The sequence below is a fragment of the Lathyrus oleraceus genome, chromosome 6 (genome assembly GCF_024323335.1).
Source record: "Lathyrus oleraceus cultivar Zhongwan6 chromosome 6, CAAS_Psat_ZW6_1.0, whole genome shotgun sequence".
Classification (NCBI taxonomy): domain Eukaryota; kingdom Viridiplantae; phylum Streptophyta; class Magnoliopsida; order Fabales; family Fabaceae; genus Lathyrus; species Lathyrus oleraceus.
Window position 1 is genome coordinate 503893480 of NC_066584.1, and position 72089 is coordinate 503965568.

Here is a 72089-nt window from a genome sequence, read left to right on the forward strand (position 1 = left end):
AACCGGTTAACGCCCTAGGTTAACCGGTTAACGCAACACAGAACACGCTTTCTGGCAAAACTCAACAGTGTTAACCGGTTAACGCCCTGGGTTAACCGGTTAACGCAGACAGAACAACAATATTTTCACAACTCACAACAGTGTTAACCGGTTAACGCCCTGGGTTAACCGGTTAACGCAAGCAAAACAGCAATACCTCACAATTCCTAACAGTGTTAACCGGTTAACACCCTGGGTTAACCGGTTAACGCAAGACAGAAAGCTGTTCCTGCGCTAACACGAAGCAGAATGCAGAATTCTCCGCATTTTCCGCCGTTGGAGGACTTCCGGACCTCCGATTCCGATTCCGTAAAAAGCTATACGTTTGGGAAATCACAACTCACACAAATACAGATTCAATTACAGCTTTAACACAACTTATCCAACATAATTTTTCAGCATTCAACATCCCAATTAGGGTAAATTCAACGGTTTATCACTACCCATTACATGTTAACCCATAATACCCATTAAACAACGATAAACCCCCTTACCTGAGTAAATCCGGCGAATCTTTAAGCTTCAAGCTTTTCTCTTCTCCAACCTTCTTCCTCTTGCTCTGTCTCTTTGCCCTTTTCCTCTGTTCAGCCGCTTCTCTGCTTTCACGTAAAACCCTCTTTACCAAAAAAATGAAACTCTTTTCTTATTTCCAACTTATATACTTCAATAATAAAATCCAATAATATTATTCCAATAATAATAATAATCCAATAATATTCCAAATTATTTAATTAAATTAATAAATATAATATTAACTTAAATTAAATAATTATCTTATTTTTATCGGGGTGTTACACACTCCCTTCTGAGTCTTCATCCGCCGCAGGGGCCTCTTCGGACACCTGAATATGGAGACATATAAAGAGGTGTTTAAAAAGTCTTAGCAGAAAACTGATTCACAAGAAGAATGGGTCATACCTGTGGAAGAGTGGTCGAAGGCACCCGTTGCTTTTTCATGGGTTTCGCTAGAGGCGGTTTAGCAACCCTCTTTCGACCCTAACATCAAAGGAAAAATGCCAAAATGATAGAACACCATGTAAATAAAATTAAGTCGGTGTACAGGTACCATTTTAGGGGCTTCATCGACTACAGGCTTTTGGTTTTTAGGTCGGGAGCAATAACATACAAAGGCGGATGCGGTATGTCGCCGACGAGGGTGGATAGCACATCGATCATATTCTGGAGGCACTGGTCGCTGGAAAATGAGCGATTATAGTAGGAGTTCTACCAGTCATCAAACTTAGTGGTCGTCAAGAAAGATTGTTGGAAGCGAAAAACTGGGAGTTTATAGCGGTTGTTGGATCGACAGAAACGAAGACAAGCCATGTGGTCGTCAACCCTTAACGTTCGAACAGACTAAGTGATATCGGTATCATGGGACACCAGAGACCTTGAGACCATCTGGATCAGGCCATGTTGACGGGCGACAAGGTTCGGTTGGTGGCTCATGAAGCTGAATCCCTTCGACCCTGGTTCAATCCTATAGGACAACAAATTTGGAGTCAGAAAAGCCTTCCATATAGCGTTCGAATGCGCTGCAGTTTGGGGAGATCTACCAAGGAAGGGATCCCTGAAACATTTAGGGCCAAAATTCTTGTCAGCAAATGACGTCATACCAGGAGCGAACTTGTCAGCTTCAATGAACATGTTTAGATATTTCATGAATATGCTGACATTGGGAGTTTCCTGACAGGTTGTCAAAGATAATCTGGCCTCTTCGATTGGCCGGCCTTTGTTCACTCGCATAAGACGCTTCGACATGGTGTATCCTAGTTGATACTCGAAGGTAGCGTTTAGCCAGTGTTGCAGGAGCCACAAAGGTCCTGATAAGTTCAATGATTTGGGGGTGTTGGCGAGGAGTTTCAACTTCAAGGTTGCCAACCCCAGGGCTTGGTACAAAGAAGCCAGCAAAAGTTTGCCCAATGATATTTGTTGACCCTCATGTATCTGGATCGCCAGGGCTATATAACTCTTAGCTATCTGCAGGGACCCGAGATAAAAGACAAAATAAGAAAGCCACAGGGTAAGGAAGGCAGTGTTTCTTCATCAGACACTTCCACAAAATCTTTGTTGTGATGGTCTTCGATGTAATTCAGGAGGATGGCCCGACCATATGTGAAGGTATTCTCTGTCGACAGAGTTGGGTCGAAGGTCTCCCCCAAGGGTGAAAGGCCGGTAATTTCCGCCATGTTGAAGAGAGTGGGCGTCAGCATCCCACACAGTAGCTGAAAGGTATTGGTCGGACCTTCCCAAAAGTAGAGGGACGCCAGCAACATGCAAGGGTCAACACGATGGGTGTACTTCGAGATCTGAATGAGGTCTAAGATCCCAACGCTCCTCCACTGGTCATGACGTTTGCGCTGGACTTTGCTAAGCCACACCAAGTACTCCTTGTTGCCAGAAGTGGGCATGGAATGGAAAACCCTAGTTTTTGCCTCCATGAACATGACATCAAGTGCGGCGGATCTGTCGAAAGAAGGAGGCATAACAAGTTTATACCCAAGAAAGAAGGGTGCCATCTTTGTGGGGGAAGATTTGGCATCAGCAAGGGGACCGTGGAAAGCCAGTAGCTTTTTGTCCACCACGAATGGGATCACCAACTGGTTATTCCAGTTCTTGAGAACAGCTTCATCGGACGATAAAGGTTGAGGAGTACTTTTCATCCCTTCTTTAGCAGTAAGCTTGAAGGCAATGGGGTTGTGGCCAGTACGTACGAGACGCTTTCTTTCGTGGGAGAGGAAGAAGCCATTGAAGAAGTAAAGCAAAGGTTTGAAGTGTTTCCGAAAATGCTGTGTAAGAAAGAGCAATGCAAGGAAGATGTGTAAAGAAGGGGAAAACTCTATTTATAAGCCAAGTAAGGTGAACAGTCGAGCATGTAAGCGACTAACAAGTGGCTGGATAGGAAGTAATCAGAAGAGTTAGTGGGGTTCGGTTGAGATCCCACGACCTAGGGATGACTTCTAATGATGGTTGAATGTCTTGGATATCGTGCGACCAAAAAAAGTCATCATTATGTATTAAGTCATGAGTGCTGACATGACAGCTAGCAGAAATCTGGAACGTCAAAAGGCCAGCTTCTCAATCGACTCGCTCATGTCAAAGCTAGCCTTTTCAGGGGGCAATTTGTTAGCTTAAAAATTTCGGCTAAGGGAAAGCCAAGTTCGACTAGAGGTTCTGTCGGAAACGCCTCGACAAAAAGGTGGATGAGGCTGTCGATCGACACATACAAAGGTTGGGTCGAAGTCGAAAGGTTCTGAGTGGAAAATGGGAACGTGGGCACGTAAAGATGTCGTGGGTAGTTATGCGCCAAAATGAGGAAAATGGGTCGACACGTGGCACCTCAAGAGGGTTCTGTAACCTCCCGACGGTTATTTTGAACTAGTATTTAAGCCAATGTTAGGTGAGAATTTAAAGGTGGCAATTTGAACATTTTCAGTAGGGGTAAAGCTTGAAGTATCAAAGCGTTTACGAGAAAAAAAGTTATTCTCCTCACAAACAATGTATTTTGCCTCCACTTTATAATTACAAGTCATTTAATCTTCGCAAAGTTTATCTTTTGTCTTGTCTTGCTTTATCTTTTATCATCTTTCTTTCAGTACTTTATCATTTTTACTTGTCATTTTATCTTTATTATCTCCTTGACTCGCCAAGAGTCTCGTTTACACCCTTTTCAATCAGTCAGAAACATTGTTTACCAACTATCCATACACCCAAACACAAAGTCCGAGACTCCTAAGTCGGTCCTGCAAGTAAACCTCATATAGGAAGGCTAGAGATTGTTGCACAAAACAACAACATGATGATTTATGAGCCATTAAGATATATAATATGAATTGTAATGAATACTTTAATCATCTTGATTATTTTCGTTGATTTCCAAAGCTTATGATCACTTGAGCTTGATTGTGCTAGCATTTAATTTTTTTTAGATAAGCTTTTGTCTTCTTTTTATTGATGTGCTTGTCTTCATCAAAAGTTTAACAAAGGTTAAGAAGAACTTTTCTTCATATAAACTACCAGGTGCAGTGGAGAGGGAATGCTTCTCATGTGATTCAATACTTACATTTCAAATTTTTTTAAGGGGGGCCTAAATCTCAATATAGAAAATAAGCATTCACGGAAGAGCACTAAACATCCATTAAAAGAGTTGCACAACCTCTTGTCGGGCTCAATATAAGAAACAGACCAATCAGAAAATAATTCTACATCCAGATAGGCGCTCTCCAAACTTTGAGCACTACCAAAGGTAAAAGCCATCGCCACCAATTCTACCTCCGCCCAAAAGTATCGAGTGTCATTGTTAGGATATTCAAGACCTTGTTGTTCCTTTTGAACAATTCTCATCCCACTGTCAACAAAAAGATAATGTCGATAATAAGTTTTAGAACGATGCTAGAAATTGAGATGCTCATTTACTTCATTGTCATAGGGTTCCCAACCATTCAAAGATCTAAAGGCTTTAATGTAAGAGTGGGCCCTAAAATTTTGGAGGACTCGTGATCTACCGCGGGCCATGCAAAAAAAAAGGATCATGTATGAATTCTCTAATAATTGGATGATCCAAACATACCCCTCCAACTCTTTCTAAGAGATTATTTGTGTTTCCACCAAATTGGGGACTAAAGGTTTCAATATCATCTTCGATGGAACCCCCTAGATTTAGAGTTATCGTTAAGATTTTTACAGGTTCAACTCCTAGATTGGTGATTAGTGGTATTTAACTGTTTTTCAGGAATATTTCATCTTAAAACTCTAGTCTGTTTGATCCTTATTTTGTGTATTTTACGTTTGTATCTTTTTTTTCTTTTTTTTTCCAGGTATTTCAGGCAAACAAGACAAAACAAGGCCAGTTGGAGCTAAACCAGGCAAAAATGCATGAAAACTGCACAAGGAGGAGACCTCTGGTGCAAAACCCATACCCCACTATGACTTGGCCATAATAGCTGCTACGATACATAATGAGTGCCTTCCCCTTTCCATCTTTGGCCCTATAGTGAAAACCAAAGGCCACTACGACCCAACCGTAGTATACCCAAAAGTCTGTCTCAAATTCCATTTTATCTGTTGTAATTTTTATTGGCTTTTTCATCTCTAAATATACACAATTATTACTTTTTAGCTTTAAGGCATAATAATATGAATTAATCTTCACCTTTATGGATTTATGTCTATATAAAGGCTTGCAACATTGGGAATTGAACACCAAGATTTTTACATGCTAGTACTCTTTAGACTAAGTTTATTTTCAGCATTTTATTTCATTTAAGTTATTGTTGTTACTGTTAAAGTCTCCACAGAGCAATATAGTGTCATTTTTTCCCACTGAAATTCCATGTTTTTTTTTCTGTTTATATATTGTTATCATGTTTTTACTTATGTCTTTTATATTGTGTGATTTAATATTAAGCATGTCTGAGTATATTTATTTAGTAGTCAGGCATGAAAATGGTCAAATGACACAAACCTCATGTAAGTCCCATGATGAATGTTGAATATTAAGAAATATTCTGTTGTTTAAATTTATCTATTTTAAATTATTAAGTTCGCTTCGAAAGTAGGAATGATTTGGGCATCAATTATACGCTGAAAGGGTATAATTGATCTCTGACTTAAATTTTTTGGACATTTGAACCTGAGGTGACGAAAGTGTCTTAGGTTCAATTGAGAAATGCTTCATCATTTTAATATCTGCATGCTAAAGGATTCTAAATGGATGAGATACATTGCAAAAGCAAGTATCTTGTTAGTTTAGGACACGATAATGCATTGGCGAAAGTAGGAATTACCGATAATTTCTATTATTTTTCTTCAAATGAATATTCGTTATTAAATGGAATTGGGATTTACATGAGTAAGTCTAGGATACGATTCATTCTCCTGAATCCTTTTTTTATAAACTGTTAAAAACAAATTTTAATTATTTGCAAAAAAAATTCAAAATGACATTCTTAGATAAACATAATATCTATGTATGCTTAACATCATTAGATAATTATGTTTGATATAGTCGTATGCTTGGGGCATGTCAATTGACCATTTATAGAAATAAAGAGTAGGAAGCAACAATAGTAAACAAGAAGGAGATAAATGGTACCTGGAGAAAAGTAGAAGTATGAAGGGAAAACTATGATGAAGGATCACTCTAAAACACAAAAAACTAGGTGAGTGGTGAAATCTAAAAGGAGAAACAAACAAATAGAGCAAGATATCACTAGAGCTTAAGGATGAATGATCGAAGTTGGTGAGAGAGGGAGAGAGGAAATATATAATTTGCCCAAAGAATGGAAACATAATATGAAAGGAGGAATAACCTTTAAATAGTGGGGCAACTTAGATAAATTGACGGTCTAGAACTAAAGGAGACAAGCAGACCAAACTCAACAATTGAATTTACCTCAAGATTGCAACGACACTCGAGTGGACTTGAGCACCCTAAAGGGGAACACCACACTCTACCATAAGGATCTTGGGCCACGTGTAAGAGTGATTACGCAAGACACTTCAGTGACAAGACTGACATTTAATGCGCTAATTCCCAAGGTCATTCGCTCTTGTTATCCAAATATTTTCCACTTTCACGAGCAGACAATCTATCACAATCTAGGGGAACGACAACCAATATCCTGAAAGTCTTCCCATTACTAACCTATGGCAAGTCTTAGGGGCAAGTGTTACGGATCGGCCATAGGCCCAATGACGAATATGCCCAATCATCATTCAAAAGTGTGTCCACCAGAGAATCTATAACAGACCCCTGCGTTCCATGTCGGGAAGCATGAGATGGTTATAACCATCCCCCATATATAAGGTACTCTGCGCCATATCTACATGTACGTTCTAACCATAATTTACTCTACCACTTTTTACCGGTCCACTGATTTATGCATTGAAGTGGTAATCTTGCACATCCACCTCGTTCTACTGTATCGGAAGAGTACTCACCATCACATGAACCACATTCACACTCTCATATCTATCACTTTTGATTCCTTGTATGGAACAATGACGTTCGACTCAGTTTCCAAATGCACCACATATTTTCCAACCTCAAGATCGCTCACATGAAAGAAAAATATACTTTACATTTCCTTAAAATATATTTTGTAAAAAAAACTATTTTTTTTGGATAAGCAAATTTGTATTAAATTAAGAGTACAAACGATACTCAAACATACAAAAGAGAGAAAATACAAGAAATGCCAACTGAATCAAAGCCTAAAACAAATAAGTCAATGATTCACAAGACAATCCACTAGGTTTGAACACCACTCATCCCCAAAAAAAGCCCATGCACCTTTTATTCTAGCAATAAACCAATGCTAAGGCAAAACTTTTGCTCCATCAACAATGTCGACAACGCGTACGTCCGCTCCATGAAAAACAATATCATTTATACTAAGCCACACAACCCAGCAGACCGCGAGCCATACCACCAACCGAATATTCTTTTGTGATATACCTTTGAGCAAAAGAGTGAAGTTGCTGCAGTTAGTGTAAGACCCCAATTTTGACCCTAAGATCCCTCATGCTATCTCATCATATGCATTATCATTGGGATCATACCTTGGCATCCTCATTCCCCCCCTTATCCATTGGGTTTGTATTGGGAGAGATCACCAAGCACCATGTGATTGTATCATACTTTGTATTTTATCATTTCCTAACCAAAATACCAAAAATATATCTTTGCATTTGCCTAACTCTTTTGTAGGTAGGGCACTTGATCACCTTTGATCTATCAAGTTCATGTATAGGTTTTAAGACCTCCATTGCTAAAATCTCAACATAGAATGATCCACAAAGGCTCTAGGAATCATATATGAGTCCACATGATATCTACATGTTATTTTGATCAAGAATTCTTCAAGAGTTTGGGATTGGTTTGCCTTGGAACCCCTAGTTCATTTGGGTATCTTATGTAACTTCTTCACCAAGATTCTTTAACAATTGATCAAATATTTCAAGGGACACTTCAAATTTCATAATCTTATGAATATATGATCTCCCATGAGTCCCAAAAGTCAAGAGAATTGCAAGTTAGCAAGTTGGTTGACCAGAGGAATTCATCTGATCAAAACTGGGGATCCCTAGACCCTATCTCCTACGATTTTCATCATATGAAAATGATTCCAAGAGTAAAGTTACTCTAAATGACATTCCAAACAACTTTCATGTTGAGGTCTAGATCTTTTTTTTTTTGGAAAGTCATTTTTTATGGTGAAATATTATAGGTCATTTTGTCTAAACCCTAATTTGGAGGTCAAATTCCCAAAGCCATAACTTGCTCAATTTTTATGAGATGAAAGATTTACAAGTTTCAAAATCAAAGTACAGGTGTCTACTTCAACTTTTATATTTATAGGAAGAACTAATTCAAATTTTATGAACATGTGATATGAGGATACATTATAGGTCATTTTGGACCAATACCATTGAACAAGTGATTTACCTCAACTTCAAAAATGCATAACTCATTCATCCCAAATCCAAATGAGGTCAAATTTATTACCATTTTGAAGGTTTTTGAAAGAGATACAACTTTGATAAATACACTTTTCTCATTTGAAGCTCACATAAAGAGTTAGCCAAGGTGGAATAATTGAAAATATGGCTTGACACTAAGAAATTTTTTTGACATGTTAAAATTTCCAAACTTCCACCTCCAAATTCATCATGATACAAGCTTCAAATGGAAAAGTGTTCAACATGATAGTTGATCCTCGTGATCTAACCTTTCCAAAGAGTCCAATTTCATCCTTTTTGGACAAGGTTTGAGGGGTCTGCGTATGGTCTGGACATGGCTGCATCATTTGGCAAGGATCAAACTTCAAACAGCTGCACACTTTTGCCTTGCATCCCAATCCACTTTCAGACTCAATTGCACTTGCTTATGGACTTAATTGAGTAGCTTTATGGGCATGTACACGCCCATGCGAGCATACATCACTCAATTTCCAAATTCGGAAACATTTTGGAAGGTGCAAATAACATTTGAATTAGCTATAAATAAGAGCCCTTGGTATCAGAAATGAGGACCCTTGCGCGCCAGCTTTGCCTCCCACACTTGAAACCCTCACATTTGAAAGAAAAACCTGAGAATTTTCATTTGAAAATTGAGTTTGAATCTCACTGTTTGGAGATTAAAAAACTCCAGGATCCAAAGCTTTGTACCAATCCTAAGCCACTTCTACTAGCTTCCTAAGCAAGATCAAACACGAATTAAAGCAAGAGAGATCAAGTTCTGCACATCATTGAAGGTATTTTCCAGATTTTTTCTTCTCTTTGATTCTCTCTCATTTCTCATCAATTCTCTTGGATCCTTGGTTGTCTGAAGTCCTACTAATGTAGGCAAGAAGATTGAGTTGCTTTGAGGCCAAATCGAAGCAACTCAGTTCATGTACCTCAAATTTCAACTCCATGTATCTCTCAATATACTTGGAGTTAGGTTGAATTGAGGTCAAACTCGTGATCAGTGTCATTTTCTCTTTATGATCATGTCCTTCTTTTTCATTTTTGTGATGGTGATGAGTGGACAAGCCCAGCCAAGGTCGCCTGAGAAGACGACTTGCGCTTTGCTGCGACAATGAGGTGGCGTGGTCCAGAGCCACGTGATCAGTTCAATTTGTTTTAATCTTGAGTGTTCCTTTTGAATACCAACTGTGTGGTGCGCTAACTTGAGTGTACCATGGAACGCGTGTTTTCATCCATTTGATCTGCCATCTCAATTAAGGAGGGAGATCAAGTGGTCCATATTTTTTTTGATTAATTGATTTTCATTTTATTTGTTTTATTTTAATTAATTCATATTAAATTTAATATTGATCCAAAAAATATGAGTTTCACCAAAAAAAATTAAATAAATTCCTCTTTCATTTTCTGAATTAAAATTATTTTTTGGATCATTATTAATATTTTTTATGATTTAATTCATTTTGTGAATATTTTTAATTGTTTAAAAATACTTTTAAGTTTCCAAAAATTCTGAAATTTTTTCTCCAAGGTCCTTTGTCCTTGTTTGACCTATGATAAATCTCATGGCCATTTCTTTAGTATTTTGATGAGGTTTTAGGAAATTAATCAACCATAATTTAATTTAATGCATATTTTTATTATTTTTAATTGATTAAATGCCAAATAAATTGTGTAGAGCCATTTTAATTGACTTCGTGAGTTTGAATTGTGTTGTTGGGCCTTGATCAAGGTTGATTTGACTTTGCTAGGTTAAGATCATTGGATTTAGGGGATTGATGGAATGTACATTCCATCTCCCAAAATGAATGAATGATCTTAATTTGGTAAAAGTCTTCCTTTGACCAATTTGTGTTTGATCCATTTCCCCTTCCTCTTCATCTTATTCCCCTTCTTTATTCATTCATGTCATAGACCTATAATATCTCTATATCATAAGGCTAGTTGATTGCAAAATCAACATAAGTATGAATGAGATTAGGTCCCCCACTTTGCATATTCTTTTTGTGTGTGGTATGTTTCATGAGCATAGTCCATTATACTATGTCTCTAACATGCATTAACACCAAAATTCTATTGCCTGACCTCAAATAGTTGTGAGTTCTACATAAGTCCAATTACGATTGCTTAACATAACGCTAAATTTTGACACAAAAGGCATAGCATTCTAGTTAGTGAGATTGTAAGTCTCCCATCTTTCATGGTATTATGTGGAAACTTGGCATTTTTTCCATCCTTTGGAAGATGTCTTGGTTCAAGGATCCATGCTTGTGATACGTGGGTTGAGTGTTCTCCAAAGAATGACTTAAACAAAAACAAAAGCAAAAGAAAAAGTAATACTAACATCTAACATTTAATTTCAAGTCATTTACTTTTAGTGCACTTTAATTTTAAGCCTTATTCATTTGCCATTATTCATACCATTCAAGTTGTTTACTTTAATGTCATTTTCCCTTTGACCATATTTTGTGATATATTGTGTTTGTATATATTTGTTTGCTTGTGTGGTCTATTGACCTTAATGTACATAATAAGAACAAAAACCCTAAAAAAACATTTTGTGTGAACTGTTGGTTTGATATGAGACTATTGGACTTAGAATTTATGCAACACTCCCTATGCAAAGGACTTGGCCAATTCCAACTTTCATGAAACCAAGTGCTTGTGAAGTGAACCTTCATCTGATACAATATTGAAGATCCATTTAAGTTCATCTGCAACATGATTATAGTGAAGCTGTTATTTTGAACATGTGCCTAATGTCATCTTTGAAGTCATTTGATACATGGAAAATTTTGAAGAAGATCATGGAGTTACTAAGTTTGGATGTGGCTATCTTTATTTGATGCCTTTCTCTTCAACTTGCTATTTGTATATTGATTGTTGCTTGACTCTAAAGTCCAAGGGAATTTTGGGTTTCTATATGACATTCTTGTCTACTGGATTGCAGCCCATTGGTCAGATATTTTCAACTCTTAACTTTTAAATTTTTGCTTAGGATTAGTCTCTTCATCTCCTCTCCGTTTATTTAATTTCAAATCTCTCCCTCCTTTTAAAATCTTCTTTGCTTGTGTTTGTTTTTTCTAAAATTTGACCATATTGCAAATTAGAAACTTTGGCCTTATGCCATTGCATTTTCAAAACTCTTTTCTTAATCAAATTTATAAATAAACTTAATTATACTTTACTTAAAATTTCAAAAGACAAAAAGAATTAACACTCATTCAAACCATTTCTAGGCCTCTTGTGCCTTTGGTAAACTTAAAATTTTGTTAAAAGCAATGCACTCACTTTGAAATTGATACCCCGAACTACGAGTTTTTGATCCCTCATTTTTTTGTTGGTACGTAGGCACAAGTTCGAAGGTCTTGTCAAACACAAAAATATAATTAATGAATTCTTTTCTCATCCTTCCACTCTATTTATTGCAAACATATTTTGTACAAAAATACATATGCACACAAAAAAGGGCTCCCTAGGAGTACCTAGGACACTTTGGGTGCTAACACATTCCCTTGTGTAACCAACCCCCTTACCTGTAATCTCTAGCATTTTATTAGTTTTGATTTGAAAACTTCTTATCTTTTGGGTTTTGTTCGTACTTTTCCCTTTTCCCTTGGAAACAATAAAAGCGCGGTGGCGACTCTAGTTTAATTGACGTCTAGCTTATCCAAAACTTGATGATCATGAATTTACCGCTATAGAAATTAAGTGGCGAATCCGCTGGGGAGTAGTCTCCAGTGGGTTTAGCCTACTTTTTTATGTGAATATAATTGTATATTTGATGTATTTATATTTGTTTGTATGATATAACTTGCTTGTTATGCTTGGTGATTTCTGAGTGGTGAGATAAGTTCTAACCCGAACTTGAGTGCAATTAAGATAGGAGGAGGGTATAATCATGTTCGACTTGTGTGGAGTAGTCCTTAACAAGTTGGCTTTAGATACATCTACTCAGTGGAGACCCTTTTGGAGTTAGGAATGTCACACAAGTTATTTATGGTTAGGCATTATTATCTCTGATTTGGGGTCCGAGAAGTTGAGGACCGTAGAACATTTAACCCCTTTTGGCCTATTTAGGACGTAGTGCAAAGACTGTTCAAGTGTAGACTTAATCACAGTTGTTACGCGATGCTACACTCAAACAAGTTTCTCTTGAGAATATTATGGGTTGATGAGTCAGTCATCCTAACCTGTAATATCCGATAGATGGAATTAAGATTCTGAGAACTTTTTAGAACACGATCTACAAGTTTTTATCCTTAGTTCACTCCTTTGGGATGGTTCTTACCCAGACTCTATGCTCGTGACTCACAACAAACCCTTGATTCTTGGTTGATCCAATCAAGTCTTATCAATATCAATGGAACTTGGGTATTGATAAGGTGTAAACCATAATCCACCAAAATGGATGATTGATATTGACAATGACTTAATTCATCCTTTGACCTTTGTTTGTTTGCCTTGTATGTGATCTCATATTTGTGATTGTTGTATTCATGCATTCATGCGCATCATAACATTCATCACACGAAAATTTCAAGGAACTGAGGTATTATTTACAAATATTTTCAGACCATGGATTATGGACAAAGGAACACTAAGAAGTACAGTCTCAGATGTCCATACTTGAAAGAGTTAAAGAAGTTAGCATCTTTTGTATTAGATCCCTTGGACTTCAAGCAACGTCATGGGAAGCTTTTGTCTCTCTTATCTGCTGATGTGGTTGAAGGACTTCAGAGTGTTTTGGTTCAGTTTTATGATCATCTCTACCGTTGCTTCACTTTTCCTGATTATCAGCTTGTGCCTACGTTGGAGGAGTATGCCCATCTCTTGGGGATACCTATTTCTGACAAAGTGCCTTTTAGTGGATTGGAAGAGATCCCTAGATCTCATCTTATAGCTGAAGCTCTTCACTTGAAGAAGTCTGAGATTCATGCTTATTGGGTGAAGAAAGGAGGAGTGTTTGGATTGACTTTTGAGTTCCTCATCAAGGAAGATACTGCTTTTGCTCAAGCCGGTAGTGTGGATGCTTTCGAGGCTACCTTTGTGTTGCTCATCTATGGTTTAGCTTTGTTCCCTAACATTGACAGTTTTGTTGATGTTAACGCCTTTAGAATCTTCTTGATTGGGAATCATGTGCCTACTCTGTTAGGAGATATGTGCTTCTCTTTGCATCTAAGGAATTCTAAAGTTGGTGGAACTATTGTCTGTTGTGTTCCTCTTATATACAAGTGGTTTATTTCGCACTTGCCTCAGACACCTGCTTTTGTGGAGAACAAACAATGTCTAAGGTGGTCTCAGAGACTTATGTCTTTCACTAATGATGATATAGTTTTGTATGATCCTTCCTTAAGCAGTTTGGAGATTATTGATTGTTGTGGTGAATTCTATGATGTGCCTCTTATTGGTACACAAGGAGGAATCAACTACAACCCTGCTTTGGCTCATCGTCAACTTGGGTTCCCCTTGAGAGATAAACCTAATAACACTTTGTTAGAAGGTCTTTTCTATCAAAAGGGTTAAGATCCCCAACATTTGAAGAAGAAGATTGTGCATGCCTGGCATAATGTGCATAGGAAGGGAAGATCTGAGCTTGGTCCGTGCAATTGTGTAGCTTTGGAAGCTTACACTCTTTGGGTGAAGAAGAGAGCTTTGTAATTGAATATTCCTTATGCTTGTGAGAGACCTATATCTATGGTTGTAGATGAGCCATTAACTCTCCCTAACCAAGATGTAGAGGAGTTGGAAGACGCGCTCGCCAAGATGAAGCAAGAAAAGGATATGTGGGAATAGCGATTCCATGCTTTGAGCAGAAAGCATGAGGAGTTGCAGCTTGAGTTGAAAGACAAAGATGCACTTATCGAGCTTCTTAAAGACCGACTAACGAAGAGACAAAGAGAACCAGCGGTTTCATCTTCCACTAGTATGCCTCAGCCTTCCGTCGCTTGGAAGAAGATTGTTGACCAGCTTCTCCTCGAGAAGACTCGAATGAAGGCTTCTTTTGAGACCGAGATCTGACGCATTCGAAGGAAGTACGCACCTGCAGCCAGATCTTCTGATGTTGTTGTTAGGGATCCTTAGGATGATTAGTCTCCTTTTCTCTTGTATTTTTCATTTGGTTTCTGAAATTGTACTCAGTGTAATCCTTCCAATTATATAAATAAAGGAGATTTTATGGTCATATCAAATTGTTGCAATTATTGTTGAATATATATATCAGGGCCCTCAAATAATATAGTAAGTTCCTTGAAAATAAAAACAATCAAGCATTGCATTTCATGCATCATTTGCATAAACAGGTTTCTCTTTCGCCATATATCTTATTGGTATTTCTTTTGTGCTTCAGCCAAGCTGACTCATCGATACAATACCCGTGCCAATCACTCAAAGATTATGGAGCATATAGAGCAAGAGAACAGAGACCTGAAGGATGAGATCACCCGTCTGATTGCCATGATGGAGTAAGTGCTAGCCACTCAGAGTCAGTCTTCTCCAACACATGTAACTCCTCCTCCTTAGAGGATTGTCATTTTCGAGGTTGCTACCTCTACCATTCCTACAACTGCCACTCGCTTTGCACCCAACATGCCTTCCGGATTCCCGTGGGGAATGCCGCCTAATTTTGTGCCTGAAGGCTTTGCGCCTACATTTGCTTCTATGCCGACATCTAACCCGGTTATGTCTGTGCCACCGCCTGTTGTGCATACTCTACCCCGTGTATAAGACATCATCTATCATTCTGAGTCATTTGAGGGCCCTGATGTGTATGAGAAGATGGACGAGATGAAAGATCAATTCCTTGAGTTGCGTAAGAAGTTGAAAACTTTGAGGGGTAAGGATCTGTTTGGAAAGAGTGCTGCGGAACTTTGTTTGGTTCCGAATGTGAAAATCCCGGTGAAGTTCAAAGTGCATGACTTTGAAAAGTACAAAGGGAATACCTGTCCACTCAGTCATCTTGTGATGTATGCTAGAAATATGTCTACTCAAACCGATAATGATCAGTTGTTGATCCATTATTTTCGAGACAGTTTGATCGGTGCTGCTTTGAGGTGGTACATGGGATTGGAAGTGCGAGCATCCGCACATTCAATGATTTGGGCGAAGCATTCGTGAAGCAGTACAAATATAATGTTGATATGGCTCCAGATAGGGACCAGTTAAGGTCGTTGTCTCAGAAAGACAAGGAGACATTTAAAGAGTATGCTCAAAGATGGAGAGAACTTGCTGCTCAGATTACCCCTTCTTTGGAAGAAAAGGAGATGACTACATTTTTTCTCAAGACCCTGAGCTCATTTTATTATGAGCGGATGATTGCCAGTGCCCCCTGTGATTTTACCGAGATGCTAAACATGGGGATGAGGCTAGAAGAAGGTGTCCGAGAGGGACGATTATCTAAGGAGCAGGTGTCATCCAGCAAGAGATATGACAATAGTTTTGGTAAGAAGAAGGAATCAGAGACTAATGCAGTGTCTGTTGGGAGACAAAGGAGGCATCATGTAAGAATAAGTCAACCACCCTGTCAACACCATCATCAAGTATCATCAGTAATCCCAGTATTTTCAGCTAATCAGTCAACACCAATTCAACAACAACAACGTCAACAACAGCAACCACCGCAACGAACGAACACCTACAACAACAACAATACCAATAATCATCTTCAACAACAATCAAATTTTGAGAGAAAGAAGATCTCTTTTGACCCAATTCCTATGATGTACGCAAAATTGTACCCATCTTTGGTTCTCAAGAACTTGTTGCAACCGGGAAATCCTCCACAAATCCCCGAACCACTTCCTTGGTGGTACAAACCAGAACTCTGTTGTGCTTTTCATCAAGGAGCTCCCGGTCATGATATCGAGAATTGCTACCCCTTAAAATATGAAGTACAGAAGCTGGTCAAGAGTGGAATGGTGTCCTTTGAGGACCGTGCTCCGAACGTCAAAGCAAACCCACTGCCTACCCATGGAAATTCATCTGTTAATATGGTGAACGGTTGTCCTAGCGAGTTCAAGGTATTTGATGTACGCTTCATTAGAAGGTCCTTGGTGAGGATGCACAAGGATATTTGCTTGGTTAGCGATTGTGAGCATGATCATGATGGTTGTGCTATTTGTAGTGTTGATCCTAGAGGTTGTATGATTGTGAAGAGAGATATCCAGAGGCTAATGGATGAAGGTTTGATTCAGATTGTTTAGTCCCGTCATGTAGATGACGATGACAATGTTATAGTCCCGATTTTCAAAACTCCTGAGAGATTGGTGATTCAGTACGACAGTAACAGTAGTAACAACGTCAGCAATAGATCGGTATCGCCGTTGGTTATACGGTTAACGGGCCCTGTCCCGTATGCATCTGATAAGGTTGTCCCATATCAGTATAATGCTACCATATTGGGGAATGGTCAAGGGGTTTCCTTACCTACAGCCAGTTCAGTCGTGAGCATAGTTGATGTTACCAAGGTGACCCGCAGTGGTCGTGTGTTTGGGTCAGTGTTCCCAAAAAACATGGAGGATATATCTGTTAATGAGAAGGTTGATGTACTAGTGGTAGAGTCTGTTAGCGCTCCAAGGTGTCAGTCTGGTGAATTCAGCGGCTTGAAGCCTAATGATGACGATGAGGTGCTCAGATTGATTAAGAAGAGCGAGTTCAATGTGGTGGAGCAGCTGCTTCAAAATCCCTCCAAGATTTCTGTACTATCTCTGTTAATAAATTCAGAAGCGCACAGAGAAGCACTATAGAAAGTCCTAGAGCAAGCTTACGTGGAGCGTGATGTTACGGTGGATCAGTTCGATCATATTGTAGCTAACATCACTTCTTGCAACAATCTCAGTTTCTGTGATGAAGAACTCCCCGAGGAGGGTAGAAATCACAACTTGGCTCTGCATATCTCAATGAATTGCAAAGATGACGCTCTGTCAAATGTATTAGTAGACACTAGATCTTCATTGAATATGCTTCCAAATTCAACCCTGTCAAAACTGTCATACCAAGGAGCTCCGATGAGATATAGTGGCGTGATCGTCAAAGCATTTGACGGTTCTCGCAAAACTGTAATTGGCAAAGTAGACCTTCCAGTAAAGATAGGTCCGAGTGACTTCCAAATTACTTTTCAAGTAATGGATATCCACCCGACCTATAGCTGCTTATTGGGAAGGCCATGGATTCATGAGGCAGGAGCTGTTACTTCAACGTTGCATCAGAAACTGAAATTTGTCAAGAATGGTAAGCTGGTTATTGTTGGTGGGGAGAAGGAGTTGTTGGTCAGCCACCTTTCATCTTTCTCTTATGTAGAAGTTAAGGATGAGGTTGGAACTCCGTTATAAGCCTTATCCATTGCTGAAGAAAAGAGAGTTGGAACTCTGTTCTGAAGAAGGATGGAAAAGTCGGTATGTGTGTTGATTATAGAGATTTGAATAAAGCTAGTCCAAAAGATGATTTCCCTCTGCTACACATTGATATGTTGGTAGACAATACAATTAAATTCAAATTCTTTTCGTTTATGGACGGATTTTCAAGTTATAATCAGATCAAGATGGCACCCGAAGATATGGAGAAGACCACATTCATTACACCCTGGGGAACATTCTGTTATAGAGTGATGCCTTTAGGTTTAAAGAATGCTCGTGCAACTTACCAAAGAGCAATGACTACTCTTTTTCATGATATGATGCATAAAGAGATTGAAGTCTATGTTGATGACATGATTGCTAAATCTATTGATGAAGAGGAACATGTTGAGCATTTGTTGAAGTTATTCTAGCATTTGAGGAAGTACAAACTCCACTTGAATCCCAATAAGTGTACATTTGGTGTTTGTTCTGGTAAGTTGTTGGGCTCTATTGTCAGCGAGAAGGGTATTGAAGTTGATCTCACCAAGGTCAAAGCAATACAAGAGATGCCTGCGCCCAAAACTGAGAAGCAAGTCAAAGGTTTTCTCGACCGCTTGAATTATATCTCGAGATTCATTTCACACATGACTGCCACATGTGCACCTATGTTCAAGCTTCTTTAGAAAGATCAGTCTTGTGATTGGACTGAAGACTGTCAAAAAGCTTTTAATAGTGTCAAGGAATATCTGCTCTAACCTCCGATTCTGTCTCCACCTATTGAAGGAAGATCGTTGATCATGTATTTGACTGTGCTTGAAGAAAGTATGGGTTGTGTTCTTGGTCAGCAAGATGAAACTGGAAAGAAAGAATATGTTATTTACTACCTGAGTAAGAAGTTCACCAATTGTGAGACTCGGTATTCTATGCTTGAGAAAACTTGTTACGCATTGGCTTGGGATGTTAAGTGTCTGCGTCAATACATGTTAAATCATACCACTTGGTTGATATCCAAAATGGATCCAATCAAGTATATATTTGAGAAGCCTGCTTTAACTGGGAGGATTTCCCGTTGACAGATGTTGTTATTAAAGTATGATATTGAATATCGATCTCAGAAAGCAATTAAAGGTAGTGTCTTGGTTGATCATTTGGCTCACCAACCAATTGAAGATTACCAGTCAGTGCAATATGATTTTCCTGATGAAGAGATCTTGTATATGAAAATGAAATATTGTGATGAACCATTGCTTGAAGAAGGGCCAGAGCCTGGTTCCCGTTGGGGCATGGTATTTGATGGAGCTGTTAATCAGTATGATAATGGCATTGGGGCAGTGATCATTACTCCTCATGGCACGCATTTTCCATTTACAGCTAGATTGACTTTCCGGTGTACAAATAATATGGCAGAATATGAAGCTTGGATTATGGGGCTTGAAGAGGCCATTGATCTCAGAATCAAATATTTAGACGTTTATGGAGATTTGGTCGTGAATCAGATCAAAGGTGAATGGGAGACGAATCAACCCAGTTTGATACCATATAGAGATTATGCGAGGAGGATTTCAACTTTCTTTGCAAAGGTTGAGTTTCATCATATCCCTCGAGATGAAAACCGAATGGCAGATGCTCTTGCAACGTTGGCTTCAATGATTATAGTGAAATATTGGAATGAAGTTCCCAACTTGACTGTGATGCATCTTGATAGGCCGGATCATGTGTTTGTTGTTGAAGAGATCAAAGACGAAAAACCGTGGTATTACGACATCAAGTGTTTCCTCCAAAGTCAAATTTACCCGTCTGGGGTATCTTTGAAAGATAAGATGACTTTGAGAAGATTAGACGGTAATTTCTACCTGAATGGTGATGTGTTATACAAGAGAAACTTCGATCTGGTTATGCTCAGATGCGTGGATAGACATGAAGCAGACATGTTGATGACTGAAGTCCATGAAGGTTCCTTTGGTACTCATTCCAATGGACATGCAATGGCAAAAAAGATGTTGAGAGCAGGTTACTTTGGCTGACAATAGAATTTGACTATTGTAAGTTTGTGAAGAAATGCCACAAGTGTCAAATTTATGCAGATAAGATTCATGTTCCTCCGACATTGTTGAATGTCATTTCCTCCCCGTGGGCCTTCTCCATGTGGAGAATTGATATGATTGGCATGATTGAGCCCAAAGCGTCGAATGTACATCGTTTCATTTTGGTGGCTTTTGACTACTTATCAAAATGGGTTGAAGCGGCATCGTATGCGAATGTAACCAAGCAAGTTGTTGTGAGGTTTATAAAGAATCAGATTATATGTCGTTATGGTGTGCCAAGTAAGATCATTACTGATAATGGATCGAACTTGAATAACAATATGGTGGAAGCTCTATGCAAAGACTTCAAGATTGCACATCATAATTCTTCTCCCTACAAACCTAAGATGAATGAGGTTGTTGAAGCTGCAAATAAGAACATCAAGAAAATCATTCAGAAGATGGTTGTAACATACAAGGATTGGCATGAGATGCTCCCATTTGCTTTGCATCGGTATCGTACATTCGTCCGCACTTCAACAGGGGCAACCATATTCTCTCTTGTATATGGTATGGAAGTTATGCTCCCCGTAGAGGTTTAGATCCCATCATTACGTGTCTTAATGGAAGCCAAGTTGACTGAGGCTGAATGGTGTCAAACCAGGTATGATCAGCTGAATTTGATTGAAGAAAAGAGGTTGATTGCCATGTGTCATGGTCAGTTGTATTAGCAGAGAATGAAGAAAGCATTTGATAAGAAGGTCAGACCTCGTGTATTCAGAGAAGGTGACCTTGGGCTCAAGAAGATTTTATCTTTCAAACCAGATTCTAGGGGCAAATGGACTCTTAACTATGAAGGCCCATATGTTGTTAAGAGAGCCTTTTCAGGCGGTACTTTGATTCTTACAACTATGGATGGTGAAGAGTTCACTCGTCCTGTGAATGCTGATGCAGTCAAGAAATACTTCCCTAAAAAGAAAAGAACAACTCACTAAGTTGAAAACCCGAAAGGGCGACTTAGGCAAAAATGAGCGTCTCGGTGGATTGAAAACCCGAAAGGGCGATCCAGGCAAAAGTTAGAGAAATAAAACAGAAAGAATTATCCCGATAAATTGAGCACCCCACCTTGGGGCAATTTATGCAAAAAATAGGGATTATGGAAAGTAACTGCATCCTGCTAGTCTTCATTTTTGAAGATTTTCTTGAGCATATTGTCAGATTCTGATCCCCGATAGCAGCCAAGAGCACAGTGGATATCAGGAGATGGTAGAAGGATTAATTATCATTGTATTCGATGTAACCCCTTTCCATGTAAATTACCATTTTCAATTTTTGTAAAGATCTATGGAGTCTTGTCATTTACAGACTACCATTCTATTAAATAAAGTTGAGTTTTTATCCAATTGTTTCTACTCTTATTTAATTCAGCCAAATAGTTTTAAATTTTATTATGATTATTTTGAAAATTAAAATTTTAAGCATGTATTCTTAAACATATAAAAGCATTAATTTTAAGCAATCGATTTCATTTAAAAGGAATATTAACAGTGGTTCGAAAGTAGTAAGCCCTAAATGCGGAGCAGTATTGGTTCTCCCCAAAGCAGTAGATGCGATTCCTCTTTCACCCTCGGCAGCATGTTTAACACCCGATGTTTGTTGTTTTCCCCAAACGATTAATTCGCCGTTATCCCCAGCAGAGTTTATGATTGTTCCCCAGCTGAGTGCGGACATTCGTTGCAGCAGTTCACATGATTTCGGCAGAGCTTTGGTATCCCCACCAATCGCCATCAGATTCTCTCCCAGTCAGATTTCTCTCCTGGTTTCTGAGCAGCTATTTGTATTTGATCCCCCTGCAGGGTTGTCTCCCATTTGATATGGTGTTGACCTAAAATTCCCCGCCGAGTTAGTAGCAGTTTCCTCAGCAGATCTCATATCTTCTCCCCTAACTAGGGTCGAGCTTTTGAGATGTTTGGTCTTTTCTCCAACAGTTGTTTCCCTCTTTTGTGGATTGGTCGAGAATTGTATCGATGATTCAAATTTGTGACATTTTTGTATCCTTTGCGATTGTTTTGTCAGCATAATCATCATATATACATATACATATACATATACATATACATATACATATACATATACATATACATATACATATACATATATATATACATATACATATACATATACATATACATATACATATACATATACATATACATATACATATACATATACATATACATATACATATACATATACATATATATATATATACACTCATATAATTTCATTATCGCATCATTACACTTTGAGATTCTTGTAATTCTATTCTCTGTCATGGTAGTACTTTATCCCTATGCAAGTTTGGGGTGTCTGTCCTCTTTCAATTGTAGAGTGTCAGCCCCTTAAGCAGAAAGACTTTAACCTTTCTCCTTTCCCCACCGAGTTTGTTTCCTCGTGGATGGTTATTATTTCAGTTTCCTTCCCAGTTGATTATCTGGATGGAATCACTCCCCTTGAGTTATATCATCATTGGTTTGAGTCTTGATTGATAGTTTCTTTCTAGATCTTACATAGATAGATATTTTTGGTCCCCTAAGAGTCTATTACCCAGTAACTGGTAGTATTCTTCTTAGTTGGCAATTTGTTACTTCTTGCCCAGTACCCGACAAAAGTAATCTTATTCTCCCCAGTGGATTCGTTTTCACGTTTCCCCAGGAAGTATATCCTTGATATGTTCATCCTAACCGATGACGAATATTTTCTTCCCCTGCTTCGAGTTTATCCTTGATATTTTCATCCTAACAGATGACGGATATTCTCATCTTTGGTGTTCTACCCAGTAAAAAGGTAGTTGTAATCCCTATTTGTTTCCTAGAGAGTTAATCCTTGATATGTTCATCTTAGCCGATGACGGGTTTCCTTCTCCTTACAGTCTTCTGTCCAGTAACCGGTAGTTGTAAATCCTTCTTTTCTCCCCTTTGTAGAGTTTATCCTTGATATGTTCATCCTAACCGGTGACGGATATCCTCTTTGTGGTCTTCTATCCAGTAACTGATAGATGTAATCCCTATTCTTCCCCTCAGAGTCTATCCTTGATATGTTCATCCTAACCAATGACGAATATTCTCTTTGATGGTATTTTATCCAGCATTCGATAGATGTAATTCCTATTCTTTTTGTTTAGGTGGTTTATCCTTGATATGTTCATCCTAACCGATGACGAGTATCCTCCTTAACATCCCCAGACAAGTCTATCCTTGATATGTTCATCTTAACTAGTGACAAATTTTCTTTCCTTTGAGTCTATCCTTGATATGTTCACTTTAAATAGTGACGGGTATTCTCTCCCTTTGGTCTCCTGCCCAGTAACTGGTAGTTGTAAATCCTATTTTCAGATTTTCCCCAATAAGTCTATTCTTACCAGTAACCGATAATAAATTCAACTTATGGCGGCCCTCAGTGAGTCATCCTTGATATGTTTACCCTAACCGGTAACATATGTTCTCCATGTCAAATTTTTATTATCTCCTTATCCAGTGATAGGTAGGGGTAATATGTTTTCTTCTCCTCCTGTGTTTGAAAATTGTTTCTTCCCCAGTTGAGTTGAGTGCGTACTTCCTTAGTGGAATCGCTTTTCCTGCATGGTTCGAATATTTCAGTTTTATTCTGATATTTGTTTCCCTTGCAGATGTACTTTTCTCCCCGGCTGAGTCTTTCCATTTTTCATGGAACTCCTCATGTCCCCCAGTAGTTTTTAAGTCGTATCCTGGCCTACGCACAACCCTTTATCCCCCAGAGTCTCTGTCTCCCTAGTGATTTTTCCTTACGGAATGCATAACGCTCATGCGGACTTTCAGTTTCTCTTAATTCTTTTCCTTTGTGGCAATATTCCCCCACAAGGAGTTTATTTTTAGCATTCATATCATATGCATCATGAGGTCTCTTAGGGACCAAAATTTGTTTCTATATATTGTTATTTAAGCCCATTCTACTGAGTCAATATGAAGATTTTAACCTTCACCTCCTCAGTTAGAATGTCCTTAAATAGGGGCAACTGTAAGACCCCAATTTTGACCATAAGATCCCTCATGCTATCTCATCATATGCATTAGCATTGAGATTATACCTTGGCATCCTCCTTCCCCCCTTCATCCATTGGGTTTGTATTGGGAGAGATCACCAAAAACCATGTGACTGTATCATACTTTGTATTTTATCATTTCCTAACCAAAATACCAAAAACATGTCTTTGCATTTTCCTAACTCTTTTGTAGGTAGGACACTTGATCACCTTTGATCTATCAAGTTCATGTATAGGGTTTAAGACTCTCACTACTAAGACATCACCCAAGAATGATCCACAAAGGCTCTAGGCGTCATATATGAGTCCACATGATCTCTACATGTTATTTTGATCAAGAATTCTTCAAGAGTTTTAAATTGGTTTGCCTTGGAAACCCTAGTTTCTTCAACAAGCTTCTTCAACAATTGATCAAATATTTCAAGGGGCACTTCAAATTTCATTATATTATGCATATATGATCTCCCATGAGTCCCAAAAGTCAAGAGAATTGCAAGTTAGCAAGTTGGTTGATGGTGGTTGACCAGAGGAATTCATCTGATCAAAACTGGGGATCCCTAGACCCTATCTCCTATAATTTTTATCATATGAAAATGATTCAAAGATAAAAGTTACTCTAAATGACATTCCAAACAACTTTCATGTTGAGGTCTAGAGCTATTTTTTCTTGTAAAGTCATTTTTTATGGTGAAAGATTATTTGTCATTTTGTCTAAACCCTAATTTGGAGGTCAACTTCCCAAAGCCATAACTTACTCAATTTTTATGAGATGAAATATTTCCAAGTTGAAAAATCAAATTCGAGGTGTCTACTTCAACTTTTATGTTTGGAGGAAGAGTTAATTCAACTTTTATGAGCATGTGATATGAGGATACATTATAGGTCATTTTGGACCAATACCATTGAACAAGTGATTTTCCTCAACTTCAAAAATGCATAAATCATTCATCCCAAATCCAAATGAGGTCAAATTTGTGGCCCTTGTGAATGTTTTTGAAAGATCTACAACTTTGGTGAAGACACATTTCTCATTTGAAGCTCATATAAAAAGTCAGACAAGGTGGAATAATTGAACATATGGCTTGACACTTAGAAAAAAATTTGACATGTTAAAATTTCCAAACTTCCACCTCTAAATTCATCATGATACAAGATTTAAATGGAAAAGTGTTCAACATGAGAGTTGTTCCTCTTGATCTAACCTTTCCAAAGAGTTCAATTTCATCCATTTTGGACAAGGTTTGAGGGGTCTGCGCATGGTTTGAACATGGTTGCATCATTTGGCAAGGATCAACCTTCAAACAGCTACACACTTTTGCCTTGCATCCCAATCCACTTTCAGACTCAATTGCACTTGCTTATGGACTTAATTGAGTAGCTGCATGGGCCTGTACACGCCCATGCAAGCATGCATCACTCAATTGTCAAATTTGGAAACATTTTGGAAGGTGCAAATAACATTTGAATTGGCTATAAATAAGAGCCCTTGGCATCAGAAATGAGGACCCTTGCGCGCCAACTTTGCCTCCCACACTTGAAGCCCTCACATTTGAAAGGAAAACCTGAGAATTTTCATTTGAAAATTGAGTTTGAATCTCACTGTTTGGAGATTCAAAAACTCCAGGATCCAAAGCTTTGTACCAATCCTAAGCCACTTCTGCAAGCTTCCTAAGCAAGATCAAGCACGAATTAACGCAAGAGAGATCAAGTTCTGCACAATATTGAAGGTATTTTCCAGATTTTTTCTTCTCTTTGATTCTCTCTCATTTCTCATCAATTCTCTTGGATCCTTGGTTGTCTGAAGTCCTACCAATATAGGCAAGAATATTGAGTTGCTTTGAGGCCAAATCGAAGCAACTCAGTTCATGTATCTCAAATTTCAACTCCATGTATCTCTCAATATACTTGGAGTTAGGTTGAATTGAGGTCAAATTCGTGATCAGTGCCATTTTCTCTTTAAGATCATGTCCTTCTTTTTCATTTTTGTGATGGTGATGAGTGGACCAGTCCGGCCAAGGTCGCTTGAGAAGACGACCGACGCTTTGCTCCGGCAATGAAGTGGCGTGGTCTAGAGCCACATGATCAGTTCAATTTGTTTTAATCTTGAGCGTTCCTTTTGAATACCAACGGTGTGGCGCGCTGACTTGAGTGTACCATGGAATACATGTTTTCATCCACTTGATCTGCCACCTCAATTAATGAGGGAGATCAAGTGGTCCACGTCTTTTCTGATTAATTGATTTTCATTTTATTTGTTTTATTTTTATTAATTCATATTAAATTTAATATTGATCCAAAAATTATGAGAGTTTCACCAAAAAAATTTAAATAAATTCCTCTTTCATTTTCTGAATTAAAATTATTTTTTGGATCATTATTAATATTTTTCATGATTTAATTGATTTTGTGAATATTTTTAATTGTTTAAAAATACTTTTAAGTTTCCAAAAGTTCTGAAATTTTTTCTCCAAGGTCTTTTGACCTTGTTTGACCTATGATAAATCTCATGGCCCTTTCTTTGGTGTTTTGATAAGGTTTTAGGAAATTGATCAACCATAATTTAATTTAATGCATATTTTTATTATTTTTAATTGATTAAATGTCAAATAAATTGTGTAGATCCATTTTAATTGACTTTGTGAGTTTGACTTGTGTTGTTGGGCCTTGGTCAAGGTTGATTTGACTTTGCTAGGTTAAGATCATTGGATTTAGGGGATTGATGGAATGTACATTCCATCTTCCAAAATGAATGAATGATCTTAGTTTGGTAAAAGTCTTCCTTTGACCAATTTGTGTTTGATCCATTTTCCCTCACACTTCCTCTCATTCCCCTTCTTTATTCATTCATGTCATGGACCTATAATATCTTTATATCCTAAGACTAGTTGATTGCAAAACCAACATACGTATGGATGAGATTAGGTGCCCCACTTTGCATGCTCTTTTTGTGTGTGGTATGTTTCATGAGCATAGTCCATTATACTACGTCTCTAACATGCATTAACACCAAAATTCTATTGCCCGACCTCAAATAGTTGTGACTTCTACATAAGTCCAATTACGATTGTTTAACATAGCGCTAAATTTTGACACAAAAGGCATAACATTCTAGTTAGTGAGATTGTAAGTCTCCCCTCTTTCATGGTATTGTATGGAAACTTGACCTTTTTTCTTTCCTTTGGAAGATGTCTTGGTTCAAGGATCCATGCTTGTGTTAAGTGGGTTGAGTGTTCTCCAAAGAATGGCTTAAACAAAAACAAAAGCAAAAGCAATACTAACTTCTAATCAACTAACAACTAACATTTAATTTCAAGTCATTTACTTTTAATGCACTTTAATTTTAAGCCTTATTCATTTGTCATTATTCATACCATTCAAGTTGTTTACTTTAATGTCATTTTCCCTTTGACCATATTTTATGATATATTGTGTTTGTATATATTTATTTGCTTGTGTGGTCTATTGACTTTAATGTACATATTAAGAACAAAAAACCTAAAAAAATATTTTGTGTGGACTGTTGGTTTGATTTGAGACTATTGGGCTTAGAATTTAGGCAACACTCCCTATGCAAAGGACTTGCCCAATGCCAACTTTCATGAAACTAAGTGCTTGTGAAGTGAACCTTCATCTGATACAATATTGAAGATCCATTTGAGTTCATCTGCAACATGATTATAGTGAAACTGTTATTTTTAACCCGTGCCTAATGCCATCTTTGAAGTCATCTGATACATGGAAAATTTTGAAGAAGATCATGGAGTTACTAAGTTTGGATGTGACTATCTTTATTTGATGCCCTGCTCTTCAACTTGCTATTTGTATATTGATTATTGTTTGACTCTAAAGTCCAAGGGAATTTTGGGTTTCTATATGACATTCTTGTCTATTGGATTGCAACCCATTGGTTAGATCTTTTTAACTCTTAACTTTTAAATTTTTGCTTAGGATTAGTCTCTTCATCTCCTCCCCATTTCTTTAATTTCAAATCTCTCTCTCTTTTTAAAATCTTCTTTGCTTGTGTTTGTTTTTTCTAAACTTTGACCATATTGCAAATTAGAAACTTTGGCCTTATGTCATTGCATTTTCAAAACTCTTTTCTTAATCAAATTTGTAAATAAACTTAACTATACTTGACTTAAAATTTTAAAAGACAAAAAGAACTAACACTCATTCAAACCATTTCAGGGCTCTTGTGCCTTTGGTAAACTCAAAATTTTGTTAAAAGCAATGCACTTACTTTGAAATTGATACCACGAATCACGAGGTTTTGATCCCTCATTTTTATGTTGGTACGTAGGCACAAATCGGAAGGTCTTGTCAAACACAAAAATATAATTAATGAATTCTTTTCTCATCCCTCCACTTTATTTATTGCAAACATCTTTTGTATAAAAACACATATGCACACCAAAAAGGGCTTCCTAGGAGTACCTAGGACACTTTGGGTGCTAACACCTTCCCTATGTGTAACCACCCCCCTTACCTGTAATCTCTGACATTTTACTAGTTTTGATTTGAAAACTTCTTATCTTTTGGGTTTTGTTCGTACTTTTCCCCTAGAAACAATAAAAGCGCGGTGACGACTCTGATTTAATTGACGTCTAACTTATCCATAGCTTGATGATCATGAATTTACCGCTACAGTTAGTACCGGAGGCGTTCAAGTCGAATTGGAATAAACAATTCAACCACTTAAAGATATGCTCCCAAACCTGCAAAACTATTGAACAATCGAGAAATAGATGAACCAATATTCTTTCAATAGCACAACAGAAAGAACACGATAAATTTTAAGAAATCTTAATACATACTAAATTTTACAAATAATTTTATATATAAAAAAGACGATCTTTTAGTTATAATGAAAGATCGATAGATAATATACTATAAATATATATTTAGTTTTACTTTTTCTGTAGAAGTTAAAATTGATTACGAAAATGTATAATTGCTTCAAATATATTTAATTGTGTTTCAAGTAGAATTAATTATTTTTATGTTTAGTGAATCAAATAAAAAATAATTTATATTTATATATCTATAAAAAACTTGAATTAAATAATATTTTTTTAAGAAATACATTTAAACTAAAAAAAAATAAAAATCTTACAAGTCAAATTAATTTGTGCACATTGAAAATTTATTATGAGTATTCCACTTCCAAACATGTATCAAGTATATCTTGTTTGTAGCATAGCATTGGAATGTGGAGTGGAGCCCATTGGTGAACCTCTGCTTAGCTGGCTCCAACCTCTTTTTATGGACCTTGTCTCCCTCTATACAAGTAAAAGCCTTTTCACTCTCTAAACTCTTCAATTCTTCCTTTTCAACTCTCTCTCAGATCTATTCAATCTCAGATCATCATCGTTTTCTTCATCTTGTTCATCCAATTAATTCTTTGGTAAGATCCCTTTCCTCAATTTTCTTCATCATCATACACAATTTTGATTTCTGTTGCTGTCTTTTTGGTTTTTGATTTTCAATGTAAAAATGTCAACTTTAGATTCTTCATTCCCATTGAGCTGACCAGAAAAAATTTCCATGAAAAAAAAAGTGGGGTTTTGACCTTTCATGAAAAAAAGAAGAAAAATCATAGCTTTTTGGTTTTTTGCGGCTGTAGAAAAAGAAGAGAATTTATGTTGGGGAAACCAATTTCTGTTTTTGGATGTCATTTGTTTTTGTTTCCTAGGAAACTGTTTTGATCAGCTTGTTGTTTTTGACCTTTTTAGTTTATATTTATATGTATTTGAAGTTGAACTATGATTGATTTTTATATGTACTTGTTTGTTGATGTTATTGTAGTTGTTGTAGTTTGCTGTGGATCACCGTCGTCATTGTTGTTGTCATCATCGTCGTTGTCGTGGTGATCGGTGACTTTTTTTTTGTGAGGATTGTAGGATTGTGTGTATATAGTCTATTGTGTGTGAAAATTGTGAGGGGTGAAGTGTGTTTGTTTTGTGGGATTTGATAGATGTGGAAATCCTTGATGGTTGTTTGGTGAAATGAGGGATGTTATCGGAGTTAGTGAACTTTTTGAAGGCCTGCTTTCGGCCGGGTTTGGATGGAAATGGACGCACATCATCAGATTCTGGAGGTAAACAAGATGGACTATTATGGTACAAAGACGCGGGGCAGCACTTATGCGGTGAATTTTCGATGGCTGTAGTTCAAGCCAATAACTTGCTGGAGGATCAGAGCCAGATTGAATCGGGTAGTTTGAGCTTGAATGAATCTGGTCCTTATGGAACTTTTGTTGGTGTCTATGATGGGCATGGAGGACCTGAGACGTCTCGGTTTATCAATAACCACCTATTTCAACATCTCAAGAGTAAGTTGCTAACAAGATTTGCGAATTCCTCAAGCTTGTTTCTATTAGCATAGAGTTTACTTGTTTGTTGTGCTTTATTGTATTTCTCTCTCTGTAGCACCGATGCCTCTGAAAAAAAGGCGTGTCTACATCGAACACCAACTGACACGACACCGACACTTGTGATAATGATCAATTTATTTATTTTTTTTCAAATTATTGCCGGCGTTGACGTGTCAGTGTCATGCCCGGTGTTGACTTGCCCCTTTTGAACTACAATGATTAGAAAATAGCGGATTATGGCAGAAAAACCCACAATATCAGCGGATATTTACCATTGCGGCGGTCCCAAAAACTGCCATATATATCCGCCATAGCACTGCCATGGCCGCTATTTGACAACACTGGGTATTAGCCATTTGCAATTGCAAGGTAAGGCACTTGTGAAGCTGTTTGAAAGAGCTTATGAAAATATCTTAATTCCATGTCTATAAACAGTTTTCAGCTTAATTCCATAAGCTCTCCTCATGATAGCTTATGAAAAGAATTTAGTTTATATGAATGCTGTTTGATCTTATTATATATTTTTCTATAGAAATAGTTTAAACGTAAGCATTTCTATGACAAGCGCTTATGCTATAGTCACTTAAATATGTTTTTTATCCAAAAAAGGTCCAGATTCGTGCGGGATCTGGATTTTCCTATTTGATTTATTGTGCTACGTATGATTACAAAAATGTGAACATGAATGTATTCTTTCACTATTTTAAACCTCAGGGTTTACTACCGAGCAACAATCAATGTCGGTGGATGTAATTCGCAAGGCATTCCAAGCAACAGAAGAGGGGTTTATGTCACTAGTTTCGCAACTGTGGCCTATTTCACCGCAAATTGCAGCCGTTGGATCGTGTTGTCTTGTTGGTGTTATTTGCAACGGAACCCTTTATATAGCAAATCTCGGCGATTCCAGGGCTGTTTTGGGAAGAACGGTTAAAGCGACTGGTGAAGTTTTAGCCATGCAATTATCAACAGAACACAATGCATCCATAGAGTCTATAAGACAGGAGCTTCATTCTTTGCACCCCGACGATTCAAATATTGTTGTCTTAAAGCATAACGTATGGCGTGTGAAGGGAATTATTCAAGTAAGTCACGGTCAAATATTGTTATGGCACGTACGAGATAGTCTCGGTACCATAACAGAATTCTTACTCAGCTTTGTTGCTATAATTGCTATATACTTGATTCTTGTTAGTTTTTATATGAGCGAAAACACAGATTCATTTGGATGTGTGTTCTTGTTTTTCTATTGCAGATATCTAGATGTATTGGCGATGTATATTTGAAGAAAGCCGAGTTCAATAGAGAACCATTATATCCCAAGTTTCGACTTCACGAGCCGTTCAAGAGGCCAATACTGAGCTCAGAACCATCAATATTAACGCATCAGTTGCAGCCTCAAGATCAATTTATAATATTCGCGTCCGATGGGCTCTGGGAACATTTCAGCAATCAAGAAGCAGTCGATATAGTTCAAAACAACCCCCATGCCGTAAGAAACTCATTTATTTTCATCTCAAGTACACATCTATAGTATTCGTAAGAGAATAGTTTCGAGCAAACATATTGTTTTAGAGAAGCTCTTACGCGTAAGTATTATTGTTTCAGGGAATTGCAAGGAGGATGGTGAAAACTGCGCTTAAAGCGGCAGCAAAGAAGAGAGAAATGAGATATTCGGATTTAAACAAAATAGACCGTGGAGTTCGTCGACATTTCCACGATGATATCACAGTGATAGTTGTATTTCTTGAGTCGAGTGTAATGAGTAGGGCAAGCACAGTGAAGTTCCCTAGTATTTCTGTTAAAGGTGGTGGTGTTAGCCTCCCTCACAACTCATTAGCACCTTGTACTACTACAACAGATAATGGTAGTACTTGATCATGTTTAATTTAATTTAATTGGGATTTATATACTAGTAGGATTTAGAGTATGAAGAAATATAATTTAAATCGCATATCTTTTCGACTACCATTAACAATGTCTGTCTGAAACAAGTGTGATGCATGCATTGCTATGAACTTCAGAAACTTTTTCATCATTAGGAAGTTTGGTGAAGGCAAGTCTCCAAAACATGAGATTTGGAGGGGGATTTATTAGGATGCCAAATGGTTTTTGGCCCAAGGCACACATAGATACATTTGAAAGTATAACTTAAAAAACAATCAAGTATAAATTCTTCTACAAAAATTTACAACTTTAAAAATAGTTTCTGATTTAAAGAATGGTGATGATATGTTTTTAAATAAAAATTTTTTTAGAAGATATATTTGATTTTTTAAAAAAGAAATTTAGAATTAGAAAATATATGTTTCTAAATTATTTTCTTAAAAAGCATAATATACGTTGATTTTTTTATAATTATTCTTAGAAATATTTTGCTCATTTGAAAATATAAATTATCAATTAAAATAGTTAGATTAAAAGAAAATATTGGATTAAGATTTAGAGTAAACATTTAAATTAACGAGTCAAATTATGTATAATTCAAGTTTAATTCATTTAGTTAACCAATTTAATTTTTTGTTCATATTTATCTAATTTGGTTCATGAATCTATTTCAACGATTTAATTATTGAATCAAATTTTAAACTATTTTTGAGTTGATTCGATTAATTGTCAGCCCTAATCCCATAATCATTTCTCAATCTAAAAATTGATAGATTTACCAACGCGTTGTCACCTTCTATTTTCATTAATCCAAAACAATTTATATTTGACACTTAACCAAACTGAGGAGTCATTGTGGTATGTCATATAATTTTATTTTTCATAGTTCTGACCCTTCTATTTTCATCAATCAAGAACAATTTATATTTGGCAATTAACCAAACAGAGGAGTCATTGTGGTATGTCATATAATCTTATTTTTCATAGTTCTGACCCTCAACAAATTGACTTAGTTCTCCTTGGAGGTCTTGTAATTCCATGCTAACTTGAGAATACCAACTTCATTGATGTCTCTTATATGTTAAAGGTATAAATAAACATGTTGTCAATAACACTTATAGTTAATTGAACTCTTCATTCAATGGAAATAGAAAAGTCTTCTAAGCAGCTAATTTGCATATGATTTTATTATCAAACCATGTAGATAACTAACTTTGGGGCTACCTCTGAAAATGGAGATCCTTATATAAATGTAAGGAGCAGTGTCAATAATGAAGTATAAAAGTTTAACAATTAATTGATGTCTTCTAACGTTGATGAACTAATATAAGTGGGAGATTTTCTAGGATTGATAATCTCCTAAAAACATGACATTACCTTTCAAAGATTTGCTTAAGGTTTTGCATATTAGACGCAGTACCTTTGGAAAAAAAAGAGCATTAAATCATCTTCTATCACACCCTCGAATTTACCCTACCTCCATATCACCTTCTTGAGCCCTAGTTCATGAGCATACATCCCATACATGTCATTTCATATGCATTTTTACTTAACAATCCACAATATCCATAAATCCAAGGCACGGGGGTTCATCTGTGAAGCCTCAAGACCCCCTGACCATGTTAGGGTGTCTCCAAACCACCTTAACCCTAATCTTTATCCTTAAGCATCCAACAAAGCTTGGAATATCACTCAAGTCATCCCACTCACTCTCTAAACCCATTTTGGATGGTGAGTCCCCCTTGAAGATGCATCAAGATTCATCTGGTCACCCAAGGACCCTAACCGTAGTTCTTGACCCTCATTTGACTTGTACAAGTCATGGTTCACCATGGGTCTTAACCATATCATTAAGGATCCCTAAAATCCAAAATTTGTTCATGCCCCAAACCTGTGAAACATCTTAGTATGACCCTTGCATCACCAAGCCCTAACCATGGTTCTTGGTGAAGCTTGTGGTGTAGGAAACCCTAATTTCACCATCCTTTGATCATTGACCTTGCTTCATTTTGATATTCCAATCACCCCACCATTCATTCAACATCAATTCATGTCAATTACAACCACAATTTTCCATTTAAACATTCATTCAATGCATGTTACAAGTACTTGGTTTGATCATGGTTTTTGAACTTTCAAGGCATTTGATTCACCCATAAACTTGATCTAAAATCATACCACAAAGCTCCCAAGCCAAATTTACCATCATGATATGATCATATGAGCTTTAAAGATCCACCATTGTGCCTTAAAAATTAAGAAATCACAAAATCACATTTTTAGGTCATGTTGGTTGGTCACATTTTGGCAAGAATGGCCTACGGCAAGTTCCAAAGTCCATAACTTTCTCATTTCACAATCTTTTTAAGATCTTCTTTGAGCCAAATGTCTAAATAAGATCCTTTTCAACTTTATTTCGAGGTCCAATATCTAATTCATTGAGCAAATACCTCAATTTTTGCATTGGCCAAGCTGGTCCAACATGCATACCATGCCCTAAAACATGACCAAGACCATTACTTTACCACATTGCCATATCCAAACCATAACTCCTTTTGACCTGGTTATTTTTGCATCTAATCAAGGACATGGCAGGTAACATTTGGCACAAGTTTTGGACAAAATGCACGAGCTAATTTCATTTTTCCTTGGTTCAAAGATTGAGAATCATCCTGATGAGCAAACTAGACCAAGTCAAGTCAGAATTTGCATAATCATGCACCAAGCCCTCAAATCACTTTGATATGATCCCAATGGCCTCCAAACACATTGCATATGATAGTGTCTTATGTTTGGAAGTTAACTTGGGTGCCAACAACTCACAAATCAGAAAACTCGATCACATGTGCAAATTATGAAATTTCCTAATTTGGTTAAAAGTCAAAATCCATAGCAGGTCATCCCTTTGCCTTTGTATGTTCCTAACCAATGCTAAGGACCAAAGCAAATTGACCTGAAGTGCAATTGATAACATGAAATAATATCACATTCTAGGACTCGATTTAATTAAATTATATTATTATTTACTTCAATTTACTTCATTTTATTCGATATTACTCGGTATTTTCTTTCTATTTATCTCAGGTAGCTTATTTGAAGCACAAGTGAAAAAGGAAGAAAAGGAGGTGCAAATATAAATGAAAAGAAGCAAATTCCACCAAGCCAAAGCCCAGCCCAAAAGCAAGGCGCTGCGCCCGTGACGAGCGTCACGCCCTACCTACTTGTGTTACGAGCATAACACATGGCGTGACGTACGTCACACCATTCCCCTATATTTTTGGCTTCAGAAGCGCAACAAAGACGTTGAGGCCTATTGTTACGCTTGACCATTTGCAACGTGAAGACTCTTTACACGGAAGACCTCTGGAAACAGTTACAACAAGTGACCAATATAAATAGTAGCTTTTGGCAAACCCTGCGGGACTCTCCGTTTCGTTCAATTTTCTTCTTCCAGCCGTGCAAGCATACCATTATTTTTCCTTTATTATTTTTGCTTTTAATTACAATTCTTATTTTTACTTTCCTTTCCAGTTAATCTTTCAGCACTTAATTAATTTTTCGCACAATAGTTTCTACACCGGAAACTATTGTGTATCTTTTACTAGATCTAACCTTACGTTAGACCCTAGATTTTTATTCCTTCACTTTTGTTTTCCTGTCCGATTGAAGAATTTAAGAACAAATCCAACCGGTCTGTGGTGGAGTGTTCAAGATTGCTATAAATTATTCAGGTTCTTTAATTATTGTTTGAATTTATATATGCTCTGCTTTACTGTTTATTTATATTATTTGCCTGAGATGGAATTATTTATGCATGCTGATTATTTAGATCTGTTAAGCATGTCTGGCTAATTTATTTAGGTATCGGTATGTAGAGTAAGCGGAATGAAGGAATCAAAACTAAGTTGGTTTAATTACATTTAAAAATAAAACCACTCTTTTTACGGTCTCAATTTACAGGTTTAATAACAAGGTTTTGTACGAAAGTAAAAGACATAAAGAAGTTAAAATCAATAGAACGAGAGTTTGAGTTTTTAACTGGACAGTGTAAATTGGACATTAATTCTAGATCAGGGCGAAAGCAATTTTTAGAGTTAATTAAATTCTAATCTTTTTCCAAAAGTATTTTTAAAGGTTGAATGTGAGGACGAGAGTTAAGCATTTGAATTTAATTATATAATCTAAGTCAACAGAGCGAGAGTTTGAGACAAGGATGTTTAAACGTTTAGTGTTTTCTTAAAAAGAGTTTCTACGGATTCTATTGTTTTCAAAAAGTGATTTTGGACTTAACTAATAAGTGACAGCTACGTTAATATAAAATCATAGTTTATTCAACAGAGCGAGAGTTTGAGATAAGACTTTTAATCAATAGTGTCTACTGAAAGGATTTGTTTTAAAACCAAGAAACCAACGAAGAATTGATTCCCTAATTACGACGAACTACATACCGATATCCGCTTAATTAATATTTAATTTAGATCTTATTTTAGTTTTAACTTTTCCCCCAAACAATCAAAGTATTATCCGACTTAGCTTTACGAAGTAACCTTAGAAAACGGTATATCGATTCATAAGTCCCTGTGGGATCGATATCTTTTAAAACTACGCGATAGAACTGTGCACTTGCAGTTTGTACCCCAAATTCGACTCATAAAGTCGCGATCAAGTTTTTGGTGCCGTTGCTGGGGACTTTTATTTAGTCGATATCGTAACTCTTCTGTTACGCTGTAGAGACTAAGGCTTATTTTTTTTCTTTTCTTTTCTTTCTTTCGTTGATTTGTATGCCACATACTCGCTCACAAGGCGAGTCGTTCTACTTACGAATCAACGATATCGAACTATATCTCCGAGTCTTACGACGAATTCGGGAATACCGTGCTGCGAACAATCTCCCTCCTGTCGAACTTCCTGATCTCAAAAATCTTCTTCCTTCGTCGATACCCGAGATGGCAGAACCAGCTCGTGCTCTTCGAGATTACGCCGCTCCATCGCAAGATGAGCCGCATTCGAGTATTGCTCCACCCGCAATCAAAGCAAACAACTTCGAACTTAAACCTTCACTGTTGCAAGCAGTACAACAGAACCAATTCTCTGGAAATCCTACTGAGGATCCAAACCTTCATTTATCCGTATTTGTCCAATACGCTGATACTATTAAAGCTAACGGTGTCACTTCAGAGGCAATTCGACTTCGTCTTTTTCCTTTCTCGTTAAGAGATAGCGCTAGAAGATGGCTCCAGTCTCTTCCTTCCAACTCAGTCACCACATGGAACGAGTTAAAGAAAGTCTTTCTTGCCCGATATTTTCCGCCGAGCAAAACAGCTATGTTAAAAGCCCAGATAAATGGATTTAAACAGAAAGATAACGAGTCTCTTTTCGAAGCATGGGAAAGATACAAAGACATGATGCGACTTTGTCCACACCATGGTTTAGAGGACTGGTTAGTAATTCATACCTTCTATAATGGTCTCTTGTACAACACGAGGTTAACAATAGACGCCGCCGTAGGTGGTGCACTAATGAACAAACCTTATGCTGATGCTTACCAACTTATCGAAAGCATGGCCCAAAACCACTATCAGTGGGGAAGCGAACGAACAATGGTAGAAAAACCTCAAACTAAAACTGGCATGTACGAGATAAGTAACCTTGATCATGTTAACGCAAAAGTGGATGCTCTGGTCCAGAAAATTGAAAGTTTAAATGTATCACCTCCAGCCACCGTGGTTGCCCTAACTCAGAATTGCGAAGTCTGTGGAATCCAAGGTCACACTCCTGCAGATTGTCAACTCCTAACAGGAATCCAAGCGGAGCAAGTAAACTATGCTCAAGGAAGCCCCTACTCGCATACCTATAACTCAAATTGGAAGAATCATCCAAATTTTTCATATAAGAGTAATAATGCTTTATACGCACCTGGACAATCTCCGAATCAAGCCCCAGCTATACCTCCGGGATATCAAAAGCCGATCTCATCTACACCTAACAATAATGCCCCTAGGAAATCCAACTTGGAAATCATGATGGAAAACTTTATAGCTTCTCAACAGCAAACCAATAAAGATTTCTTAAACCAGAATGTACACACTGGCGAACAAATTAAACAACTAGCAAGTAAAGTAGATGCCCTGGCTACCCATAACAAAATGCTGGAAACACAAATATCACAAGTAGCTCAACAACAAGCGCCTACTGCTGCCCCAACTGGTACATTTCCTGGACAGCCCCAACCTAACCCGAGAAGCCACGCTCATGCAATCATACTAAGAAGTGGAACGGAAGTGGAAGGACCGTCTGACCCAAGGATAGAAAACCAAAACTCTAAAAAGTCAACTGAGGAAGAAAATAAAACTAAGGAAAAGGAAGAGAGTAATAAGGAAACCGTAGAAAAGAAGGAACCTTATGTACCTCCACCACCTTATAAACCACCTATCCCTTACCCTCAAAGGCTTATTAAAACCAAAGATGCGGGCCAGTTTAAAAAATTTGTTGACCTACTGAAACAATTAAACGTCACAATTCCGTTTACATAAGCTATTACGCAGATGCCCTCATATGCCAAGTTCTTAAAAGAAATTCTTTCTAATAAAAGGAAACTTGAAGATAGCGAAACCGTTACACTCACTGCTGAATGTAGCGCTATAATCCAGAATATGCCTCCTAAACTCAAAGACCCGGGTAGCTTCTCTATACCCTGTCACATAGGAAAATTTTTCATCGATAAAGCCTTATGCGATTTAGGAGCCGGTATTAGTGTTATGCCTTTATCCATATGCAAGAAACTGGAAATGGGAGAATTAAGACCAATTAAAATGTCTGTGCAACTAGCAGATCGTTCCGTTAGATATCCTGTAGGAATTCTTGAAAACGTTCCCGTGCGCATAGGTCAATTCTACATTCCAACTGATTTTATAATTATGGACATTAGAGAAGATGAAGTTACACCCATTATACTGGGAAGACCGTTCTTAGCAACTGCCGGTGCGATCATAGACGTAAAACGAGGACGACTCACTTTCGAAGTGGGAGAAGAGAAAATTGAGTTCATTCTTTCCCAATTTTTGAAAGCACCTGCAATAGAAGATACATGTTACTTCATGGATATCATCGATGAATGCATAAAAGAAACAGAGTTAGAAAAAGACAAATCATCTGACTATCTTGTAGAAGACAAACTTAACCAATGTTTAGCAATAACACCGGACCCTACGCAATGCTTTAAGAAACCAACCCTAGACCTAAGCACTTCCCAAAAATCTGAGATATGAATTCCTAGACTTAGAACTTGAACGACCAGTGATAGTTAATGCAGACCTAGGAAAACTCGAAACAGAAAAACTCCTGCATATCTTAAGAAAATATCCAACCGCACTAGGATACAACATCACCGATCTTAAAGGAATAAGTCCTTCTATTTGTATGCACCGCATCATGCTAGAAGAAGACTGTAAAACTTCCAGGGAACACCAGAGGAGACTAAACCCGATCCCGAGTGAGGTAGTGAAGAAGGAAATAACCAAGTTATTAGAGGCAGGTATCATATATCCTATATCTGATAGCAAATGGGTTAGTCCTGTACACGTAGTACCGAAGAAAGGAGGTATAACAGTTATTGAAAATGAAAAAGGAGAAACTATAACCAAACGAATCGAATCGGGATGGAGAATGTGCATTGACTATAGGAAACTAAACAAAGCAACCCGAAAAGATCATTTCCCTTTACCATTCATTGACCGGATGTTAGAACGATTAGCAAAACATTCTCATTTCTGCTATCTAGACGGTTACTCAGGCTTCTTTCAAATACCAATTCATCCTGATGACCAAGAAAAGACAACGTTCACGTGTCCTTTTGGTACCTTCGCTTATAGACGAATGTCGTTTGGCTTGTGTAATGCTCCTGCAACCTTCCAAAGGTGCATGATGGCAATATTCGCCGATTTTCTTGAAAACATCATGGAAGTATTTATGGATGACTTTTCCGTATGCGGACAAAGCTTTGAGGAATGTCTTGAAAACCTAGAAAGAGTTCTAGAACGATGTGTAAAAGTAAACCTAGTACTTAATTGGGAAAAATGTCACTTTATGGTACAAGAAGGAATTGTTTTAGGACACATTATATCAAATAGAGGAATTGAAGTAGACAAAGCCAAAATAGAGGTAATCGAAAACCTTCAACCTCCGAAAACTGTGAGAGAAGTACGAAGCTTCTTAGGACATGCTGGTTTTTACCGACGATTCATTAAAGACTTCTCTAAAATAACTAAACCTTTAACCGGGCTATTGATGAAGGATGCTGAATTCATATTCGATAATAAATGTTTAGAAGCATTTCAAACGCTTAAACAAGCATTGATCTCCGCACCCATAATGCAGACACCAGATTGGAATGAACCATTCGAAATAATGTGTGATGCCAGTGATTACGCTGTAGGTGCTGTTTTAGGACAACGAAAGGATAAAAAGCTTCACGTTATATATTACGCAAGTAGAACTCTAGATGAAGCACAAATGAATTACGCCACGACCGAGAAAGAACTTCTAGCAGTAGTATTTGCGCTAGATAAATTTCGTTCTTACTTGGTCGGAGCCAAAATAATCATTTACACTGACCACACTGCTATCAAATACCTCTTAACAAAAAAAGATGCTAAACCTAGACTCCTAAGGTGGATCCTGTTGCTACAAGAGTTCGATTTGGAAATCAAAGACAAGAAAGGAACTGAAAACGTAGTAGCAGATCACCTCTCTAGACTTGAGAACCTTGAACCGGAAAGAACACCAATTAACGATGATTTCTTGTACGATAAACTTATAGCTACTTTGGGAGAAAATAACGCTGATAAACAGGTAGAAACCACCTTAGCCATATCTGTTACACCATGGTACGCTGATCTCGTCAATTATTTAGCTGCCGGAATAGTTCCACCTACTTTATCCTACCAGCAGAAGAAACGATTCTTCTATGACATAAAACACTATTACTGGGATGATCCCTTACTCTTTAAAAGAGGCCCCGATGGTATTTTCCGTCGGTGTATACCCGAAGAAGAGGTAGAAAATATAATCCAACACTGTCACTCCGCTCCTTATGGTGGACATGCAAGTACATCCAAGACCTGCTCTAAAATCCTACAAGCCGGTTTTTATTGGCCAAATATATGGAAGGATGTGCATGCGGCTATTAAGAAATGTGATAGATGTCAATGCACAGGAAACATATCTAGACGTGACGAGATGCCACACAAGGGCGTTTTGGAAGTAGAGATTTTTGACGTGTGGGGGATAGACTTCATGGGACCTTTTCCATCCTCTTTCGGTAACAAATACATACTCGTAGCAGTTGACTACGTATCAAAATGGATTGAAGCTATAGCTTCTCCAACAAACGACACACGAGTAGTAACTAGACTCTTTAAGAATATAATATTTCCAAGATTTGGTGTCCCAAGAATAGTAGTCAGTGATGGTGGATCGCATTTCATATCCAAGGTACTCGAAAAACTACTGTTTAAGTATGGCGTAAGGCATAGAGTAGCGACACCTTACCACCCTCAAACCAGTGGGCAAGTGGAAGTGTCTAACAGAGAAATCAAACAGATATTAGAAAAAACAGTCGCCACCTCAAGGAAAGACTGGTCATTGAAACTACCAGAAGCTTTATGGGCTTATCGAACTGCTTACAAAACTCCCATAGGGACAACCCCATTTAAGCTCATTTATGGAAAATCCTGCCACCTCCCGGTAGAATTAGAACATAAAGCCTATTGGGCTATTAAAAATCTAAATTTAAACTATAAGGCCGCCGGCGAAAAGAGAATCCTTGATATAAGCGAATTAGAGGAACTCAGACGAGACGCTTACGAAAATGCCAGAATCTACAAAGAAAGAACAAAGCAATGGCATGACAAGCGCATAGCAAGGAAAATCTTCAAACAAGGCGATACAATCTTGTTATTTAACTCTAGACTAAAGTTATTCCCGGGAAAACTACGATCTAGATGGTCAGGTCCATTTCAAATTACCAATGTTTTCCCCAGTGGAGCGGTGGAAATTAAAGGAAAATCTATGGAACCATTTACCGTAAACGGGCAACGTCTAAAACATTATCACTATGCAGAAAACAATGAAGATTCGCAAGTCTTGCACTTAGACGAAATGCCTCCAGAATTTATAGATTATAATTGATAGTTTTTATGTCGAGCTTGCGACATTAAACAAAGCGCTTAGTGGGAGACAACCCACAAATATTTATATTTTCATTTCTTCCTTAATTATTCTTTTAAATTTTATTTAGTATTCTTTCTTAATTTATTTTAATTTATTAAAAACTTTTCTCTTCTTCTTTCGGCATTTGGCCAAATCCTGACTAAAACTCTTGTTTTCTTTTTCTCTAGCTAACACTAACCTGATGGGACAAATTGATCGTATGGGTATCAAATTCAGAGGGAAAGCTCAGAAACAAAGGTTTGAGGAACTAGCCACGAGAGAGATGTTGCCTAGTTTGTATGCTGATGACTGGGCAATGACTGCCCTTGGACTAAGAGAAAGTGTCCTGTATTTGTTGAGTCAGATTGGGTGGGAAACCTCTCCTATCCGTAGACATTTCGTCACCTACCGGAGACTAACACTAGAATTCCTTAGCTCCCTGATCTATCTACCCAGCCATGGGAAAAGAATAAGCAGAGGTTTCATCCAGTTCAGAATGTTTAACATGGAGTATCAATTTAATATTCAAGACTTTACCAACCTTTTAGGTTTCCCTACCTCCCTTGATACATTCACAGTGAGCCAAGAAGAAATTTTTGAATATAGAGAACTTGAACACTTTTGGGGAAGCTTGACTGGAAATGACGATCCCGAGGAACATGAGTTTCTCTCTGGGAACATACATAACCCGACCTTCCGTTATTTCCATAAGATCCTGACCCACACCTTATTTGGGAAGAAGTCAAACAGTACCTCAGTTTCACGTGATGAGCTCTTCATCATATTTTGTGTTTCCCAGAACCGTCCAGTAAACGGTGCCACTTTTATGTTGGCAAATTTTGACCACCTTATCCAAGATGAACGAGCACCAATTCGAATAGGCGGTTTGATAACCATGATTGGTAATGCTATCGGATTACGTCAACCTATGCTTGACTTAAGCCCTTTTTGTGGCATTACGATTATGAGTATACCCTTCCTCTTCAACACTATGTTTATAGCAAACCTAGGATCTGAAGAGTTTGAGCTTATAATTAATAACCAAGTTCTTTGCCTATTCACCTTGCCCAGTCCTAGGACTAGTGTTCATAACCGCAATAACTGGCTCTATAATCTGAACGCAACACCCTCTCCAGCTAGATCTACTGAATCCATCCAGGACTATGAGATTTGTGATGACCAGATCCCTTATGCTGAATTTGACCCTCAGACACCATCTGGTTATTATGATATTGATCCTCCTCCTCAACCTACCCCGACCGAAGAGTCGGCAATACCTGATCCTATACATCATATGCCCGGAGCTGATTATAACACCACCATTCAAGCTTTGATGTCAGAACAGGACGCCCTCAGAGAAGAGTTAGCTAACATGGGACAAGAATTTCTGGGATACATGAACAGTATGACAACTCAATTCCACGAGTTGCTGAACCATGTTAACTCCTTTGCTCATCCGGCCAGAGATCGTGCGGATGGATAGAAGTTGTTTTTCTTAGTTATTTAGTTTTAGTTAGATTATTCATTAATGTTATTTCAAATTATGTTCGTATTTGTTTCTCTTTCGCATTTTTTTTTGTTTTCTCCTCCAATGTTACATTATGATTATTTTATGAAGCTATTGATTTATTTTACTTTACTATGAATTATGCAATATCTAGCAATAATGCTTTCTACTGTATGCTACCTACATAACTTATTAAAGATATATATATATATATATATATATATATATATATATATATATATATATATATATATATATATATATATATTATGGAAAGTAGAATAGCATGCAAGGCAATTTAAAGTATCACAATAGCCAAATAAAATAAACTGAAACAAAACAAAATAATAAAAATAAATTACTATAATTATTATAAAGAACGCAAGCAGTAACGTGCCACAGAAAGACTGTGTGACGAGCGTCACACAATCTATCACGGACGTCACACCAAGTGCTTGTGACGCCCGTAACGCCCCTGTCACGAGCGTGACACCGTCTGACCATGTTAACGTTACTAACCGTTGGGAGACGCCCGTTACACCACTTCACCTTTTTACCTTCCCCATTTATTCACATTTACCCACATTTATTTACTTTTCAACCACTCCCTTTCCAACTTCCAATTTTTTTCCCTATAAATACCCACCATACCTTTCTTCATACACCACAAATCATTCTATAAACTACATTTCTTCCTATTACCTTTACTTCTTTCAAACCACTTACCGATATGGCGGGCAACCAAGCTTTCGGAAATATCATCTTCCGATCCGAAGATGACAATTATCAAAGGGAGCAGTTCGAGCGTTTCCAACAACGAGGTGTCACCTCTACCAGGTATCCTGATCTAACTTGTTTACAAGAATTAGGATTACTTCAAGGTATAGAATGGATGCTCCATCTTGCTGATTTAACCTTTCTATGCACGCATAATCAACCTACCTACCCCTCCCTAACCTTAGAATTTTTAAGTTCATATGCGTACAACACTCCCACCGGTGAAGACGAGTACTTAACCGGTACCGCAACCTTCCGTATGTTCAACACCGAATACTCCTTATCCCAAAACCAATTGCGTACCATGCTACAGTTTCCTGTAGAAGGTCAAGTCCACCTGAGAATCCCTCCAAATTCCTAGTGGAACATACACGCCTTCGACCTCTTTAGGAAAATATCCGGTGTAGATGCCAACAACTGGGAAGAGCTCCTTGTTTCCCATATACATAACCCAACTATCCGGTACTTTATCCGCATCCTGCAAAACATAGTTTTTGGAAGACCGAACAACAGCAAAGTCAACGCAAAGGAATTATTCTTCCTCGAATGCGTCTTCGAACCGGATACTAAGGTAAACGCCGCCTCCTTCCTATTTCATCATATCCGCACATTATGTGCTAGAGGCCGTCAACCTTTTGTAATTGGTGGATTAATCACCACCATAGCACTTGGCTTAAACCTAGGGGACCGACTCCAAACTTTAGAATCTTTACCTCCCCTATTTATGGATATAAGCTACTGTCGGTCCAGCCGCCTAATTAAGAACAGAGTAGGCGGAAAATATTACCTTATGGTGAATAACCAGGAAGTCCCAAGCATTGTTCTACCCAACATTGCCCTAACGGATGTCACCAACCCCAACCGCCACCTCTATGATCTGAATGCTCCCGAAGCTACCGAGCCATCACACGCAAACCCGTCTACAGACGAGTTCGAAGAAATGGAGCTAGGTGATCATGCTCCAGCACAACAATCAGTCCCGCTCAACCCTTCCGATAATGCAGCTGGCCCATCCTCACGACGTCGTCGACGAAGAAGACCTGCAACCAACGACGACATCATGGATGCTATTGATGGTATGCAAGCGCAGAATCTCGAAATGATGCAAATGATGCGCCAAATGCAACAACAACAGGAAGCGAGGAATGCTATAACCGATCAGCGGTTCACTGAGTTGCTCAGCAGGTTTGACGACTTAGAAGTACGTCAACGATCACCAGGTCCAAGAACAAGAGGCGGAAGGCAACATTGATTTAATTTCCTTTTCTTTTTGTATTTCTTTTGATTTCCTTGAAACATTGGGGGCAATGTTTCATTTAAGTATGGGGGGGGGAAACCGTGTTCTTTCTATCCTCCCTTCTTCAAGTATGTACCTTTCTTTTCATTGTTATTTCCCTTGAATTATATAAATAAAAAAAATCTTATAATATATTTTAAGTTAAGTCCCTAGTGTGAAAAATTTCTATTATCTATTCCCTAAAAAATTTTCATGAGCCATAACAAAAATTCAACACACTCAGTAAGTATAAAGGTTGCTTATTTTATCGAACCTGAACAAATTAAGACAAAAACTATTACCACCCCAACACTCTAAACAAACCTCAACTTGTTAGATCAGAAAGGCAACTGTTATACAAGTCCCTGGATTTTTAACTTTATAGTAACCCCGAGTAGTTTATACAAGAAGTCAACACCATCTTAATAGCAAACTACGTGGAGGGCCGATGAATATAAGTGAATGATTCCCAAAATAAAAATATATATCAGGAAATGCACTAACTAAGTTAGGTGATCCTTACCAGATCATTTAATCTAAAGGTTGCAGATCATACAAAAATATAATACGAAAGACCCATTATGAGTTGGTTCAGCAGGTATCTGGTACTGAACTTGGTAGGGAGGACTACAGTCCGATCCCCCGCAATTCGCAATGGACTAAATAACGAAGTTATCCGACTCATGTACCAGAGCTTCAAGCTAAAAAGGGGATCAGAATCACTAACCGGTCACTCCACTATGTGCGCGAAACGATAAAGGGCTTAATGTGATTTCGCTAGAATGAAAACGGGTGAAATAAGAGAAAAAGAACCAGGCTAGCTATAATAGCATGACTCGAACTGGTTTGCATGAGGTAAGATTATCATATGTGGTAACGGTAGTTCTTGATGTCGAGATTAAATTCAAGTTGCTTCTAAACAAAATCTACTTGCAACCTAGTACGAATTGATGTGTGTTTTGAAATTTCATCTGGCTAAATTTTTAAAACGAGTTCTATACTGTATTTTGCTTGAGGACAAGCAAAGGTCTAAGTATGGGGGAGTTTGATAACATGAAATAATATCACATTCTAGGACTCAATTTAATTAAATTATATTATTATTTACTTCAATTTACTTCATTTTATTCGATATTACTCGGTATTTTCTTTCTATTTATCTCAGGTAGCTTATTTGAAGCACAAGTGAAAAAGGAAGAAAAGGAGGTGCAAAAAGAAATGAAAAGAAGCAAATTCCACCAAGCCAAAGCCCAGCCCAAAAGCAAGGCGCTGCGCCCGTGACGAGCGTCACACAAGCTGTGACGAGCGTCACGCCCTACCTACTTGTGTTACGAGCGTAACACATGGTGTGACGTACGTCACACCATTCCCCTATATTTTTGGCTTCAGAAGCGCAACAAAGACGTTGAGGCCTATTGTTACGCTTGACCATTTGCAACGTGAAGACTCTTTACACGGAAGACCTCTGGAAACAGTTACAACAAGTGACCAATATAAATAGTAGCTTTTGGCAAACCCTGCGGGACTCTCCGTTTCGTTCAATTTTCTTCTTCCAGTCGTGCAAGCATACCATTATTTTTCCTTTATTGTTTTTGCTTTTAATTACAATTCTTATTTTTACTTTCCTTTCCAGTTAATCTTTCAGCACTTAATTAATTTTTCGCACAATAGTTTCTACACCGGAAACTATTGTGTATCTTTTACTAGATCTAACCTTACGTTAGACCCTAGATTTTTATTCCTTCACTTTTGTTTTCCTGTCCGATTGAAGAATTCAAGAACAAATCCAACCGGTCTGTGGTGGAGTGTTCAAGATTGCTATAAATTATTCAGGTTCTTTAATTATTGTTTGAATTTATATATGCTCTGCTTTACTGTTTATTTATATTATTTGCCTGAGATGGAATTATTTATGCATGCTGATTATTTAGATCTGTTAAGCATGTCTGGCTAATTTATTTAGGTATCGGTATGTAGAGTAAGCGGAATGAAGGAATCAAAACTAAGTTGGTTTAATTACATTTAAAAATAAAACCACTCTTTTTACGGTCTCAATTTACAGGTTTAATAACAAGGTTTTGTACGAAAGTAAAAGACATAAAGAAGTTAAAATCAATAGAACGAGAGTTTGAGTTTTTAACTGGACAGTGTAAATTGGACATTAATTCTAGATCAGGGCGAAAGCAATTTTTAGAGTTAATTAAATTCTAATCTTTTTCAAAAAGTATTTTTAAAGGTTGAATGTGAGGACGAGAGTTAAGCATTTGAATTTAATTATATAATCTAAGTCAACAGAGCGAGAGTTTGAGACAAGGATGTTTAAACGTTTAGTGTTTTCTTAAAAAGAGTTTCTACGGATTCTATTGTTTTCAAAAAGTGATTTTGGACTTAACTAATAAGTGACAGCTACGTTAATATAAAATCATAGTTTATTCAACAGAGCGAGAGTTTGAGATAAGACTTTTAATCAATAGTGTCTACTGAAAGGATTTGTTTTAAAACCAAGAAACCAACGAAGAATTGATTCCCTAATTACGACGAACTACATACCGATATCCGCTTAATTAATATTTAATTTAGATCTTATTTTAGTTTTAACTTTTCCCCCAAACAATCAAAGTATTATCCGCCTTAGCTTTACGAAGTAACCTTAGAAAACGGTATATCGATTCATAAGTCCCTGTGGGATTGATATCTTTTAAAACTACGCGATAGAACTGTGCACTTGCAGTTTGTACCCCAAATTCGACTCATAAAGTCGCGATCAGCAATCAAGGTCTTAACACAACCACACATGTCCCCCCAAGTTCAACCTTGAGTATGCTCCGAGCCACTTCCATTTTCTGAAGAAACCTCACTCATCCTCTCTCCAAATCATCCCAACACCTTCCCTGTAAATAGAGGAAGGTCCTCCATTAATTTGAAAAGCTTCCAAAGCATAATTAACCCTGCTGCATACTCAAGTTGAACCTCTCAAAATAGAGTTTCGTTTTTGAAGTTTCAAAGCATTTCACTTCCAAACAGCCACCCAGAATCCACCTCTGAACTTCACTCAAACTTTACCAAGTCCTAACTCACCTTCCCTGAGCCTCACCTGAGCTGAGCTAAGTCATCAGAACACCACTCTGAGATCGATTTTGATCAGGTAGTTCCACTCACCCCCATCACTCAAACGAGTTACCATTCGACTCGAAATTACTCTATGATCATTACACCCATACTTTGAACTTCGATTAAACAATATTCACCATTTAATTTTTAGATTAGGTCAAAGTTGTTCTTCTGGTTCGTGGAAAAATACTCCACACTCAGAGCCAATCAATGACTCATGAGTGTGGAGGTTGATTTCTTGTTGTGTTTGCAAGTTATTTCCATGCTTAAATATTGTTAAAAACACTTGTTTTTGAGTTTTGATTTTCTAAGGTTAGAGGTTGAAGATGACCGTTTGCACGCGTTTGAATTCAAATGTTTTGGTTGTCATGTCCTGATTGGCTGATTCACACCCGCTTTCATTTCATTTTATTGTTTTATTATTTTATTTGTTACACGCGTTTGTTATCACAAATGAGCGCTTGGCCCAGTGGGAGAGGGGGTTAGTCCCTCATGACCCCAAGGTCAGGGGTTCAACCCCCAGCTTGTGCATTCCATTATTTATTTATTTCTTTTCACTTTCCATTTTTTTTTAGCTTATTTATTTCCAACTTTGTTTTATTTTTTACCCTCACTTATTTTATTATTCTGAAAATATTTTCAACATGAACCCTTGTTATTTTTGCCTCTAATATTTATTGGTGCCTTGTTTCATGTCATTTGGCCATTTTTCCATGGACTTATGAGGTCTTGAATCAAATGGCTAATGAACTCTACATTTCTCATGATATTGGATCGTTTAGGGTTGCTTGAACCTTCCATACTTCAAACCTACTAATGAATGATCAAAAGTTCATTCATGGTACTTTGAAGCATGGATAAGTTGCCCCTACATCAACCAACTTGGGTCATTTGACATGTAGATGAAGCCTTGCTTATACATATGCTAACTTGTTTATTTCATCTGATACATGTCATTTCTTTTGGTTTATACTAAGCCACTAACCATTATGTTAACTTGTACATATTACACACTAACCTTTACTATCTTGTTCATATTATACCTTGATCTTTATAATTTTTTTTGACTTAAATCACTTAATCAAAACACTAATTTTAAACCTTGAGTTAGCATAGTCTTCCTTTTGTCAATCTATTGATAGATGGACTTGGGGTTGCATAACTTTCATTGTTACAAATCTATTGTAAGTTGATCCTTTGATCATATTCAATACTTTGCATCAGTGATAATTTATCCCATGATGCGCCATATTTGGAATCTATTGACCTAAGGATAGATAATCCTCAAGTGTTGGTCATGTTCATAATACTAACTTAACTTAACTTTACTAACTTTGATCTACTAACCATTGTTATTATCATTGTTATTTTGTTATTTACTTTTATGTTATTACTTTGTAATTTATATTTAAGTACTCATCCTTATCATACTCATTGTATAAACTCATCATGTAGGTTTTATTTATTATCATTTATCTTATTGTTATAATACATTAAAAACCACAAAAACATTATAAAATAATAAGACCCAAAACAAAGCATTTTACTTAATCAACTTGGACTTAGAGGATCTCATCCTAGGACCTTGCTTGGAGACATTTTCATTACCTTGTGATACTTGTTTTCAACTTTGGGTTTCATCTGTAACTTACATACCAGATGTAAGAATGACATCATGGCACCACCCTAGGAGGACATGTTTGTAAGACCATTATCCTTTGTCTAGCTTAGGTCACTTTTGCATACACAAGACTTTCTCTTAGGCTACCTTACAATGATACCCTTTACTTTCTCGTTGGTTACTTTGCATACCTATTGCATTACCCAATTTCATACTCAAATAAACAAACCCTTGATCCAACGTCAAGTGACATTTTCATAATCAAATTCAAAATACATAAAAACTACGAATATCATTGTGCGCCACGAGTCTTAAGTGGTGGAGAATGAGTAAGAATGAAGTATTCCTACCCTTACTGTAATTATTTTGGACGCAAGACGCTTGACTTGTTGTCTAGAATATTTACCTCCACCCATAGACTTTAGTACAATCTAATCACAAATATTATTTTCATAAAACCCTTATTCAAGGTAAAATCAACACAACTCATCAAACCTCATTTTTGTGTCTTAGGGCACTACTCCAAAAACCCTTTTCTCAAAGGTAAAATCAACCAACACATAAACATTTTCTACTCTGAACTACGGAGGTCTAGTTCCTCATCACCCGATGAGTGATACGTAGGCACCAGGGCCACAATCCTTGGCGAGCATAATAAACTAAAACTCCCATAGTCTAATCATTTTTACACACTCTTTTAAAAATAAAAACAATAAACGTGATAAATACCCACATACATAAACAACCCAAATGGTTCCTGTAACACCCCTTTTTCTACCCCAAAATACTTAACATATAATCAGAGTAAATAAGCACGCATATAAACAAAAGGGCGTCACATCGACGTTTTCAAAAACTAAAAGCTTTCAAAAACCAACATCATTCATCATCAATATACAATACACCTGGTCATTTAAAATAACACATCTCACTTATCATGAATATTCAAGCATATGCGTTCGCATCGGAAAATAATGAATACTCATGTATTTCATAAAATGATCCATGTCTCATACCATGATCATCTCTCAATAATCACCTCAAGGTAAAATAAAACAAGTAATAACATAATGCATATCCAAATAAGATATGAGTTCAATACTACTAATCTACCCAGTGTTACATGACCAGAGCATTGACTCATTACCCAGTCTTCAAACTAAAATATGGAAACTCTCCGGCTAATCTCGAGCGAGCTACCGTCCACTTACTTCAGCAATACTACTCTGGAGTATCTGTACGATACCCATGTAAAGGTAACATTCAAACAGAAAGGGTGAGAATTCAAATCATTATGAAGAAGTATAATAAGACACAATGATTAAATCAACAATTAAAGGAATTCATCACACTTCGTATAACCATGTAAATAATATTAATCAACATTTATTTCACATGTTTCAAACATCCATCAAAACACAAGGATTACAATATTAAAATTCAATACTATATTCCCAAAAATACACATAACTACAATTATCACATAATCACATATTTTGCCAAGTTATGTATCCAAACATCACCAAATTCAATTACCATATCTCATACACACATCACAATCACATCAATGCATACACTCAATTATCACATGACTCTAATGTGACTCAATGCAAGACATGTGACTCTATGCATGTGGTACCGCAATGTGAACCCAACGTTTCACCGCTTTCCGATTCAATATCTAGAATCCAAGCCACGCTTCCGATCCGGACAAGATCAAAGCCACCACGTCTATTTCCAATTAAGGATCAACGTCTACTACGCCTATTTCCAATTAAGGATCAACGTATGCTACATCTACTACGCCTATTTCCAATTAAGGATCAACGTATGCTACGTCTACTACGCCTATTTCCAATTAAGGATCAACGTATGCTACCATGTGAACCCACAGTTTCACCGCTTCCACCATGAAGCCGACCATGCCATGAATGAATGTACAAATACCAACACATATGCAATTAAGATCATCTCTACCATCTTAACATTCCACATATCACCATAATTTAACTCTATGAATTATCCACCAATGATACATATACACATTCATAACAATTACACCATTCACATAATATGCAATTAAGATCATCTATACTATCTTAACATTCCACATATAACCATAATTCAACTCTATGAATTATCCACCAATAGTACATATACACATTCATCACAATCCACTATTCACATATATATGCTAATTATCCAATACACACACCTAGATTTCATTCCAAATTGAATACAACTCTTAAAATCTCAATTTTTCATTTTTCACAGCAAGTAACCGGTTAACGCTCGGTGAGTAACCGGTTAACATAAAACAGAATCAATTTCCTGCACAGATTTTCAAGCAAGTAATCGGTTAACGCTCGGTGGGTAACTGGTTAACACAAAAACAGAATCAACAGATTTTTAAGCAAGTAACCGGTTAACGCTCGGTGGGTAACCGGTTAACATAAAACAGAATCAACAGATTTTTAAGCAAGTAACCGGTTAACGCTCGGTGGGTAACCGATTAACACAAAACAGAATGCAGAATTTTCTGCGTTTTTCATCGTTGGAGGATTTTCGGACCTCCGATTTCGATTCCGTAAAAAGCCAAACGTTCAGAAAATTATGACTCATACAATACTCTAAGTATATAACGTTAATTTACAGTTTTAACACAATCAAATCACCACAAATCGAGAATACTCATCAACCTAACAATTTCAAACAACCATACAAAATTAGGGATTTTAACCTAAACATACATCTACCCATTGCCCCAATTATACTAACCCATAATAACAAGGATTCCCCTCTTACCTCTTCAATTTTCTGGAAATCCTAGCTCCTCTCTTGTTCTTCCCCTCTTCTCCTTACTTTTCCTCTTCTCTTTCTCTATTGTTGTCAAATGATCAAATGAATCCTAATTCTCACTCTCCTCACCTCTTATATACTAGTATTCTATTTGGGCTTAAAGCATGATACCTCTAATTTAATTAATAGGCCCAATAAGACCTAATATTTAAATATCTCTATTTAGTTCAAATAAATTAAACCAACACAACATACACACTAAGTTAATTAATATAATTATTTAATTATATCTCATGTCAACTAAATAATTAATTAACACACCAATTAATTAATATAATCAATTATTATACTACCTAACAACCAATTAATTAATTAACACTCCAAATAAATAATAATATAAGAAATAATTACTAAAATTGGGTTGTTACAGTTCCCATGGAGTACCATGGACGTGAGGGGTGTTAATACCTTTCCCTCGCATAACCGACTTCTGTATCCAAATCTCGGTTGCGAGACTGATTCTTTATCCTTGCGCTACCCGTGCGCACCTTTTTCTTCTCTGAGGGTTTTATTGACTATTTCCCCTGCCTCTCTGATAGAGGCAACATAAATAAAATTCGGTGGTGACTCTTCTGATATGCCCTCTTTCTCTTTGAATGGGGAATTCTTTAGTCTGTAGTCCCGGTTCCCTCGCTCCGTTTAGATCCACAGTAGTGACAGTTGGTGACTCTGCTGGGGAACAAACCCGAAATCTCTGGTTTTCCTAAGAAAGTTTATCCTAATTTAGGTTGTTTTTCCTTTTTTCACATACGTGGAGATTTATCCTTTTATTTAATTTTTCTGTGTATATATTTCTTTTTGTTACTAACCTGTGTATATTTTATTTGTTTGGTCTGAAACCTTGGCTCTGTGATGTAGAAAAATGGTTATAATGGTAATTGCAATTTAAACCTTATGTGAAAGACTCTTCACCCGAGTCTGAGAGATTGCTTGAGATAAGAGAGGTTGAGTAGTATGGATCCCTAGGGAGTTTTCCTTGTGTAAGGTCGTACGAGAACCTCACTTAGTGGTAGACTCTCTTAGGGGGATTGATGACCGTCGTGCCTTCAGCGTAAGCATCCTTGCCTTTATTAGAGTTCGTGACCCTAATACCCTTGTTTTAGAACATTTAACCTTGGCCGGCCTAGACTGATGGTCGAGTAGTATAGGTCCCAGAGGAGCTTTCCTCATGAGGATCGATACAAAGATCTCACTTAGAATAGATTTCCTTGATGGAGTTGTTGCATGACAAGTAAATTGACATAAGCGACGGATAGTCAAAGGAGTCCATGACTCTAAGGGCAGTGTCTTACACCCAATTTCTTAACAGCCTTAGATCATGCAAAGTGAGAACCTTGGTTTGAAAAACAATTATTATTAAACCTCATGCTTCATCATGATGGTCCCAGACTTTGAACCCCTTGCCTAAACGTTCAATGGAAACTAATAATAAAAACCGTTCATCCATTCATGCATTCATACATCATAAATTAATAAGCAAAGCTCTTAAACAGTTCGTTTGTTTAAATGCAGAATTACAAGACTTTTTATCAACACAATCATGGATTCCTCAGCAAGGAAAAGCACTTTCACTTTCAGATTCAAGAGCCCGGACGTGGACACTTTGAAGGTTCTTTGCTCCAGAGTAGTATCCCTTAAGGACAATAAGTTCAGAGCCACCTTTGGAAATATCATTGACCTCCTAACAGAAAAGGTTGATTATGGTGCAATCACCATATTGGCCCAATATTATGATGTCCCTCTGAGAAGCTTCACCTTCCTAGGCTTTCAAATTTCCACAACTCTGGAAGATTTTGAGAGACTCCTCAACCGATCGATAAAGGAATACAACCCTTTCCCAAAGTTGGAAGAAGGATTTTTCCTGTCTGAGCTCTTTACCGTCTTGGGTATCAACACCAATAATCTAGTGACTAATTTGGGATCCAAAGGTGTCGTGAAATGTTTAACTCAGAAATTCCTCGAAGCCCGTGCTTAGGAGATGATAAAGGAAGAGAGGTCAGACTTCTGTAGTGCAACCTAAGCACTTTTGATTCACGAAATTGTTCTATTCCCTAATATAGACAAATTCGTGGATCATTTAACGGTGGAAGTATTCCTGACCAAGAACATTTTAGCAATCAAGAAGAAATCGATATAGTTCAAAACAACCCATACGCTGTAAGATACTCATTTAACTTCAACTCATGTACACATGTATAGTATTCAAAAGCGCACTTGATTCATAAAGATTATGTTATATTATATGTAATGTTGAATGAGACGAGAGAGTAGTTTTGAGCAAACATATTGTTTTAGAGAAGCTCTTATGTTGTATTATAATACGCGTAAGTATTATTGTTTTAGGAAATTGCAAGGAGGATGGTGAAAATTGCGCTTAAAGCGACAACAGAGAAGAGAGAAATGAGATATTTAGATTTAAACAAAATAGACCGCGGAGTCCGTCGACATTTCCTCGATGATATCATTGTGATATTTGTATTTCTTGACTCGAATCTGATGAGTAGGGCAAGCACTGTGAAGTTCCCTAGTATTTCTGTTAAAGGTGGTGGTGTTAGCCTCCCTCACAACTCATTAGCACCTTGTACTACTACAACAGATAATGGTAGTACTTGATCATATTTAATTTAATTTAATTGGGATTTATATACTAGTAGGATTTAGAGTATGAAGAAATATAATTTAAATTGCATATCTTTTCGAGGCATAGCATAAAACTTCAACTACCTTTAACAATGTCTGTCTGAAAGAAATGTGGTGCATGCATTGCTATGAACTTCCGAAAGTTTTTCATCATTAGGAACATAAGAGATTTCGAGGAGGATTTATTAGGATGCCTAATGGTTTTGGCCCAAGGTACACCTGAGAACCATTAGGTTTGTAGAACACATAAGCATCTTTGAAACTAAGATTTACGGAAGAGGATTTGTCCCAAATAAGATGAGTTAAATGAGTAACACTATCCAGTAGTTGATCATATCTCATAGGGTCAATTTGCAACATATTGATCAAGGGTTTTCTTTAGGGTTTGAAATAAGACGAGTCGAGTCGAACTTGCTTCAGCTTGATTTGACACGTTAAGATAGTTCAATTCAAATTTCGGTCCGAGTTCGACACAATTTTTTTAAAGTTCAAACTCGATTCGTTATAAGTTCACGAAGAATTTGAATCAACTCGTTAAGTTCAACAAACTTAGTTCACGAACTTAAAAACCAATTTTTTAAAGTTTATTTTTTAATATATATTTGATATTTTAAATTAATATTTTTTATAAAAAATATTAAAATAAAATAAAAATTATCCGATTAAAATTTAATTTTATCTTAAAAATCTATTAACTAAAAAACTAAACAACTTTTCAAAAATACATTTGAAAGTTAATTTATAAACTAATTAATTGAAGTTTAAATTCTTCTCAAAAATCCACAACTTCACGTGTATATATATTTCTTTTAATTAAAAGAAATTTAGAAGATATATTTGATTTTTTTAAATTAAAAAATTTAGAAGGTATTTGTTAAATTAGAAAATATATGTTGATTTCTAAAAAAATTAAATACAATTAGAAAATATTTGTTAAATTAGAAAATATATGTTGATTTCTAAATTCTTTTCTTAAAAAACATAATTTTATGATGTTGATTTTATTTTTATAATTATTCTTTGCTCATTTGAAAATATAAATTATCAATTAAAATAATTATATTAAAAGAAAACATTGGATTAAGATTTGAATTAAATCTTTAAATCTACTCTTAAAATAATATAATCCTTTTCATATTTAATCAAATAGATTCATGAACCTAATGAGTTGAATTACGTAGAGTTTAAATTCAACTCATTTAGTTAATAAATTTAATTCGCTCATTGTTGATCTTAGTTTCCATAAGCATTTCTCAATCCAAAAATGGATAGATTTACCAACACCTACGTGTCACCTTCTATTTTCATCAATCAAGAACAATTTATATTTGACACTTAACCAACCGATGATAATCTACTAAAAATTTGACCATACATTTCAAAAATTTGCTTAAGGTTTTGTATATTAGATGCAGTACCTTTTGAGGAAAAAAAGCATCAAATGATCTCCATACATCACATGAAAAAACATGTTGGTCCTTTCAATAAGCTGAGCTTATCCTCTTCAACCAAACCAAGAATTCCTCTAATGAGGACCTATTCGAAAAAATAACAGAGTGAAATAGGATCGCTTTATCTAACACCTCTCTTACCAAATAAAAAAAGTATCCAACAAAATTTACTATTTAAACCAACACCATGTAGCACTTCGATTAAAAAGTGTTCATATTGCATTTCAAAAATCTTTATAAAACATGTTTTCAAGGAAAAAATAATAAAAATTTATCGAATTACCCATGGTTGTAATTCCACCGTCATAAATCGAAAAATAAAAAATAATAACATGAAAGTATTATATATATATATATATATATATATATATATATATATATATATATATATATATATATATATATATATATATCTTGTATTGCTTTTTGAATTTTTATAATTATTGGTTTGATCGATCTTAAGTCCGCGTCACTGTAGCTACGAGATATTATCTATTTGAAGTGTGAGAATCCTCACGACTTTATTCTTTATGTCTAGTTACGTTGAAGTGTATAAATATTGTATATAAACTGTCCTTAATTTTGATTCTCAAATAATGTGAGATTTTTTAGGCAAGTCCAAAACAATTTTCCCTTGGTCGAGGCTAATTGGCACGATGCAAATTTTGAACTCCCACAGACACCGTCAATGTTTCAATCAACCTCAAACTCGCTAGATATTGACTGCTTTGTGTGTGAGAACCCTCACAACCTTTTATATATAAACTCATCCATATCAGTATAGCAAAAGGATTTCACATTATACACACAATCTCTACTCTTATTTCAAACTAGCTTATCAATATTCATGCATCTTGTATATATCACACTAGCCCCGCAGGGTATAAAAATAGCATCTATAATAGTGAAGTGCTTATGCCTAAGTGACTCACCCACAAACTTCCATTCTTGGAATTAAATTAGTTTGATAAAAATTAGAAATATGAGTTATTAAATTTAATTTAGTTTCATTTTAAGTAATTCTTGAGTTGAGTCGCATAATTTTAAAATGATTTAATTTAAAAAAATATAAAATATTATTTTTAGTCCCTTAATCTATGCTCGGTTTTTCTTTCTACGTACATATACTATTTTGAGAAAAGAAATCCACATATCACTAGTGTTCAAATGTCTAAATCACCACTCTATGTGGAATTGGCTTATTTTAGATGCAAATAACCGATCATGTATTTAACTAGTGTCCATCTTCATCCCAACAACAACAAAAATGGGACTGAAATTGGAATTGCGTTATCCAATTTTTATGGAGAATGTTGATTTTGCAGTAGCAAAATAATGATTGATATATTGTAATTTCAATGATAAAACATTGATTCTTATGTGAATCTACATTGAGTATTAAGAGTTTGGAACCACTTAACGTTTATTATTTTAAATGTATGATTTACTATAATTATCAACATCAAGAAAACCTACAAGACCACATTTATGATGAGAGAAAAATGAATAAGTGGAACATTATTCAATTGAGTGGTCTTGTGAAACACTAACATTAATTAAATAAACACATTACACCATAAAGGATAATGTATTTAAGTGGAATACAAAATTCAGTAAGGTATAATGTATTTTAGTAAGGTATAATGTATTTTAATATAATGTAGTATATCGTAAGCTATAATAAGCTTAAGTGGAATAGAATACACCGTAAGATATGATACACTTAAGTGAAATACAATACACCGTACGATATGATATGTTTAATATAGATTATTTGGTTTGTAACTAACACAAGCGGTTCTATAAATAGAAACCTTGTACTTATTAGATTTTATTAGATTTAATTCATATTTAAGTTTGTTAGATATTAGATTTAAATATTAGATTTGATTCATATTTAAGTTTGTTAGATATTAGATTTAAATATTAGATTTGATTCATATTTAAGTTTGTTAGAGGCTTATAAATAGGGTGTCAATCATTGTAACTTTTAATCCTTTTTGTAGCCATCATTCTCTGAATAAGAATATTTCCATTCATCATATATTCTACCTTTGCACCAACAATTGGTATCTAGAGCTCCGGTTCAGATTCATTGGGAAACACGGGAAACACGAGTGAACGTGAGGTCTTGTGTGTTTGATTTTGATTCTTAGATTCGTGTTGAATCTTGAACAAAATCTGATCAGAATTTTAATTCCGTGGGTTGGGAAACACTGTGTGAGAAATCTGAGTGTATTGTGCAAGGTAGAAAGATGAACGGAAACGGCAACATGAACACCAAACTTCCAGTATTTGACGGTAACAACTGGAATCGTTGGATGATCCAAATGCGTGTACTGTTCGGTGCTCAAGATGTTCTAGATCTTGTCACTGATGGTTATGTTCCGGTAGCAGCAGATGCGACGGATGAACAGAAAAACGCGCAGAAGGAAGTAAGGAAGAAGGATCAGAAAGCATTGTTCTTCATTCATCAATGTGTTGATGTAAATGTGTTTGAGAAGATTGCAGATTCAACGACAGCAAAGGCTGCGTGGGACACACTGGTTAGATGTTATGGTGGTGACGCATCAGTGAAGAAGGTGAAGCTTCAGTCCTTGAGAAAGCAATATGAGAATCTCAACATGAAGAATAATGAGAAAGTTTCTGAATACATCTCCAGAGTGATTCTGATCACTAATGAGATGAAAGCGTGTGGAGAAACTCTTTCTGAAGAAACAATCATGGAGAAGGTATTGAGATCCCTTACCTGTCAATTTGATTACATTGTGGTAGCAATAGAACATTCCAAAGATCTGAGCACCATGAGAATTGAAGAGCTGCAGAGCAGTCTAGAAGCGCAAGAGTTGCGTTTGACTGAGAGAACTTCTGAAAGGGAAGTAGAGCAGCAGGCTCTGAAAGCAACTTCTGATAGGAGGTATCAGAAGCAGTCAGAAGCCAGGAGAAGATCTGATGGTGGTCAGAAGTCAGAAAGCTCAACCTCTGATAGACAAAAGAATGCTCAGAAGGGAAAAGAGAAGTATGACAAGAAGAAGATCCAATGTTACTATTGTAAGAAGTTTGGTCACTTTGCTAGAGATTGTTGGTCAAACAAGGAGAGTGAGCTGTGGCACAGAAGATTTGGTCATTTGAATTTCAGAAGCTTAAAACATCTGAATTCAAAGAAGTTGGTACATGGAATTCCTGCAATTAAGAAGCCTGAAAAGTCATGCAAAGTTTGCATGGAAGGAAAACAACCACGATTGCCATTTGCGTCAGAAACTGCTCCAAGAGCAAAACATGCCTTGGGAGTTGTACATTCTGATGTGTGTGGTCCATTTCCAGTAGCATCGATTGGAGGGAATAAATACTTTGTGTTATTTGTTGATGAATTCACAAGAATGACATGGGTATCCCTTATTAAGTTTAAACACGAGGTGTTTGATGAATTCAAGAAGTTCAGAATGAAGGCTGAGAATCAGAGTGGTCAGAAGTTGAAGATTCTTAGAACTGACGGTGGAGGTGAGTATAACTCCAAAGAGTTCCAGAAGTTCTGTGAGGAGAATGGAATTGAGCATGAGGTTACTGCTCCTTATACCCCTCAACACAATGGTCTTGCTGAAAGAAGAAACCGCACTTTGCTTGATATGGTGAGAAGCATGCTAAAGGAGAAGAAACTTCCTCAGAAGCTCTGGGGAGAAGCTGTTGCCACTGCAACGTATGTACTCAACCGATGTCCTACGAAGAAGTTGAAGGAAATAGTTTCAATACAGAAGTGGACTGGAGATAAGCAAAGTGTTAGTCATCTGAAGGTGTTTGGTTCTGTTTGCTATAAACATGTTCCAGAAGCCAGAAGACAGAAGCTGGATGATAGAAGCAAAGTGATGATTCTGATAGGGTACCACAGTACAGGTGCATACAAGCTCTATTGTCCAGAAACCAATAAAATTGAATTCAGCAGAGATGTGATTGTGAAGGAATCAGAAGTTTGGAATTGGGATAAGTCTCAATCTGATTCTGATGTTAGAACTTCTGAAGAAAGGTCAGAGTTCAGAATTTCTGAGGTTGGAGTAAATTCTGACGTTGATTCTGACTCTGATAGTGATCCAGAATCTGATGTTCCAGACTCTGATGTTGCAGACTCTGATGTTTCAGACTCTGATGATCCTGACTCTGATGACCCAGACTCTGATGGTAATCCAGATTCTGGTGGCAATTCAGACTTTGGAAATATGCCAGAACCTTCAGATGGTCAAAGTTCTGGAGGAAGTCAACCATCTGAAGGTAGAAACTCTGAAGTTGAAGACTCTGAACAAGTTCAGAGACCACAAAGAGTCAGAAACATCCCCAGAAGATATGCAGAATTTGACATGCTGCAAGACACTGAAGTAGACTCTGAAGGAGAAGTTATTCAGTGTGCCATGTTAGTAGACTCTAAACTCATAAGTACAGAAGAGGCTCTTAAGCAGAAGCTCTGGCTGAAGGCCATGAAAGAAGAACTTGATGCTATAGAGAGGAACAAGACTTGGAAGCTGACAGAACTTCCAAAAGACAAGAAAGCCATCAGCGTCAGATGGGTTTTCAAGCAGAAGTTAAAGCCAGATGGTTCAATTGGCAAACATAAAGCAAGGTTGGTAGCCAGAGGATTTCTACAGAAACCTGGGCTGGATTACTCTGAAGTGTTTGCACCTGTAGCAAGACATGAAACAATCAGAATGGTGATTGCAATAGCTGCTAACAGGAATTGGCCTCTGATGCATTTAGATGTAAAATCTGCATTTCTGAATGGTCCATTAGAAGAAGAAGTTTACGTGTCACAACCTCCTGGATTTGTGAAAAAGAATCAGGAAGGGATGGTGTACAGATTATACAAAGCTCTATATGGATTGAAACAAGCGCCCAGAGCTTGGAATAAGAAGATTGATTCTTTTTTCAAGAAGCAAGGCTTTCAGAAATGTGAGATGGAGTACGGTGTCTATGTTCAGCATACTTCTGAAGGAAATATGACTCTGGTATGCTTATATGTTGATGATATACTGCTGACTGGAAGTTCTGAACAGGAGATAGCCAAGTTCAAGAAAGTTCTGATGAATGAATTCGAAATGACTGATATAGGCAAAATGACATACTTTCTAGGGATGGAGTTCAGATACTCTGAGAAAGGTATTATTTTGCATCAGCTCAAGTATGAATTAGAACTTCTGAAGAGATTTGAACTGAAGAATTGTAAGATTGCTGTTACTGCATGCCAAGCTGTGTGGATTCTGAATCTATTGCAGGATCTGAAGATTAAAGTAAACAAACCTCTGAAGCTGATGATTGACAACAAGTCTGCAATCAATCTTGCCAGAAACCCAGTGTTGCATGGGAGAAGCAAGCACATTGAGACCAAGTATCATTTTCTGAGACATCAAGTTCAGAGGGGAGTGTTAGAAGTTGTACACTGCAGCACTCAGAAGCAGTTGGCAGATGTTCTGACGAAAGCTATCAAGACTGACCAATTTCTCATATTAAGGGATGGAATTGGTGTTACAAGTTTTGATGGAATATGAATTAAGGGATGGTATTAGATTTTATTAGATTTAATTCATATTTAAGTTTGTTAGATATTAGATTTAAATATTAGATTTGATTCATATTTAAGTTTGTTAGATATTAGATTTAAATATTAGATTTGATTCATATTTAAGTTTGTTAGAGGCTTATAAATAGGGTGTCAATCATTATAACTTTTAATCCTTTTTGTAGCCATCATTCTCTGAATAAGAATATTTCCATTCATCATATATTCTACCTTTGCACCAACAGTACTGAAGTATTTACACTTAATGAAATTTGGTTTGTAAAACTCTCTCTCTCACACACACATGTGCCTACACTTAATGTCTTCATTTATAATAACTAGCATTGAGATCGGAGACACTATGTTTATGTGGAATGAGTATAGGTGATGTTGTTTGTTCAACAATTATGATCGTTATCGGGATTCTGCATCAGTGGTTAATCGCCACAAAAGATAATCATCCTATCACTGATCATGTTCATTCGTAAGAATCAACTTAAAAAAAAAATTATTTTCCGCTGCTTATTGTAATTGTGATTTCCCTTCAATTACACCTGCTTTAGAGATTTCTCCAAAATCTCATACAAGCTGCCCCACATGACACACCTATAGAACATTTCATCAAGTGTATGTTGCAAATCAAACACCACCCATAAGGGATATGAAAATCATTAAAATATTTATAGCTTATCATCTCTATAATACAGTGTTTAACACTATCACAAGTACACCATAAGAAGGATACACAATTTAAATAATTTTAGTACTAGAAGAATTAACTAGTGACTTGTACTCAACACAATAAACCATTTCATGGGATCTCCACTCACAAATGTGAGGTTACCATCACTTATTAATTTTAATAGGTTCAATTTCCATTTCCCTTAATATTTCACATATTAATTTCTTCATCACATGCTTTGTTAGAGAATCAACTAGATTCACTTATGACTTCACATAACCGATTGATATTGTTCCATGTTTTTTTTTTCAATTTCTTTACCATATTATGTATGAGTTGTGCATGTCTATTTTTTTTCTCCCATTGTAAGATGTATTCTTCACAACAACTATTTCCTATTGGCTATCACAATATAATTTGGAGACTTTAGTCTCCCATAGGAATTTATTTATAAGATATTATTTAAAAATGTTATTTCAAAATCGCAAACTCTAAGTTCAACACATGTCTGTTTTAACTTTTTTTATGACATTCTCAATGTGTTAATCCTCAGCATTATACCTTATTTGATAGATTAATTTATTTGTGTTCTAATTTGTATTTGTCGTCATTATATTAGAAGGATCAACGTAATTTCTGCGAGAAATTTGGGGATTCGGAATCTCCTAAAAAGTATCATTATTCTTCATTACGTTATTATAAACAATATTGATTGGTGTTATTTTTTTCTTTTTAACGCATATTAATAAAACTAATCATTGTTGTTTACTTTTTAAAAAATCATTATCTTTTTTTCTATTTTACCCTTAATTTTTTATTGATTTATTTGACTTTTCTTTCTCTCTATAATAATTAATTAGGGATACTTTTGACAAAAGAACATTCAATATTACTTTGAACTTTGAAATGACATTTAAAAAAGAATATTTTTTTTCTAAAAATGACACTTAAAAAGAAACCAAAGGAGTAAAAGATTAGCCATGATACCAGGAATATTGTGGCAAGTAAAAAAAAATCCATGGTGATATCTTTGAGAATATCAATACTAACTCTGAAAATACAGATGAAGTTATTGAAAATATGACTCACAACATGCTGGTTCCATCTCAACATTTCAATGAGGAGCATAATGGTATAGAAAAGTTCACAAATTAAGATACTTTTATTTCACTCGATTATGAATTTGTAGATACAACACAGAAAAATGAGCAGTCATCCATTGATGTTCCAAATTTTCATGACGTGGTACTTCAAGATATGAAAATTTTGAAAAAATTTCAGACTAACATGATTGAAAATATGACTCACAACATGCTGGTTCCATCTCAACATTTCAATGAGGAGCATAATGGTATAGAAAAGTTCACAAACTAAGATACTTTTATTTCACTAGATTATGAATTTGTAGATACAACACAGAAAAATGAGCAGTCATCCATTGATGATCCAAATTTTCATGACGTGGTACTTCAAGATAAGAAAATTTTGAAAAAATTTCAGACTAACATGATTGAAAATATGACTCACAACATGCTGGTTCCATCTCAACATTTCAATGAGGAGCATAATGGTATAGAAAAGTTCACAAATTAAGATACTTTTATTTCACTGGATTATGAATTTGTAGATACAACACAGAAAAATGAGCAGTCATCCATTGATGTTCCAAATTTTCATGACGTGGTACTTCAAGATATGAAAATTTTGAAAAAATTTCAGACTAACATGATTGAAAATATGACTCACAACATGCTGGTTCCATCTCAACATTTCAATGAGGAGCATAATGGTATAGAAAAGTTCACAAATTAAGATACTTTTATTTCACTCGATTATGAATTTGTAGATACAACACAGAAAAATGAGCAGTCATCCATTGATGTTCCAAATTTTCATGACGTGGTACTTCAAGATATGAAAATTTTGAAAAAATTTCAGACTAACATGATTGAAAATATGACTCACAACATGCTGGTTCCATCTCAACATTTCAATGAGGAGCATAATGGTATAGAAAAGTTCACAAATTAAGATACTTTTATTTCACTGGATTATGAATTTGTAGATACAACACAGAAAAATGAGCAGTCATCCATTGATGTTCCAAATTTTCATGACGTGGTACTTCAAGATATGAAAATTTTGAAAAAATTTCAGACTAACATGATTGAAAATATGACTCACAACATGCTGGTTCCATCTCAACATTTCAATGAGGAGCATAATGGTATAGAAAAGTTCACAAATTAAGATACTTTATTTACTGGATTATGAATTTGTAGATACAACACAGAAAAATGAGCAGTCATCCATTGATGTTCCAAATTTTCATGACGTGGTACTTCAAGATATGAAATTTTTGAAAAAATTTCAGACTAACATGATTGAAAATATGACTCACAACATGCTGGTTCCATCTCAACATTTCAATGAGGAGCATAATGGTATAGAAAAGTTCACAAATTAAGATACTTTTATTTCACTGGATTGTGAATTTGTAGATACAACACAGAAAAATGAGCAGTCATCCATTGATGTTCCAAATTTTCATGACGTGGTACTTCAAGATATGAAAATTTTGAAAAAATTTCAGACTAACATGATTGAAAATATGACTCACAACATGCTGGTTCCATCTCAACATTTCAATGAGGAGCATAATGGTATAGAAAAGTTCACAAATTAAGATACTTTTATTTCACTGGATTATGAATTTGTAGATACAACACAGAAAAATGAGCAGTCATCCATTGATGTTCCAAATTTTCATGACGTGGTACTTCAAGATATGAAAATTTTGAAAAAATTTCAGACTAACATGATTGAAAATATGACTCACAACATGCTGGTTCCATCTCAACATTTGAATGAGGAGCATAATGGTATAGAAATGTTCACAAATTAAGATACTTTTATTTCAATGGATTATGAATTTGTAGATACAACACAGAAAAATGAGCAGTCATCCATTGATGTTCCAAATTTTCATGACGTGGTACTTCAAGATATGAAAATTTTGAAAAAATTTCAGACTAACATTATTGAAAATATGACTCACAACATGCTGGTTCCATCTCAACATTTCGATGAGGAGCATAATGGTGTAGAAAAGTTCACAAACTAAGATACTTTTATTTCACTGGATTATGAATTTGTAGATACAACACAGAAAAATGAGCAGTCATCCATTCATGTTCCAATTTTCATGACGTGGTACTTCAAGATATGAAAATTTTGAAAAAATTTCAGACTAACATGATTGAAAATATGACTCACAACATGCTGGTTCCATCTCAACATTTCAATGAGGAGCATAATGGTGTAGAAAAGTTCACAAACTAAGATACTTTTATTTCACTGGATTATGAATTTGTAGATACAACACAGAAAAATGAGCAGTCATCCATTGATGTTCCAAATTTTCATGACGTGGTACTTCAAGATATGAAAATTTTGAAAAAATTTCAGACTAACATGATTGAAAATATGACTCACAACATGCTGGTTCCATCTCAACATTTCAATGAGGAGCATAATGGTATGGAAAAGTTCACAAATTAAGATACTTTTATTTCACTGGATTATGAATTTGTAGATACAACACAGAAAAATGAGCAGTCATCCATTGATGTTCCAAATTTTCATGACGTGGTACTTCAAGATATGAAAATTTTGAAAAAATTTCAGACTAACATGATTGAAAATATGACTCACAACATGCTGGTTCCATCTCAACATTTCAATGAGGAGCATAATGGTGTAGAAAAGTTCACAAACTAAGATACTTTTATTTCACTGGATTATGAATTTGTAGATACAACACAGAAAAATGAGCAGTCATCCATTGATGTTCCAAATTTTCATGACGTGGTACTTCAAGATATGAAAATTTTGAAAAAATTTCAGACTAACATGATTGAAAATATGACTCACAACATGCTGGTTCCATCTCAACATTTCAATGAGGAGCATAATGGTATGGAAAAGTTCACAAATTAAGATACTTTTATTTCACTGGATTATGAATTTGTAGATACAACACAGAAAAATGAGCAGTCATCCATTGATGTTCCAAATTTTCATGACGTGGTACTTCAAGATATGAAAATTTTGAAAAAAATTCAGACTAACATGATTGAAAATATGACTCACAACATGCTGGTTCCATCTCAACATTTCAATGAGGAGCATAATGGTATAGAAAAGTTCACAAATTAAGATACTTTTATTTCACTGGATTATGAATTTGTAGATACAACACAGAAAATGAGCAGTCATCCATTGATGTTCCAAATTTTCATGACGTGGTACTTCAAGATATGAAAATTTTGAAAAAATTTCAGACTAACATGATTGAAAATATGACTCACAACATGCTGGTTCCATCTCAACATTTCAATGAGGAGCATAATGGTGTAGAAAAGTTCACAAACTAAGATACTTTTATTTCACTGGATTATGAATTTGTAGATACAACACAGAAAAATGAGCAGTCATCCATTGATGTTCCAAATTTTCATGACGTGGTACTTCAAGATATGAAAATTTTGAAAAAATTTCAGACTAACATGATTGAAAATATGACTCACAACATGCTGGTTCCATCTCAACATTTCAATGAGGAGCATAATGGTATAGAAAAGTTCACAAATTAAGATACTTTTATTTCACTGGATTGTGAATTTGTAGATACAACACAGAAAAATGAGCAGTCATCCATTGATGTTCCAAATTTTCATGACGTGGTACTTCAAGATATGAAAATTTTGAAAAAATTTCAGACTAACATGATTGAAAATATGACTCACAACATGCTGGTTCCATCTCAACATTTCAATGAGGAGCATAATGGTATAGAAAAGTTCACAAATTAAGATACTTTTATTTCACTGGATTATGAATTTGTAGATACAACACAGAAAAATGAGCAGTCATCCATTGATGTTCCAAATTTTCATGACGTGGTACTTCAAGATATGAAAATTTTGAAAAAATTTCAGACTAACATGATTGAAAATATGACTCACAACATGCTGGTTCCATCTCTACATTTCAATGAGGAGCATAATGGTATAGAAAAGTTCACAAATTAAGATACTTTTATTTCACTGGATTATGAATTTGTAGATACAACACAGAAAAATGAGCAGTCATCCATTGATGTTCCAAATTTCATGACGTGGTACTTCAAGATATGAAATTTTTGAAAAAATTTCAGACTAACATGATTGAAAATATGACTCACAACAAGCTGGTTCCATCTCAACATTTCAATGAGGAGCATAATGGTATAGAAAAGTTCACAAATTAAGATACTTTTATTTCACTGGATTATGAATTTGTAGATACAACACAGAAAAATGAGCAGTCATCCATTGATGTTCCAAATTTTCATGACGTGGTACTTCAAGATATGAAAATTTTGAAAAAATTTCAGACTAACATGATTGAAATATGACTCACAACATGCTGGTTCCATCTCAACATTTCAATGAGGAGCATAATGGTATAGAAAAGTTCACAAATTAAGATACTTTTATTTACTGGATTATGAATTTGTAGATACAACACAGAAAAATGAGCAGTCATCCATTGATGTTCCAAATTTTCATGACGTGGTACTTCAAGATATGAAAATTTTGAAAAAATTTCAGACTAACATGATTGAAAATATGACTCACAACATGCTGGTTCCATCTCAACATTTCAATGAGGAGCATAATGGTATAGAAAAGTTCACAAATTAAGATACTTTTATTTCACTGGATTGTGAATTTGTAGATACAACACAAAAAATGAGCAGTCATCCATTGATGTTCCAAATTTTCATGACGTGGTACTTCAAGATATGAAAATTTTGAATTAATTTCAGACTAACATAATTGAAAATATGACTCACAACATGCTGGTTCCATCTCAACATTTCAATGAGGAGCATAATGGTATGGAAAAGTTCACAAATTAAGATACTTTATTTCACTGGATTATGAATTTGTAGATACAACACAGAAAAATGAGCAGTCATCCATTGATGTTCCAAATTTTCATGACGTGGTACTTCAAGATATGAAAATTTTGAAAAAATTTCAGACTAACATGATTGAAAATATGACTCACAACATGCTGGTTCCATCTCAACATTTCAATGAGGAGCATAATGGTATAGAAAAGTTCACAAACTAAGATACTTTTATTTCACTGGATTATGAATTTGTAGATACAACACAGAAAAATGAGCAGTCATCCATTGATGTTCCAAATTTTCATGACGTGGTACATCAAGATATGAAAATTTTGAAAAAATTTCAGACTAACATGATTGAAAATATGACTCACAACATGCAGGTTCCATCTCAACATTTCAATGAGGAGCATAATGGTATAGAAAAGTTCACAAATTAAGATACTTTTATTTCACTGGATTGTGAATTTGTAGATACAACACAGAAAAATGAGCAGTCATCCATTGATGTTCCAAATTTTCATGACGTGGTACTTCAAGATATGAAAATTTTGAAAAAATTTCAGACTAACATGATTGAAAATATGACTCACAACATGCTGGTTCCATCTCAACATTTCAATGAGGAGCATAATGGTATAGAAAAGTTCACAAATTAAGATACTTTTATTTACTGGATTATGAATTTGTAGATACAACACAGAAAAATGAGCAGTCATCCATTGATGTTCCAAATTTTCATGACGTGGTACTTCAAGATATGAAAATTTTGAAAAAATTTCAGACTAACATGATTGAAAATATGACTCACAACATGCTGGTTCCATCTCAACATTTCAATGAGGAGCATAATGGTATAGAAAAGTTCACAAATTAAGATACTTTTATTTCACTCGATTATGAATTTGTAGATACAACACAGAAAAATGAGCAGTCATCCATTGATGTTCCAAATTTTCATGACGTGGTACTTCAAGATATGAAAATTTTGAATTAATTTCAGACTAACATAATTGAAAATATGACTCACAACATGCTGGTTCCATCTCAACATTTCAATGAGGAGCATAATGGTATGGAAAAGTTCACAAATTAAGATACTTTTATTTCACTGGATTATGAATTTGTAGATACAACACAGAAAAATGAGCAGTCATCCATTGATGTTCCAAATTTTCATGACGTGGTACTTCAAGATATGAAAATTTTGAAAAATTTCAGACTAACATGATTGAAAATATGACTCACAACATGCTGGTTCCATCTCAACATTTCAATGAGGAGCATAATGGTATAGAAAAGTTCACAAATTAAGATACTTTTATTTCACTGGATTGTGAATTTGTAGATACAACACAGAAAAATGAGCAGTCATCCATTGATGTTCCAAATTTTCATGACGTGGTACTTCAAGATATGAAAATTTTGAATTAATTTCAGACTAACATAATTGAAAATATGACTCACAACATGCTGGTTCCATCTCAACATTTCAATGAGGAGCATAATGGTATGGAAAAGTTCACAAATTAAGATACTTTTATTTCACTGGATTATGAATTTGTAGATACAACACAGAAAAATGAGCAGTCATCCATTGATGTTCCAAATTTCATGACGTGGTACTTCAAGATATGAAAATTTTGAAAAAAATTCAGACTAACATGATTGAAAATATGACTCACAACATGCTGGTTCCATCTCAACATTTCAATGAGGAGCATAATGGTGTAGAAAAGTTCACAAACTAAGATACTTTTATTTCACTGGATTATGAATTTGTAGATACAACACAGAAAAATGAGCAGTCATCCATTGATGTTCCAAATTTTCATGACGTGGTACTTCAAGATATGAAATTTTGAAAAAATTTCAGACTAACATGATTGAAAATATGACTCACAACATGCTGGTTCCATCTCAACATTTCAATGAGGAGCATAATGGTGTAGAAAAGTTCACAAACTAAGATACTTTTCTTTCACTGGATTATGAATTTGTAGATACAACACAGAAAAATGAGCAGTCATCCATTGATGTTCCAAATTTTCATGACGTGGTACTTCAAGATATGAAAATTTGAAAAAATTTCAGACTAACATGATTGAAAATATGACTCACAACAAGCTGGTTCCATCTCAACATTTCAATGAGGAGCATAATGGTATAGAAAAGTTCACAAATTAAGATACTTTTATTTCACTGGATTATGAATTTGTAGATACAACACAGAAAAATGAGCAGTCA

At 36.0% G+C, this 72089-nt stretch overlaps 1 protein-coding gene and 1 pseudogene across 3 annotated transcripts; one reads left to right on the forward strand and one right to left on the reverse strand.

The window, feature by feature from the left end:
• The first annotated feature begins 29151 nt into the window (after positions 1-29151).
• LOC127091534 (probable protein phosphatase 2C 46) lies at positions 29152-32286 on the forward strand. 3 transcript variants are annotated; one of them, XM_051030202.1, is made up of 5 exons: positions 29152-29352; positions 29754-30279; positions 31036-31403; positions 31574-31810; positions 31927-32286. In XM_051030202.1, the coding sequence occupies exons 2-5, from the start codon at positions 29961-29963 to the stop codon at positions 32194-32196; spliced, it is 1194 nt and encodes a 397-aa protein (XP_050886159.1). In that variant the 5' UTR covers positions 29152-29352; positions 29754-29960; the 3' UTR covers positions 32197-32286. The 3 variants fall into 3 exon arrangements, with proteins under 3 accessions (XP_050886159.1, XP_050886160.1, XP_050886161.1); XM_051030203.1 differs by having other exon boundaries at positions 29186-29352; positions 29763-30279; XM_051030204.1 differs by having other exon boundaries at positions 29199-29352; positions 29923-30279.
• Positions 32287-37536: 5250 nt separating this feature from the next.
• Positions 37537-37636, reverse strand: LOC127099753 (uncharacterized; annotated as a pseudogene).
• Positions 37637-72089: the final 34453 nt, after the last annotated feature.

What these genes read in the sequence shown, in the direction of transcription:
- LOC127091534 (XM_051030202.1), top strand. Translation starts at nt 29,961, where the DNA reads ATGTTATCGGAGTTAGTGAACTTTTTGAAGGCCTGCTTTCGGCCGGGT. An exon ending in CCTATTTCAACATCTCAAGA is followed by an intron (nt 30,280 to 31,035) that starts GTAAGTTGCTAA and finishes TTTAAACCTCAG; the next exon opens with GGTTTACTACCGAGCAACAA. An exon ending in GTGTGAAGGGAATTATTCAA is followed by an intron (nt 31,404 to 31,573) that starts GTAAGTCACGGT and finishes TTTCTATTGCAG; the next exon opens with ATATCTAGATGTATTGGCGA.